This window comes from Xyrauchen texanus, chromosome 11, assembly GCF_025860055.1.
Source record: "Xyrauchen texanus isolate HMW12.3.18 chromosome 11, RBS_HiC_50CHRs, whole genome shotgun sequence".
NCBI lineage: Eukaryota > Metazoa > Chordata > Actinopteri > Cypriniformes > Catostomidae > Xyrauchen > Xyrauchen texanus.
In genome coordinates, this window is record NC_068286.1 from 32,972,574 (window position 1) to 33,044,662 (window position 72,089).

The 72,089-nt window shown below is 42.1% G+C and overlaps 2 protein-coding genes across 2 annotated transcripts; both read right to left on the reverse strand.

Moving 5' to 3' along the window:
- Positions 1-17,141: 17,141 nt before the first annotated feature.
- Positions 17,142-25,604, reverse strand: LOC127651921 (uncharacterized). The gene is made up of 4 exons (XM_052137986.1): positions 24,374-25,604; positions 24,206-24,274; positions 20,018-20,149; positions 17,142-17,949 (listed from the first exon to the last, which is right to left on the reverse strand). The coding sequence occupies exons 1-4, from the start codon at positions 24,780-24,782 to the stop codon at positions 17,729-17,731; spliced, it is 831 nt and encodes a 276-aa protein (XP_051993946.1). The 5' UTR covers positions 24,783-25,604; the 3' UTR covers positions 17,142-17,728.
- Positions 24,791-31,456, reverse strand: LOC127651348 (uncharacterized). Its single transcript, XM_052137123.1, has 8 exons — positions 31,329-31,456; positions 30,236-30,344; positions 29,874-30,036; positions 29,559-29,751; positions 29,051-29,158; positions 28,320-28,427; positions 27,665-27,733; positions 24,791-26,353 (listed from the first exon to the last, which is right to left on the reverse strand). The coding sequence occupies exons 2-8, from the start codon at positions 30,336-30,338 to the stop codon at positions 24,791-24,793; spliced, it is 2,307 nt and encodes a 768-aa protein (XP_051993083.1). The 5' UTR covers positions 30,339-30,344; positions 31,329-31,456.
- Between the last annotated feature and the right edge of the window lie 40,633 nt (positions 31,457-72,089).

Genomic DNA, 72,089 nt, shown 5'->3' on the forward strand with positions numbered 1-72,089 from the left:
TGAACAGCATTCGAACGTATGAGTCCTTATTGTCTAGGTGGGTGAGGGCCAGATGGAGGGTTTTGGTGATGGCATCGTCCGTTGAACGGTTTGAACGATACGCAAACAGCAGTGGGTCTAGTGAGGGGGGCAGCTGGGTCTTAATCTGCCTCATGACGAGCCTCTCGAAGCACTTCATGATGATGGGTGTAAGTGCGACGGGACGGTAGTCATTGAGGCAGGACACTGAAGACTTCTTTGGAATGGGGATGATGGTGGTGGCCTTGAAGCACGTTGGAACGACGGCGCTGCTCAGAGAGATGTTGAAGATATCGGTAAGAACATCTGCTAGCTGGTCTGCAAATCCTCTGAGCACTCTGCCAGGAATGTTGTCTGGTCCAGCAGCCTTCCTTGGGTTGACTCTACATAGAGTTTTCCTCACATCTGCCGTGGTAAGACAGAGCACCTGGTCGTTGGGAGGAGGGGTGGACTTCCTCGCCATCACGTCGTTCTGCACTTCAAACCGAGCATAGAAGTCGTTCAGCGCATCTGGAAGGGAGGCATCTTTGTCACAGGCAGCTGATGTTGTCCTGTAGTTGGTGATGGCCTGGATGCCCTGCCACATGCGCCGCGTGTCACCGCTGTCCTGGAAGTGACTGTGGATTCTCTGGGCGTGTCGCGCTTTGCCTCTCTGATTGCCCGTGACAGTTTGGCCCTAGCTGTTCTTAGGGCTGCCTTATCGCCTGCTCTGAAGGCGGAGTCTCGGGACCTCAGCAGCGTCGCACCTCCGCAGTCATCCACGGCTTCTGGTTGGGCGTGTGGTGATGGTCTTGAGAAAGTGACATCATCAATGCACTTGCTGATGTAGCTGGTCACTGATGCTGTGTATTCCTCCAAGTTGGTAGAATCGCCATATGTTGCAGCCTCCCTGAACATGTGCCAGTCAGTACACTCAAAACAGTCCTGAAGAGCAGAGATGGCTCCTGCTGGCCAGGTTTTCACCTGCTTCTGAAGCGGTTTTGTGCGTCTGACTAGCGGCCTGTATGCTGGAATTAACATAACAGAGATGTGGTCTGAGTAGCCGAGGTGTGGGCGGGGCTCCGACCGATGCAGCGCCTGGGATGTTTGTGTAAACAAGATCAAGCGCGTTCAGCCCCTCTCGTTGCAAAGTCCACATACTGATGAAATTTAGGGAGCACTGTCTTGAGATTTGCATGGTTGAAATCTCCGGCGACAATAAACAGTCCGTCGGGGTGAGCGTTCTGCAGTTCGCTCATAGCCCCATACAGTTCACAGAGCTTCCTTAGCGTTAGCGCTGGGGAATGTAAACTCGGTTATGCAAACAGTGGTGAATTCCCATGGTAGATAAAAGGTCTGCATCTAACAGTCACAAGCTCCAACAGCGATGAACAGTAACTAGAGACTAGCATAGAGTTCTTGCACCATTCCGTGTTGATGTAAACACACAAGCCACCACCGCGAGTCTTACCGCAGAGAGCTGTATTTCTGTCGGCACGAAACGAGGCGAGCCTGTCTAGCTGAATGGCGGCATCCGGAACTCTGTCGCTGAGCCACATCTCCGTGAAAACAAAGATGCAGCAGTCTCTAAACTCACGCTGCGTAGCCTGCTGGAGTCGGATATAGTCCAGTTTATTGTCCAGGGAGCAAACATTTGAGAGCAGGATAGACGGGAGAGCCAGCCGGCTAGGGTTTGTTTTTAGCCTAGCATGGACCCCCGCCCTCTTTCCGCGCTTCCGCTTTCTCGCACACCGCTTACGACGTCCTCTCCCCCGGCCACCGGCATCAGGCGACGCCGAGGGCTGGAGGCCTGGTCTCCGCAGCAAGCCAAGTACGCGTAGCGCCTCCTGCAGGTCATCATGCAGCTTGGTTTTTGCATGAGTCTTATATTTCAGTAGTGTCTGGCGATGGTAGACACGAACATCGGTTGCTCCGATGTCCATGTGTTGCAAAAGTCGGGCTTTTTTAACAAAAATAGCACCATTGTGGATCCGGAGTGGCCGCTGCGTGCTACCACGCCGCCATCTTCTATAGGTGGCACTGTCCCCATTTATGCAGTAATTATCATATTAACATATTTACACACCGTTACACATACATCACTAATAACTGTATAATAACTGCATCAATAGCAAACTACAATAACAGAATAGCAGAGACTATCGTCAATCAGCGTCATACACAACATAACATTTCATAATAAAAGTTCTCCCAGTATACAGATAGGGAATTTAGAACAAGGATTAAAAGTAATACTTCTCATGATTATTTTGTTGGTACCTCATGTTGAAAAAATAAGTGTTTCCTAAAACATGCAGAAAAATCAGGATGGAACAAAGCAATTTTTTTTTCCTATCTGATTCAGATACCTCAACGATACCAATCCCGAACCGATATCGGTGTAGTTTTTTTATTAATACATTTAGAACATCTATGATTCACTGTTTGGAAATGATTGGGAGAACTCTTTGTGTAAAGAAACAAAATCCTCTAACCATACATTATTTCATTATATGTCATTATGAAAAAAAAAAAAACAATTACATAAGAGCATGTGAAAAATCGTATTGTTAACTAGTTTGCAGGATGCAGCACCAAAAATATATAAAATTATAAATCTGTTATTTATTTATTTCATTTTAGTTTTATTAGTATAACAATCCACTTCTCAATCACACAGTAATTTTTGGAACCCAGTTTGTTTTTATTGTATTTTCTAATAACAATAATAATAATAATTTACTATAAATTGGTAATACATTGGTATATACAATAATTTGTAATTTCTTAAGGCTTTTATTTTGAAAGTACGGTACTGAGCCCTCCAGGAAGTCTGTGTTTTAGTGTTTGTTTATTGGCAAATTCACAGTAGCTTAATCCACTTCTTATTCAACATCTGTTAAAATCAGAATCAGTTTTATTCTCCATATACATTTACATGCATTAGGAATTCTTCTAGATGTTTGGTCAAAGCACAATATATTCAGTACTCAGCTCTCAGACAACACAACACAGTTCTATAATAAACAGATTTACAAATAAACAAATGCAAATGTTGCACCTAATATACAAATATTACACCCTTACACACTAGCGAAAATGAAAGATTCAGTTATAATTTTGAGGTAGAAAAGGCAGCTGGATGCAATTCAGAGTGCATTAAAGGTAATGGGGCAATTGTGATATATAACAAATAATGTCAATGATATATCATTTGTGAAAAACATAGTGCGTGATGTTTGTTACTGGCAGGACAGCAAAGTAGTGACTACTGACTGCTGCCTAGCCAGTCTGGTTAATAACAGAAATTGCCAGTGGAAAAAAGCTGTTTTCGATGTCATGCAGATTTTGTTATCAGGGAGAGTAATCTCTTTCCTGATGGGAGTTTTTGAAACAGATAATTAGCAGGGTGGGATGTGTCACTGATTATTTTATCTGCTCTCCTCTTTATCCTGGCAGTGTACAGGTCTTCAAGTGGTGGCAGACTACAGCCAATTCTTTTCTCAGCAGTCTTGATAGTCCATTGCAGCTTGGTGTTTTCTCTGGAGGAGGCCGTACCAAACCAGATAGTGATGGCAGACATGAGGATGATTTCTATGGTGGCAGTATATAATCGCACCAGTATAGCCTGGGGTAGATGGCATTTGCCAACTGCCATAAGAAATACATCCTTTGCTAAGGTTTTTTTTGATGGTTGATGTATTTATTTTCCATTTGAGATTCTGTGTGATCGTAATTCCCAGAAACTTGAATGAAGTGACAGTGCTCACTGATAAGTTATTGAGGATGAGTGGGGAGGGAGTGTGTTTCCTGAAGTCAATGTGCATCTCTGTGGTTTTAAGAGCGTTGAGCTCAAGGTTGTTCCGGTTACACCAGGAGGCTAGTTGTTGAACTATCACCACTGGTGATGAGACCAATCACAGTAATGTCATCTGCCAATTTAATCAACTTCACAGATGCATCGCTGGACACAGTCATTTGTGTAGAGATAATACAAGATGTGTGAGAGGACACAACCTTGTGCCACTCCAATGCTGAGTGACCAGGTTTTAGAAACATTCTAACCGATTCTCACAAACTGCTTCCTTTCAGAGAGGAAGTTTGTGATCCACGTGCAGATGGAGCCAGGTACTTGCAAAGTGATGAGTTTTTCTTTTATAAGATCAGGGACAATGGTATTAAAGGCCGAAATCTACAAAATTATCCTGGCATATATGTTTAAAGAGTCTAATACAAAGTGAAGCCCAATATTAACTGCATCATCTACAGATCTATTGTTTATGTAGGCAAATTGCAGTGGAAATCCTGAGGACTGGATTTGAGAAATCCCATTACCAATCTTTCAAAGGTTTTTATGATAATAGAGGTACGAGTTATTGGTCTGTAATATTTATATCATTGGAATGATGACCGATGTCTTGAAGCATGCTGAAATAGTGTTCAGCTCTAAAGACCAGTTGATTATGTCTGTAAAGATAGGGGACAGCTGATCAACATAGGGTTTGAGTGTTCCAGGTGCAAACTAGTCAGGGCCAGCAGCTTTCATTTCATTTTATAGTTGTCTTCTCACTTGTTCTATGATGATGAACAGAGAGGTGACATGACTGGGATAGACGGCTGGCTGTGTAGGTGACAAATTAGCCACCTGATGGGCCAACTGTCTCTCAAATCTGCAGTAGAAGCTCGTTAAGCTGGTTTAGAAGATGGGGTCTTCAGTGCAGAGGTGGCTTTTCTTTTTGTATTTCATAATGGTCTGAAGACCCTTCCTGACTTAGGAGGAATCATTAGCAGAAAGTTGTTGATTCAGCTTATCAGAGTATTGCTGTTTTGCTACTTTGATAGCTTTCTCAAACTTGATATTTGCCTTCTTGAATTCCTCCTTTTCTCCTGTCCTGAAAGCCTCTTCTTTTTTCTTGTGCATCTGTCTGAGCTCCGCATTGAACAGAGGTTTTTTGTTTGAAAAGCAGGTGATGATTTTATTTGGGATACAGTTTTCCTGACAGAAGCTGATGTAGGACGTGATTATGTCTGTATACTCATCCATACTGTGAGTACATGATTTAAACATATCCCAGTCTGTGACACTGAGGCATTGTTTTAATTCTTCAATTGCTTCAGTAGTCCATGTCTTTATGGTTCTTTTCCAAGGCTTCACTGCTTTCAGTTTCTGTCTTTATGCAGAAATGAGTTGGATCGTAGGGTGATCAGACAGTCCAAGAGGGGTATGGGCAGTGGCATGGTAAGCATTCTTGATTGTACTATAGCAGTGGTCCAGAGTTTTTCCCTGTCTGGTGGCACCTTTAATGTGCTGATGGAATGAGGGAGATCCAGACATAAAGGGGACCTATTATGCAAAATTCACTTCAATGTTTAAAGTCAACCACCCTACAATGTTTAAAGTCCACCCACTCCTCTTTCTTATATTTCTATTAATCAAAAACAGTGTGTCAAAATGAATGGTTTTTGTTTCTGCTCTAAAGTGATGTCACATTAGGGCAAGCCTCGCCTACGACTGGTGACGGACTCCACCCTGTTATCATAGATCCTCCCATGAGTGATCTACACACAGTCCGGCATTTTTTTCCAAGCTGCAGCAAATACAGTGAGAAGAATAATGTCTCAGCTTCGTAAGTGTCATAAGTTTTCTGTTTTTTGATGTAAAGTGAACATAATAGTCTTCAAGTACTCCCGGCATCAGAGCCACTGAAGATGCAGTGGACAAGTTTTGTTTCGGAAATGTGCCCAAAAACATTCAAAAATGAGTGTATGTTTGTGCAAATCATTTTACACCAGACTACTTTGTGAATGAGTGTCAATATAAAGCAGGATTAAAAAAAATATATATTTCTCAAGCATGGATCAGTACCAACTGCTCTTGTGCCAGCTTTACATCCTGAATATGTAAGTATCACACTTTATATCTTCTGAATATTTGCAAATTGAATGTCCAAATGTGCTTGTTAGCTGATTCCACAGTTAATGCAGCTAAAGTTACTGATTGTATTCACAGAGACCAGAACAATTTCTTTATTTTAAATTTTTAACCTGAAAATGCTTATTCATACATATATGGCTGAACTCAGGGCTGGACTGGTAATCTGGCATACTGGGCATTTTCCCAGTGGGCCGAAGCACTTTGGGGCTGATCAGGGAGAACCGAGTGGGCCGGTGTGTCGGCCGTGAAATGGCGCCACGATATGCAGAAAAGGACAGCAAGCAATCAAAAAAAAAAACATCCCCCCAACCGCGCTCAACTTTTGGGCCAGTAGCAATGTAAAATCCCGGGCCAATTGCACTTCCCAGTCTAGCCCTGGCTGAACTCTGGTATTTACGCTGTCAGTCATAATGGTTCTGATTTGTTGTTGCTATAGTATTCGCTGTATAGCATGTGCTATAAAGGCACAGCCCTCTTCCGGAAAGTGGAGAGGGAAGAGCAGTTCATTCGCATTTAAAGAGACACACACAACATCAGCATGTTTTTGATTCCACCCAAAAAGAGGCATTTATAACATGGTATAATAAATGATCTGTGGGGTATTTTGAGCTGAATCTTCACAGACACATTCTGGGGACACCTGAGACTTATATTACATCTTGTAAAATGGGACGTAATAGGTCTCCTTTAAAGTTATATGGTTGAAATCACCCATTAGAATTATTACAGAGTCTGTTAATACTTTCAATACCTTCAATACCTGTAACCATGTCTGCTAATTGTAGTTGTGTCTGATAAGCATAAGGCGCTTACTCTCACGTCATCCTGAGACCCTGACCGGGCTATGTGCCCAAGGTTCCCACAACCTCTTTTAGGGATCAGGTGGTGAACCTGCAAGCACTGTCCCAGGAGGAGGCAGATCCAGCCTTGGCATTGCTGTGTTTGGTGTGTGCTATTCGTGTCTACTTGGATTGCAAGCAGAGCTTTAGAAGCTCTGAGCAGCTCTTGTCTGCTTGGGTGGACAGCGGAAAGGAAGCGCTGTCTCCAAACAGAGGGATTGCTCACTGGGTCATCGATGCCATTACTATGGTATACCATGCCCAGCATGTGCCTCCCCCTGCTGGCCTGTGAGCCCACTCTACCAGGGGCGTAGCGGCTTCATAGGTGTTGTCCCACGGCGCCTCTCTAGCAGACATTTATAGAGCTGCAGGCTGGGCAACACCTAACACCTTTTTGAGGTTTTATAACCTTAGGTTTGAGCCAGTATCATCCCGTGTGTTATCAGGTGACACAAACAGGTAAGTTCGGGTCAGCTGGCCCGTTGTACCGCTTATGCATAGCTCCTTTCCCCTCCCTTAAGGTGAAGACGTTCGCTCATTTTCCAGTTGCATTCGCAAAAAAGCGTGAACCCTGGACTTTCTTCCTCCTTAGCCCAGCGGCCGTCGAGTCTTCGGAGAGGCTCGCCACTGCCCTAGTACATGCGTCACTTAGGCCCCCATACTGAGGTAATAATAATAATAATAATTCCTTACATTTATATAGTGCTTTTCAAGGCACTCAAAGCACTTCACATAGCATAGGGATGATGCGACGGCAGCCATAGTGCGCCAGAATGCCCACCACACACCAGCTATTAGTGGGAGAGAGTAGAGTGATGAGGAGAGAGTAGAGTGATGTAGCCAATTCAGGGATGGAGATTAATACAAGGCCATGATAGATAGGGGCCAATTTGGGATTTTTAATGACCACAGAAAGTCAGGACCTCGGTTTAACATCTCATCCGAAGGGCAGTGCCTTTTTACAGTATAATGTCCCCGTCACTAATCCTGGGGCATTAGGACCCTGTATCTCACCGTAGGGTGAGCACCCCCTGCTGGCCTCCCTAATACCACTTCTAGCAGCAACCTTGGTTTTCCCCAGGAGGTACTGGCCAGGTACTGGCCAGACTCAACCCTGCTTAGCTTTAGTGGGCAACCAGGCAAGAACTGCAGGGTGATATGGCTGCCGGTAAGTGCTCCACATGTGCTGGTTGTCTCCTTAGGTAACCCTGTGGGATGTATATTCCGCAAAATGGTTTCCTCCCTGGTAAACTGTGTCTTCTTTGGGCAGAGGGCCCTCTGTCCTTGGTCACCCTGTTTGTAGTAACTCCTCCCCTCCTTGGGTAGGACCTACCCCAGGGCCACTCCGCACAAAGTGCTTCCGCTCCGACCTGGTAAGACCATGTGTTGTGTTCCGCTCCGACCTGGTAAGACCTAGTGTCAACTCATTGACACAACATCTCATTCCCTCCATCAGAGAACGGAGGTTACATCAGCAACCATGATGTTTTCTTGGCTCCTAAAGGCTAATACACTACCATCCACAAGTGCCTCAACAATTTTTTTTTGTATATGAATATTTTTAAAGACCTTAAAAACCAATACTTTTTCAATTTGCTTTCAGAGTTGCTTGGCATTGCTAAAACCAACAACCTGTTTGAAAAGTTATTTTTTGTCTCAGATTGATTTGATGTCGCTAGTGTTGCAGAGATTAAACTGCACCTTTAAGTGTTTATTTCATCATTTCACTAATTTTTTTATAAATTATGTCTGCAATTTTAATGACCTTATAATAATTGAGGCCTAGCAGAAAGCCCAACACTGCCAACAATACCTGGGCAAATCCCTCTGCAGACTTAAAGCTTCTCTTCATCCTTTTCCAACAAAAGTTCTCTTATTCAAAACAGACTTAACCTTTGAGCAACACTCTATGGAGACAGGCAGCTTGAGACAACAACACTACACATGTTAATTCTGAAAGTTTAGTTCCCTAAATAATGTTTCCTACATCACATAAGTTAGATCCATTTAAGCAGTTAAGACTCATTACACTTTGGAGACTTTCAGAGAAACTTAGGCAACAAAATAATTAGACGGCTTGGGGATCCAATCACCTGCTGTTATTGGCTCCCAATCAGTAGCTAGAGGAGATATAAAAGAGAATTAAGAGACTTAGCAACAGAACACCAACTGAATCATAACTTTTTCTCATCTAAACTTTTCTTGTTCCAAAAGTTGGCATACACTGTTTGTACTCTCTTGTATATGTTCCCAACAAGACAGACTGTATTGTTTTGCATATTTGATCTTATTCTGGCCATGGACCATATATTCAGATATATACAGTATGAAGGGATTGTCTGACTGACACATTATACCATCAATCAAACATATTTACATAATGTTTAGAGGTGTGTATTACAACAGTGTGCAAAAACGTGATAGATTGGTAAACATGCAGGTTTTTCCTCATTAGATTAAAATGATGTGTCTCAAACAAATTTTTACAATTCTTAATTATATGCAGCATTCTTTGCGCAGGCCTAAATGTTAAAATGTCATCTTTACAAATAAAAAAAATTAAAAACATAAACAAATTTGCATAATGCTAATCTCTAACTGAATCTAAAAAGTATTTGATCACTTAGGTAGTTTCTGCAGGAGGAAGTCAGATTTACCAGTAGGTTCTTGTAGCTCAAATGGTAGAGCATGCCGCTAGCAATGGCAAGTTTGATTGTGAAGATCACACAAAAGTATAAAATGGATACCTTGAATGCATTGAAAATGTAAAGGAGGAAAAGCTCTACATATCACCTGAAATGTCAGCAGTCTGACAGTAGATTAGAGATTATGAAGAACTAGAGAAAGAATGGAAAAGTCAATGAAATATCTGAAATATTTTTGACATTTGGGTCAAAAGTTGTTTAGCCTTAACTCTGAAAGCTTTAAATAAATGTCAGGTCATATAATAAAACTTTGAGCTTTGATACTCAGACTTATTGAATTTGCAATTTTTCCTACTTGACTTTCTCTCAAGATTGTTCGAGATGAAATGAGATGAAAATTATTATTAGGGGCTGTTGATGAATCTACAAATATGATGAACATAAATGACTAAATACAGTGCTGTAAAGACCAGCTTCACCAGCAAGTAATTCCCATGCTGGTCTTGGCTGGTTTATGCTGGTTTGGTGCTGCTCTAGCATTGACACACTAAGTATTTCACAATACACTAAATATTTGAAAGCCTTTTATTTTATGGTTACACCATTTGACATTTAAAAATCATTAAATCGTTTGTTTGTTTGTTTGTTTGTTTGTTTGTTTGTAGAAAATGCTATTTTGAAAACATTTTGAAATCAGCATGGACAATGGGTAAACATTTGCACTTAAAGCACATAGATTATTACACGTTATTAGACAGCCTGGTTGTTCACTATCCTATTATCCTATCAAACCAGTCACAGTCTGTATCTTTCTCTCAGCTATCTCTCCCTGTCTCACACTTTCACTCTCTAATTTTTAATCTAATTTTATCTCCCTGGTCCACAGTGAGAAAATTTGGTAATTGGATGCAGAGAGACCTTCTCCTCAGCTCTAGTGAAATGCTAACCTCCAGGAAAGCATTTCTAAATGATTAAGTACATTAGACGCATTAGAATTGGGACACAGCACAAAAGAACTTCTCAGAGAAACATTAAGATCTACTGAAACCACATTTAAACAGCCTCTTATTTCACATCCTCATGTCTTCAATATTGCTTTGTTTAATTATCTTAAAAAATGGTGGGCAGCGAAATGACTAAAGCTTAGGGCTGTTAAGCAGAAGAGTGGCTGGTTTGAGCCCCATAAGGAGTAGGCGATGACATGTTACCAACTTGTTTTTCATTAAAGTACTTGGTCCATATCAAAAGGACTATCATTGCAAAAAGTGTATGGGGCCGCTCACACTGACCAAGTTTTTTTGTATCCATCTGTGCTGATGTAAACATAGGGTAGATGAGCGCCACGTTTTGAAGACACTTTGTCAAGTTAAGAGAACTTGGGCAGAGTTTGCTCATACAAGAACATACATTTACTACTATAGAAATAAAATAAACTAATCAGCGAACAATGTTTCTTAAGTTTAACCCCAAACCAAAACCTTACCATAAAGTCTAATCCCTTACCCAAACCCTAAACCTAAATAAGTTGGATAGGAGGCTTCAGTTTGATTCCCTTTAGCTGTTATATCTTTGAATCTCTGGCCCTGTTTACACCTGGTATTAAGATGCATCTCGGTTGTCCCGATCACATGTGGTCTGGTGAGACACATTGCTGTTTACACCTGGTCGGTTAAATGTTTCTCCTGTGACCACTTGTGATCACATTTGGAGGGGAGGGTCTCTAATTTCATGACGACATACATCAATCACTATGTCAGCGTGTTATGCATGACATTAAAGCAAAAAAAAGTAAAAAAAGACAAAGAAAGCATGAATAAAATAGTGTGATATTTCTCCCAGATGCAGCTGAAATTTAATCTAAGCACAAGCAACATTTAGAGCAAAATGTTCCATTATTTTAGTGGATTACCTGTATTATTGTAGGAATTCCAGATGTTCTTTCTTTTTATCTGCATCATTATTAACCTGAGCTACAAATGCAAATGTTTCTCATAAGTGTCCCAGCATGTTGATATCAGACACACTGTAGAAGATCCATGAAGTTCTCATACTTGTGTATGCATCTGCGTTTTCAAATCTTCCGATCAGATGATTATTTCCTTTTTAAAGATGCTTGTAGCTGACAAAATTTAAACTCTTGTTTTAGAGCAGTGGTTGATTGACAGGTGGGGGGTGGATTCAGAACGGATTAGCATTTACACCTCAAATGTGATGCAGTCATATGCATTTTTGAATTTCTAATCAAAATGCGTTTTCTAATTGTGATTAGATCACAAAACATTTTAGACCCCTGTAACAGGGCGGAGGGCGGAGCCAGGTCATGATGCTGCACACCCAGCCCCAATCAAGCTAATCAAGCCTCAGAGAGGGATATAGGCCGACTAGTAGCTGCAGTGCGAGAGAGAGAGATTTACGGGCAGCTGTCCGACTCCTTTGTGTGTTTGTCTTTATGGTTAATTTCTTCATTAAAATATTATTTATATTGTCAAGCTGGTTCTTGCCTCCTCCTTTCCATTAATCCCTTCACAACCCCATTTAGACCTGTATTTAGTGCTGACCACATTTGATTTATCACCAAAAATGCATCTTAATATCAGGTGTAAATGGGGTCTCTGTCGATTAACTTGGTACGAGCCAAGATGTACGAAATCCTACAATTTTATTGGACACATCCACACTAATACGTATTCTGTTGAACATGTTAAGTTTCCTAATGTCAAAGTTTTCCAAAGTATTCTGTACTAGATATGAAAGTCTTTATCTATGGTGGAGGAAAACACCATTCCAGTGTGGGTGAGAGGTGTACATTTAGCAAAACCAAGGCAATTTTATCCGCAAATTTTAGTGCACCTCGAGAAACCTGCTCTTTGTTTCAATTTGTTGTGTAAGTGCACATTTGGTCTGAACAGCCTTTAAGTTGTTTTAGATAAAAGCATCTACAAAATGATTAAATGCTTACTAAAATGAGCCACAGTATGGAAGTCTTTTGTCTGGTCATATCACTTACTAGAACAGATGAAAAGTGACTTGGTTGGGAGCCCAGTGACACTTCTTGTTCAACTAATAATGTTCCTAACCAGCCTTATGCCATAGTACATGTCTAATATTGATCTAATTACAAAGACATATTGACAATAGATTATACCCCATGTCCCACATAGAAAATTGTTCCACATCTCTAGTTCATGTTAAAAATAAATTAACTTAGCGGTAGGTCATAATTATTACAGAGCATGTAGTATTTTAATACCCATCAAAAGGAAATTAAATAGCTCAAAAGTACATGCAGATTTTCCCTTTTTTATGCCACTCATTTTTTTGCACAAAAGGATAAGATGCATTAATCGGCCATTTACACCATAGATTTCTAATACTTTTGAAGCAGACACAGAAGGTAAATAATGTGTGGTATGAGTATCTGGTGGCTTATTGTAATCAGCATCCCTATTGATAGGCTGCCCAGGCTCCCAAAGTAATCTGTTTATACAATTTCAGTAGTGCCCACAGAAGATCTTTTCCCTTTATTCTATTGTTATTGTGTTGGCTGGACTCCATACCAGGCTGAAGGCAAGATGGGGAAGAGGGGCAAATTTCAGTTTTAACTCTTTAATCTCAAATTAGCTGGAGTGAGAGGGAGGGAGAAATATATTTCCTTAAAATGTCTTTCCTCAAGCCTCGTGCAACTATTAAACAAATACAAATAAATATGTATGTATGAGTGTTGGTGTTTGTGGGTGTTTCAATACACACTGTTTGTGTGCATGCATTGCCATGGAATTGCAACACACACTTGTGTGTTAAAATGGGTTTAGAATGACATTAAAACATCTTTCTCAGCCTTTGTCCTCATGGCTTTTTCTTGTCTACATGTTTCTACCTAGGCTAAATGTCTGTTATATAACATTGCTTAAAACATGCACCTATATATACACAAGATAGATGGATGGATGGATGAAAATTATCACCAGCCTGATAATATCACTCTCCTCTGTGGGTTTCAATTTGTGTCTTTGCTCACTGGTGTATATAATTAACATTAACATGCTGGCTGGACATACATTTTTTCACTGCCTAATTATCTTGAAAATCGTCAAAATTACATACTAGAACTCAAATAATTTTGTAACTAGCTTTGGAATAGTACACTCTCACATTCAGACAGCCTTACCAAAGATTAGGATTAAATATTGTGTGCTCAATAGCAATGATCTCTCAGTATTTAATATTAGCCAGCACTAGATTGAGAAAAATTTTAGAGTTTTTAAATGATTTTGGCTTTATGACAATCATTTTGTATGAATATATAGCCTTGAAAAAAAACACACACAAAAAAAACAAACAAAAAAAACACATATTGTCTTCTCTTTGGCAGATACCTTTTTATTGAGGATCATTTTTGATATGTAAATAAAAATGGTGTGTAGCGCACATGTAGATGAATTGTCCTTTTGTCTTATTAGGAATTATGATCATAATTATGAAAAGTATTACCGTTGCTTTTATTTTATTTTTTTCAATAACATCTTATGGAGTTTTTTGTTCCTTGCCACAGTTGCCTTTGGGTTGCTCAATGGGGGCCTAAAGGCAAAACATTAAGACAATGTAGACTTTAAGATATTTAAAAAATGAGGAATTACGGCATATTTTTTTCTGTAAAGCTGCTTTAAAATTATTTGTATTGTGAAATGCACTATACCAATAAAAATGATTTCAGTTAAGATTTATATATATATACACATAATTAGCCCAGACTTTGGGCTTTCAAAACAGTATAGTAAAAACTGATAGAATAAAAAGAACAATAATAAAGAAATAGGGAGTGCAATCAGCTTTAACACATTTAAGAAGTCTAAATGTAATGTAATTTAGCAAAAAGTTATCACAGAACCATGTTGTTTACATTCAAATTAACAGGGCTTCAATTTGTTTACAATCAAATTCATCTAATTATTCTATTGCATATTCTATTGTCAACACTCCCAATTTCCCAGGAGTATCCTGTATTTCACACCCATCTCCCACCCTCCTCCCGTTTTGTTATTTCTCCCAGATAACTCCTGTAATTTGTATGACCCAAATATGGCCATGGAATAATCACAACAGTGTACAGGTACAGAGGCAATTAAATGCAGTTGTTTTCACATATCCCAACTAAGCTGGGGTCAGAGCACAGCCATGAAACAGCGCCCCTGGAGCAGATAGGGTCAAAGGCTTTGCTCAAGGACCCAACAGTGGTATCTTGACGGTGCTGGCGCTTGAACCCCCAACCTTTCAGTCAGTAACCCAGAGACTCAACCACTGAGCCACCACCTCCCTGTGGTGATATTCCATCAATATATTATTCCAAGGTTGTCCATTTGACAGATCTTTTATGAAACACATCACACATTTCAACACATTTGTAGCCTCAACCTACAACCCAGTATCACTGTTGATATCTGCACAGGTAGTAGACGTGGGAAGTTGAATCAAGCATCAGAGTAGATGGAGGAGAAGACTCAGGTGGTGCTACAGTGAAAAGAACAAAATATACATGTAAATTTAACAACAACTGGATGTAAGAATTTAATTTAAATTCTCAAAGCCATATCGACAATGCACCTTTTGCAAAGTGTTGCACTGACTTTAATATCGGACACGGTGGGGAAAATAATGTTACTCAGCACATTAAATCAAAATGGCACAATTTTAATGTATTTATTAATACTGTATGTCTTAATCTCCATGAGCCGGCCGCTGCTGATGCTGGGTCACACTATAAGAGAGTATAAGAACATCTATCAATCCATTGGTTGGTACCTCACCTTGACGCCTCCAAAGCTACAACCTGTCACGGCGGTGGAAGATAAAGCAGTGTTTATGGGATGCACTGGACTGGTCTCACCCTGATCACCAACTTACAGCCTGATGGTCAATTCAGAATCACAGAGATCTTCTGTGGACCTTCTGTAGAGAGACGTGTTCCTCATATTTAAAGTTGACATCAGTGGGGAACCAATGCCTGTGCAGCCAAAAAGGAAGAGACCCAGGAACTAATGTCATTGTATATAGTTATAAAATGTTTTTATGATTTGTTGTTTCTGGAAAACTACTTTTATGACTTTCGTTTTATTTTTTCTTTATTCTAAATTAAATGTTTGTTTCTGGTATAATCACGTGTCATTGCTTTACACATTTTAGATATGACCTGTTTGTAAATACAGTTAATACCCTCCTAAACTAACAACATTATTTTATTTATTAAAACCCTTTCATGTCGAAGTTTAAACTTTAAGAAAAGGGATTTCCAAAGACATTCTACAGAAAACAAGATGCTTACTGGCAAAATATACATCTTGAATGCACTGCTAATTAATTGTTACTCTTCTTGTGCTCCAGACAAGTACCTGCATGATCACACACAAAAAACTAAAAATAAGCTATTTGAGTAGAAGAGCAGTGACAAGAAACCCTGACCTGACATGAATTTCATCATAAGAATTCTGCATATTAACTCACTAGAGTTAATATGCTTCTCGTCCAGGTCGAGATCCATGGGAAACAGAATATATGACAAAGCTGGCACTTGCGTATGTGTCAGTTGCTAATAATGGTGCAAGTGATTTAGAAGCACACATTAGCTCTGCGAAGCATAAAGTGTCAGCAAAAGGTCAAAGTCCATCAGGTAAATTAACAGACTACTTTCTGCGACCAGGTAAAATTATCTTATTGCTTCATTCTCCATGGCCATTCAAAATAATGGTAATAGTAAATGAAGGTACACTCATGGCATGAAATATTTAATTTTAGTACATGGACATTCAAAAGAATGTTGGAAACACACACACACACACACACACACACACACACACACACACTGGTTTCCATGTTGGATGGGGACCAACTTTATGACCATCACCTGTGGGGACCACCCTTTCTAAAGGTTCTAGAGGTATAAAAAAAATTAGGGATACTTACCATAGCATTGATAACTTATACACGCCTTCAAATATCTGAATTGATGAAGTAATGATTTGACCATGTGCAATGGGGACCTTTGAAACATCGAGTGGACATGTCTTATAGGGACCTACTTTGCATAATATTTGCATAATTCACACAACCTCCCATTTGATTTGTGGGGACCTAATTTGCATAATTCACACAGCCTCCCATTTGATTTGTGGGGACCTAGATATACTTATTGTTCTATCAATATTTGACAAATAATAAGCATTTATATAAAGTAAATCCTCAGATTGCATTTGTCCATTTGCCCTTAAAAATGGGTTGAATCTACAACCAAGTAGAATTAAAATATACATTGGTACAAAACTTCGATTAGTTAATGTGGAGAGATAGTGAGGCCTGCAAATGGTGCCAGTGATGCAAAGCTTCACTCTTGCATAGAATACCTATGGCTGGTTTCACAGACCTGGCTTAAGATAGTCTCAGACTAAAGTCCGTGTTTAAGCCGTTTTAACTGAAAGCACATCTTAAATTAAGTCCATTGTGTCCAAGTACCATTGTTTTGTCTCAAGACGCACACCAGTAATGTTTATTTCTAAGAAACGTTAAAAAAAAGCTACTTAAATGTTCTAATTGAACTAAAGGCCTAATCCTGGTTTAATCTAAATCCTGTCTGTGAAACCAGGCCCTAGTGTTGTGCTTGTAATCATCTCCTCAACATGCAGAATATTTGTTTGGATCGATGGATTGTTCCTACGTTTGATTGGAATAGTAGTGTGATAGATGTGGATTGTATGTGAATGGAGGACTGCATGCAAGTAGTGAATTATTTTCTGGATATTTTCCAACCCATTTCATAACCACAAGTCAAACATTCAAACCTTTCCACTTCAAACTATTCTTTCTATAATTGTAATTTTTCAGTCAACCTCCCAGCATCAGCTGCTACTCATTCACCTGATACGCATTTAAAAAAATCTACTACTAATTGAGCTTCAATACATTAATTTACATTACAATTGCTGAATTCAACTTTTATTGAGTTCAACTTAACAAAATAACTCAAATGGAGTCATACCTCAAAACAAAGTCCTGATATTAAAAGTATAAAAAAAAAAACATATATATAACTTTCACACATGCTTTCACATACATGTGGATTTAAACAAACTACAACCATAAAATAACTTTGTTCGACCAATGCTTTCCGACTGGTGGTCATCATAAAACATTTCAAATAAAGTTATTCTATAGCCTACACGTGTTTCTGTAGTTTTAAAGGGTTAGTAAACCCAAAAACATCTTTAACCTTTTAACATCTTGAACAAAACCTGCCATGACAGAGTTGGATCTTAACATTATTATTATTTGCACTGCAATTTCTTTTTGTAAGCTGTAATACGATTATAAATGTAAAATTTTACAGTCTTCCAATCGCGGTTCTTCAGCGCTCCTGGTTCAGCTTTCAAACATTTCTCACAGTCGCTCTTTGCTGGTACAGTGAGCGATGTGATGAATCGCTGCATGTGCCTTTCAACCGCCTGCACCTCTGTCTGCTGCCAGGGTGTCTTCTGGGTACTTTTACCTAAAAGTGGACAGAAAAAACTATTGAAATGAGAAAGTGTGTGTACTGGAATTCCAATCCAAAGTTCTAAATCCTATTATCAGTATTTATTAGGTCTGCCCTCTAATAGTTAACCACGATTTTATTAGTCGGTTAGTCGCAGGAAAACCCCCCGCAGGAAATCATGCAGGCTGTGACGGACAGATCAATAACGGCAGTCGGCAGGAAATCCAAACATTCGCCTATCAGTCATTGACCTTAAATATGGCTTATCACTTGAAACATGCGAGTAGTATTAACCTTACAAGTCGCTCACTCTAATGTGAACCTGATAAATGTGTTATTATTAGACTCATATCTGTGTGTGTGTGTGGAGAGACGCTTTACTGCAGTACATACAGGCGCCGGCGCCATCATTTTACTTACAATACTCTTGTCCTTTTATTCATATAGATAAGAGTAATGCAAACTGTAAAGGGTCAAATTTCATTTTCTATTATTTCTGTAAACTCAATAACTACAAAATGTTTTGCTTTTGTAAAATAATGAAAACAATCAGGATGTGCTTTCTGCTGTCTCAGTAAACTTGAGCGTCACAGAAATGAGCCGAAACTCAGCATATACTCACCTCACACACGATAAATATATCTATAGAAAGCTTGAAATGTCTGCTTTTAAAGGAACCAATTCAAGTGTAAAATAAATATTCTCAGATTATGTAATCCGTATGAAACGTGCATATATGCGCATCACTGTGGAGATGAGTCAGCATCGTTGACTTAATCTCTGCAGCCCAAAACATTACCAATAAATTATTACAATGTTTAGTAATGATGGTTCAATGTTTGCCGGTGCGCTGTGGAGCTTTATGTGTGCGCTTGAGCGCTGATTAGGCTTTATATTATATAGGCAATTAAAGGCTCATTATTATTAGTTAAGGCTTATTAGTATAAAAATGTGATTAGTAGTCATTCATTTTAAACTTAGTCAACTAGAAAAATCTTTAGTCAGCATCTATATTGCAAGAGAAATTATTTGCACTATCTATAAATAGAATTACACTGTCAATCAAACAGTGATTTTTACATTGTCACTTGGCCTGAAATGATCATTGGGGAAAAGGAAAATATATTAGGATCAATGTCTTGGCTGCAAGTAATTTTTATGCATCTATCCACTCAAACTTCTCCAGGAGATACCCTACGTTCACACCGCCGCCGCTCTCGCCGCCCTGCCAGCGACGCCGTGGAAAGATTCGTGGACACTCTGATGTAGATCGAATACTTGGTCTTTTTTAAAACTTTATTTAAAGGGGCCGCAAAGCAAACAAGCACGTCAGTAGTTATTTTTGCAGAAAATTGATCAATGGAAAGAACTTAATTATAGTGACATGTTTGCTAATGAAATAAACCAATTAAAAGCCATTTGTGTGGTGTGGCTTTTGTGTTCATGGTTAAGTGCTATTCTAATTTGCATTCCCGCTGAAAAACAAGTGCTCTAGCGCAAAAACTTTGCCTATAAATAGTGTTGCGTGCCTTCTTATCAAATTCAATTAATCAATCTCTCCTCTATTTTGCTTGGGAAATAATGTGGTCGGAACCTAAAAGTAACTTGACTGCATTCTCTGGAATCCTCTCAAACGAAGCACTTCTACATTCCGATTGGTTGCCGCTGAACCACGTCATTGCTCATTACCATAAAGTTGACCTGATTTCAACTTCTCGCCGCTCTCACCGTCCAAGACGCGCCGCCCTCTCCGGAGCTCGCCAGATAGTTATTCCTGATATTTCAATTATTAGAACAGCTACAGTTCCTACTAGTGCCACAAAGCACCTAGTAGATTCTAGCATCAACCAAGTAACCCTCTAAACAACCACAGATGGGTTCCTGAGCATTATGATATTGAAATTCATGTGTAGAGGAACAATTTAGTTGCAAAGTGTTCAAATCGCTAAAGTTTTGGTGGAAACGTATCAAAAAGGGAAACAGCGAAAAACAAAATCAGCATTTAGTGATCTGGTCTGAGATCGGGGTATCAAAGTGCTCCTAAATTGTCTAATTTAGTCTTAGAAATGTGTAAAGAGTTCACCTTTGGAAGAAGGCCTCACAGCACTGGCTCCTGAAGGCATCTCTTCATCTGATGGTGGTCTGCGTGGTCTCTTGGGTGGTGGCGGCATGTCATTCCTCTCGGTAGGAGGAAGTGCCACCTCTGAAGATGGTTCTATGGAAAATAATCAAAGTTAAACTTTTTCAGAAAGATATACACTTTAAATGTACTATAGAATGCTGACAATTGTTGTGTTACAAATTTATTAAATGTTTAATTTAGGTTCCAATACAATAGTATATAAACTGAGAAAGTTTAGTAGACTGAATTTTGCATTTGAGTTATAAATGATGATTATATCAGAGTTTTCCAGCAAGAGATTCCTGCCAGTCCTGTTTCTCTCTATTGTAGGTTAAATGAGTCAGATTACTGAGACTCACTCTTTGGCTCAATCCCAATTCACCCCTTGGCCCTACCCCTCCGTTTTGCACGTTCACGTCTAGGGGTAGGGTGTCCCAGTCTTGTTGAGATCGAGGGGTAGGGCTGAAGGGGTAGGGCTACATAGCCCTTTTCAGAGGCACACTCCAAACGGAGGGCTACGAGAAAGTTCACAGAATGCATCGCGAATCACCGGCGAGATGCTTCACAAACGGTTAAACATTTAAATTTAGCCCCAGATGACACCACCATGCACTTTATTTACTCTTATGATAATAATAGAGTCATTTAAATGAAGAAATTGTATAATAAATTACCTTTCCGAAACAGAAAAGACATACATTTCGAGGAAGGAATGTTATAATGAATGTTATATCATCATGTTTCCTCAAAGTTAAGAGAAGCTGCGCTGATTGTCAGTCGTTGTCATGTAGAAATCCTGTAAAAACTCTGTAACGTCAGAGCCATCGCCGACGACTGATGACGTATCGGGTTCATGAAGGACGACTGATGACGTGTCGGGTTCATGAAGGACGACTGATGACGTGTCGGGTTCATGAAGGACGACTGATGACGTGTCGGGTTCATGAAGGACGACTGATGACGTGTCGGGTTCATGAAGGGTTGTTCCATTTTGTAGGGGAATATTTCAACCCCTTGGCCCTTGTAACTCTGTTTTAAGGGCCATGGTGTACACTCGAAAACAAGGGGTAGGGGCAAGGGATGAATTGGGATTGAGCCTTTGTCTTTATATGACTCTAGGAGCCCCTGTTCCAGTCGTTAAATAGTCAGGCTGAGTGGATTATCACCTATGCATCTGAATCACACTGCTATGCTGATGAGATCAGGGCTGGGGAATTTCCGTAACGAGCAGACTTCCGTACTTCATTTACATGCTTTGTTTCAGAGTGTCTCCACCTCTATGTAAATCCCTCCCCTTGAAAGGTATATAAACTACAAGGTACACTGCCTTAGTTAGACTAGACTGGGATGACTACAGCGATGCACAGCGAGTTCTCAAAGAATCCTGCTTGAAAGATATCCCAATGTCTCCTTGTCTCTGCTTCGACAAAGGAAAAGTTTCCAACAGACAATACACTATGTTATTTATTACACTTATGCACTAATTATTTAAAATCATTAAAGTACAATAAACCCTAATCCTGTGCAATTCTTCATTATTGCAAGTATAATTGAACTGCATCTTTCCAGCAGACTAGAGTTGCACGATATACCGATACTAGAAAGGTATCGCGATACCCAGCTATTAAAATCGGTACGATATGAAATTTTATTAGTACCGGTACTTTAAGAGTGACAGCACTCTAAATAATAAGAGCAGTATTTCTTTATTTTGCGTCGATGTGTGACAGTCGGAGTCAGGACGTGTGTGCAGAGCTCTGCTTCCACTGTTTACATTCACTAATGAATGAAATCAGAACAGTAAAATATATACGCACAGCGAAATATGCATGATGAGAAAATAAAGCGCGGGACATGCTCGCGCTGCCGGACTCAGACCTGAAGAGCGCACAAACACACACGCCTTTCACACAGCATGTCATTGCCACTTCAGTTCTCTTTCGTGGATTATTTGGATTGAATAATCAAAATTCTAGGTAAAAATGTACGTTCTGGCAAGTATTCACGTAAACACAGTCAGGTATGTCTTTAGTGAATGTAAACCGTTTGTAAATATAAATCGTATGTGTTCCATTAGGAAACCTACGTGCAGGTCTTAAAGGGATAGTTCACTTTGAAATTAATTTTTGGTTTGTTTTAGCTTACCTCAAGGGCATCCCTGGGTGTCAAGGTGTCTTTGTTTCCGCAGTAGTTTCAATTTTGATATTTTTATGTCAAACCGTTCTTGTCTGTCAGTCATATAATGCAGGTCTATGGTCACTTCCTCAAAGAGCATGCAGAGAAGTCCAAATTAAACATGATTTAATGACTCGTAAATGTAAGTACACATTGATGGCCTAAGACACGAAACGAGCAGTTTGTGTGAGAAAACGAACACTATTTATATCGTTTTTACCTCTTGTAAACACAGCCACGTCCAAGTGATCTGAGGCAAAGAACGTATTGCCTGAGGGCGTGGCGCTCGGTCTTTTCCGGCAAGCGCGGAAGGGATCTCTCGCGGCAGGTACGTCACTCATTGTTTACACAGAACAGAGATTGTAGGTAAGACGGCTAATTAAAATGGTACTAATTTGCGCTTATCTGGGATGTTTAAACCGTCGTAAAAGAAAACAATTAAAAAAATAAAAAATAAAACAATTGTATGAGTGATGTACACGCACGAGAGATCACTTCGGCGCATTCGGCGCTTTGCCGGAAAAGACCGAAGTGCCCGTGCCTTCAGATCACTTGGACGTGGCTGTGTTTACAAGAGGTAAAAACGATATAAATAGTGTTCGTTTTCTCACACAAACTGCTCGTTTCGTGTCTTAGGCCATCAATGTGTACTTACATTTACGAGTCATTAAATCATGTTTAATTTGGACTTCTCTGTGCATGCTCTTTGAGGAAGTGACCATAGACCTGCATTATATGACTGACAGACAAGAACGGTTTGACCTAAAAATATCAAAATTTAAACTACTGCGGAAACAAAGACACCTACATCTTGGATGCCCTTGAGGTAAGCTAAAACATACCAAAAATTAATTTCAAAGTGAACTATCCCTTTAAAGGGCCGGACCAGCAGCATAATATTCTGTGTAATTAATGTTGATGAAACAACAGAAAATAGACAATCACCCAATGCTTGACTGAATAAATGTATATATTTATTAAGAATCAGTCTATAATTAATTTATAGAGTGAAGACTTAATTTTTTCAGCTACAGTACTAGGTTTATTTAACAGTAGCATTCAAAAAGAAATGAAGCACTGTTTATTTTATTTGTCTCTATTGTTTGTAATTTGCTTTTTTGCTTATTTTAAATAACAAAAATAGAATTAAATTAAATATCTATATTGTAATTATAAAATTACATTTAAAATATATTAAATAACTCGTTTCATGAAATAAGATTTTGGTCATCCCAACCTGTTCAGAATTGTGAAAGGTTAGCAAATGTTAACATGATTGATAATAATGCCAATGTTGCAAACATCTTTGTAAGGACGTACACACTGGCACTTGCTAATTATTATTATTCTTTTATTTAATAAAGGTAATGGTAAAAAAGCATTGAAGGAACAAAGTTAAGTTTTTTTTTATTATTAATTTATAAAACAATGAATTGTAAGTTCTGTCATATTTTTCAGTTACTTTTACTGTTTTCGTTTTTTCCCCATGGTATCGATATCGAGGTATTTTAGTCTGGTATCGTATCGAAGTCATAATTTTGGTATCGTGACAACACTACAGCAGACATTTAATCAAACATAAGCTCAAGCAAACTAAGACATGAAATAAAATGGTTAAATACTCAATCTGACATGGTTCGTTTAGTGCCATGACACAACCAACACGAGAAGAGAGCGGATCAGCTAGCATTTTACGACAAATTTGCTCGTTTCTCTTATGAAATATAATTTTTATAGTAGTAAACTCCACAAAAAATATTCACTCCAGAATAAATGTTTAGTGTAAGACATTTTGAAGAATAGCTTGGAGGCATTTGACTCATTACACAATGAGCAGTTTCAGTAAAAAAGCGTTTGTTCAGCATACTGAAGAATCTTTTTTAATGTTGGCTATGATGTTTCTTCACAAGTTAAGTGACTGAAAACTATGAATAACTGCAAAATCTAGTAGTGTATTTTGAAAGTAATACAAACCGTCAACAGTAGATGAACAGTGTCTCTCTTGTATGCTCCCGTCTTCCTCATCACAGTCAATAACTTTTTCTGTGGAAGTTCAAAGTACAGCTTAGCAATGGTAAAACACATGGTATATGAATAGATGGTAAACAGAAAATCAAACAAAAGTCAAATAAAACAACACACCATCAGGATCTATCCCAATTTCATCCAAGTTCTTGCCATGGAACTCAGCTAATCTTCCTTGCTCAAGAGCCATTAGAACTTTGCTGATCTTGGCAAGTTGCAGGGTCTTCTCAGGGAGTCGATAGAACTCACGATGGATTCTTATGTCGTGTCCAAGAAAGTTTGCCAGCTGGTCCATCTCTGTGTCAGTCATATTCAGCACAGTTGAAAGCGTTGCGGCATGCTTTCGCAGTCTTGTAGATGTCAGTGACTTGGGACACTTTGCGCCACACACCTTAGCAAAGCCACGGAGGCAGTCTGACCCTCGAAAATGTGTCATGGCTTCTGGTCTTGCAAACATATAGGGATTGTTTTTCAGAACCCCACAAGCCTCTCTCTGCTTAACAAGGAGTTCTAAGGCACATAGCATTTTTGGAGTCAGAAGAATTGGAACTGGTCGACCACGCTTTCCCCTTGTGATAACCCTTGTGAAGTGTCTGCAGAGTTTTTTTCCACTTCAGAGAGTGCCCAGTCCACATCCTCATGTGGATCAGAAGTGTCTCTTGATAGAAATGCAGACAAAGGCATGCTCGAAACCTCTCCTTCCCTGCGGCGGTTAAAGAGAATCATCTGGGCTAGACACACCTTTGCCAGCTCCATCCAGGCTTTAGTAGAGGGACTTTCAGAGAGTGTTTTGAACCACTTGTCTTGCACTTCACTGAGATATGTATGCATTTTCTGGACGTCTTCAGTAAAGGGCATGATAGTGGGCACATTCCACTTTGCTTCACTGATGTTCCTCAATGCTGTAGCTGAGATCATCTCGTTCCACTTGTTCTCATGGACTTCTAGAAACTCACTGGCGTTCTTAACAAGCTGTTTGTCATTTGAGATTAATCCCTGAGCTTTTAAGAGTTTGCTCACTTTAACCAGGGAATTCCCAAGCTTGTTTGCAAGCGATGGAATCATGAACTTGTCCGTTTCACTGTCATACCCACACGTATACTTCACAGCTTTGACAGTCTCCATGTACTTCTTTGGATTTACACAATCTTCCATCGTTTTTAAAGAGGTGACTCTCCTCGCCTTGTGAATCAACCTTCCCAATTCTCGCATCTTCTCCCGCACATTCTGTTTATTTTTGGCTGATAGCCCTCCTTTGTTCAACAAGTGCTGCCCAATTTCAGTAATTACTGTGTCATTTTTTATTATATCTGTGATTGGGTCAGGATTCATGGCACTGATTACTCCCCACAGTTGTTTGGTCATGTTTGAAGGCACAGGCCCCGTGTATGTACACATGGACTGAACACGGTTTTTCCTGGTTTGGGGGGACTGACTGAGGTTGAAGTCTACAAGAACGCATATGACGCCACAGGACCTTTCTTGTAAAAAGTCCTTGACAGTACGCACAATGCATGAAATCCTCTCCCTGTGCTTTTTTAGGTGGTCGTTTAAATGGCACCAGTTCCCCATTTCCTGATTCCATAACAGCAGCATTGTGGGCATAGTTCCCTTTGTTGCGAATATAATCCAGCTGTTTTTTCTCTCTTTTGAACCTTTTGGAAAGCTTAGAGCTCTAGCCACATCAGATGTATTTGCATGTGAACTTTCTAGATGCCTTGCCATCTTAGCGTAAGGTTTGGAGCAATACAAGCAGTAATGTCTCTTGTTATACACTCTACCGCCATCTCTTTTTTGGTATGCATTAACAACTACGCAGTCTATTGTGTTCTGACTTGAACTGGGCTCTTCTACTGTTCCAGATGCTTTAGATGTAAGGCTGTGCATTTTGTCTGACGTTGTTGTGTCACAGTCAGGGAAGCTTACAGAGGCAGATTCATTCATATCCAGTTCATCAAGAAGCTGACGTTTTGTTGGGTTCAGTGTAAGGCTAACATCACTGTCACTGTCGGAAGTGGTATCTGGAACATAATTATCTGAACTCTCTGGTGTAGAATCAAAGAGCTCCCCAGAATCTTGAAGATCCATGTCTTTCATCTTAAATGAAAAAAAAAAGAAATATTAAAAAGTTAATTAGAAATAGGTAGAACTGCTGCATTTAATTAATTGATCATTAACAGACATAAATTGGCAACTATTGTGATAATCAATGTACTGTTCAAGTATTGTGTTGTTTTAAATTTACAAGTTACATGTGATTATTTGCTGCTTCTTACTGTTTGTTATACTAAAGTTCTTAAGTGTAATAAAACGTTTTGGGCAGTTGATCTGACAAAAATAAGGACATCTGATGGGTTTTGGGTTTAATGTAAAGGGGATAGTGTTGTCAAAAATATCGATATATCGATACTGAAATATCTGAACGGTACCAATACTAATTTCCGAAGTATCGATACTAGCCGAGCTGTCACTTTCACTTCTCTCCAAAGGCGTTGACAAACACCACACACACACACACACACACACTCGTCTCATTCGCACTGGTTAAATAGCAAAAGTGAAGTGAATGTAAAGATGGCAAGTGCATGCGGCTCCGCGACCAGTTTTGGTTGATAAAGAACACAGCAGGAGTGCTATCTGGAAATATTTTTGATATGAAGCCAGACATCCCAAGTCTCCCGGAAGTCTCCCACATATTGATAGCTTCTCCCTGATGCCCGCAAATTAGTTCAAATGTCCCGGAATCTATAGCTCACATGCGAGACAGAACATACTGCGCGCATAACATAGATAGCGCGCACGGCAGAGAGGGAGAGAGCGAGAGACCTTATGAAAGCTAGTCAACCCCCTTAATATAGTGGCAGTTTTTTTCTCCGTGGTATCGAAAATGGTATCGAATATCGATATTTTTCAAGTTATATCGTATCGAAGAAATTCTAGTATCGTGACAATACTAAAAGGGGATGCAAATTTTTGATTTGATATTTTGTAGTCAAAATGATTTATCACATAAGAATATATTAATTACATAAATTATATTTCAATGAGTAATTGATAATGAGAATAAAATGTTGATGGCAGCTCTAAGCAAAATAACTGATCAATTAGAAATGACAATGATTACGTTTACATGCAACCAAATAATCCATTAGTAATCAGACTGACGGCTCAATCAGACTGAAAAGCCTTCATATGCAAACACCTTAATCATATGTAAAGAGTGAGCAGAGCGAGCTTCCATAGTAATGAACTCAAATTATGAATGCCCGTGCAGCCGTGCACATTTAACTTTCGCTTTCAAATTATCGAGGATTTTAACATTTAAAAGAGAGGAGCAAAAGAGGAAAAACTCCAACTTGTGCATGTAAACATAGCCACTGAGTCTCTTGTTGCGACTTGAGAACTTACCATGATACTTTTAGTCCTTCTCAGTCTTGGTACTAAAATGTCATTTTCATTTCGGAGCTGTATCACAATCTGTAAAAAGAAAAGAAAACAGTATTTTACATTATTATAGTATTTGAAATGAAAAAATAAAAAGCGCAAGAAAAAAAACAATTATAATAATTATTCCTGGCCCACAAACCTTGCTCACACACATCTGGATTAAAACCGGCTTCATGGGGACCCTTCACACACAACGTTATAGTTCCTTATGGGGACCAGTTTCATCAAATTCAGTCAAACTCTGTGCAGGCTCACACACACATCTGGATTAAAACCAGCTTCATGGGGACCTTTCACACACAACGTTATAGTTCCTTATGGGGACCAGTTTCATCAAATTCAAAACACAGGTTTGAACTCAAACACTGACTGAAAGTGTGTTGTGGGGACGTCGTGAGTGTCCATTTTAATGCAACAATTAACCCAGAAAAAAATCCTCGTGAAGGATAAAACTGGCCCTAAATACTCCACTACCACTAATCTACTGGACACATGTCGTAAAACATGTTTAATGTTGTTTAATGTACTAATTTACACCAGATACGCATCAAAATATGCTTACAAATCACTAAACCATGACAAAAACCTAAATCTTTAGTGATGAATGTGAACGTACCTGTTGAGGAGAGTTGATTTGAGCAGATTCATCATCCATCTGAGTCTCTGACTGGAGAGAAGGATCAGAGTTACTCGCTGTGCTGGTATTAACAGCAGCGCTGGTCATCTGTAAGAGACAACATTCAAAATGACAAGATATTAGAACATGGAAACACAAGAGAGAAATCTGAAACAGATACCACATGGTTTGAGAATGAGAGACAAATCAACTACATCTAAAACATGTATTCCTGTCCAGTCAAACTCTGTGCGCGCTCACACACACATCTGGATTAAAACCAGCTTCATGGGGACCTTTCACACACAACGTTATAGTTCCTTATGGGGACCAGTTTCATCAAATTCAGTCAAACTCTGTGCGGCTCACACACACATCTGGATTAAAACCAGCTTCATGGGGACCTTTCACACACAACGTTATAGTTCCTTATGGGGACCAGTTTCATCAAATTCAAAACACAGGTTTGAACTCAAACACTGACTGAAAGTGTGTTGTGGGGACGTCGTGAGTGTCCATTTTAATGCAACAATTAACCCAGAAAAAAATCCTCGTGAAGGATAAAACTGGCCCTAAATACTCCACTACCACTAATCTACTGGACACATGTCGTAAAACATGTTTAATGTTGGTTTAATGTACTAATTTACACCAGATACGCATCAAAATATGCTTACAAATCACTAAACCATGACAAAAACCTAAATCTTTAGTGATGAATGTGAACGTACCTGTTGAGGAGAGTTGATTTGAGCAGATTCATCATCCATCTGAGTCTCTGACTGGAGAGAAGGATCAGAGTTACTCGCTGTGCTGGTATTAACAGCAGCGCTGGTCATCTGTAAGAGACAACATTCAAAATGACAAGATATTAGAACATGGAAACACAAGAGAGAAATCTGAAACAGATACCACATGGTTTGAGAAAGTAAAACATTCATTTTACATAGTTAATCATTGGGTTTTTTGTGATTATATTTCACCCATTAGTTGCAACATGGTCATTGTATGCCACACATAACTTGGGGGAAAAAGATTTGGCCTAAGACTGTACCAACTCATTCTTTAATGTATAATTTTTTTGGGGGAGTGGGGGATTTGGATATAATTTATTGGAATAGACAAATTAGATTCATAGATTTCTAATAGATCAAATTATAATCTATTCAACCAACAACTTGTTTGACACATGTTGCAAAAATATGAGCTATTTTGTCCACAGTGTGCTTTGCAACATACTTGTGTTCTCCATGGGTAGTTTTCTCCTCCATAATCATAGGCAATTTCTTCTCCTTCTTTAATGTCATCCAGGGCAAACAGACAAAGGTGAGGCTTTCCATTGACATCAATTTTCTTCATCTTACAATTTGGATGTTTGTGGTCATCATTAACGATCCGCCCATACGATCCATCTTCTCTTGACGCATCAATACTTAAATATGAAACCATGAGAAAAGGATGATTACAAGTACTACAATATACCACCACAAATCAGTGTATTTTTACTATCTTTTTGCATAAGGAATATAGCTTTGCTATAACTTGACTTCTTACCACCATGTTTTCCCTCGCCACTTGAAATCAAACATAAATGCAGCACAGGATGCGTGGTAACGTTTTCTTCTCCTCTGCAGTTCTGCATCATTTATCATATCTCCCCTGTACTCAACAACAAAATCACCTTTGCAAATGGCACCCTTTGCAAATAGACCACGTCCTGCAAAATACAGAATTTTTTTTTTAAATTATTAAAATCTTATAGATAAAGGATGCCAAATACACAAAAAAAGTCATCAACAGTTGGCAGCTGATTTAAAATAAGCTGCAACCAGGGGTCTGACTAATGTGCTCATAAGATTATGGTTAGGACATGCATATCTTGGTAAATATTGAATGATAAAATCACACGACCTTACCTTTCACTGCATTGATATACTTCACATCTAATTTGAATGTTTTGTCAGTCTTTGAAACAACATGATGCATGGCATCCTTCAGGGGGCTGATTCGTGGTGGCATTTCAAACTGATAGAGGAAAAAAATAGTGTGAAATAAATTACACGGAAATAGCATGTTCAATAAGTAGACTAGATAAGAATGTTATTGTAATGTTACTGCATTACAATGATATTGTATGTATCAATGTAAGACAAGAAATCTGAACTCTACAATATAATAAAATCAGATTTATTGACTGGCACAATGCTAGCCTTGCGGGCATCAACTCACCATTTTCACTCAGGCTCTAATCTCTCACAAAACCAACATCTATAAAATCCCAGGTAGCCCTGGCAGTTATTTAACTATTAATTTGGTCCTTAACCTAACTAAGTTACTCTTTTGAACGAGCTCACCATACAAACCCCAGTTTATTTTAACTACAGTCATAATTAAAACTAAGTTTATTCATTTAAAGCTACTTTCCATTTCAGTTTTTGTTTTATTTTAGCCTAACGTTACTTAATTTCTCTGTGAAGCACTTTAGTAAAGATCTGTGGCTTGTATATGTTGCCTATGAGTTCATTTAAATGTAAAAACAATTACTGATCAGTCAAACATAAGTGCTAACGTGTGTGTGTGTGTGTGTATGTATATATATATATATATATATATATACATACACATATATACATACACATATATATATATATATATATACATATACATATATACATACACATATATATATATATATATATATATATATATAAAATATATTTAATTTAAATTATAAAATAATCCACCGTCCAGCACTAACGCAAACTAGACAGAAACAAACTTAATAACCGAATCCCTCCATTAGCACTCAGTCAGACTAGACGACACTTTTCAGTTAAAATTAAGTCCTTAACATTAAATTGTATGATTATGTGATCGCTTATTTGAAAAACAGAGAAAATGTCAGGCCACACTTAACGTTAGCCTCAACAATTAGCACTAACATTAACTAGCTGAGCCCGCTGCCTAATCTAATTAACCTAACTTAATTGGTTTAATATATGTGCTTACCTTGAGCTTCACTTTTATCCTCTGTAGAAGTTCAGATCCTTAGTTGGCATCTCCAGTAAATAATCTTCTTCTTTGTCCTCCGTGTGAAGTAACGTTATCAATTTAATACTTGTATTTTCAAGTTGCTGTCGAACTCCTTCCTAACGAGGACCCGGAAGTGGGCGGTACCCAACCATAATTGGAAAATGTGTGTGTGGAGAAGTGAGTGCATTACCAGCCAAAAATGTTTGGGGCGCAGCAGAGCTCGCGCTACACACACGCATACTACCTGATGATCATGTGTTATGGGCCAATGCTAAAACTCCGCCCAGAACCTTCAGAATAGTTCCTCTATTCAATTAAATGCGTTACCCTTATGGGGACCTGATTTTTGGTCCCCACAACGCAAGAGGTCCCCCATTACGTGACTGTGTAAACAGATTCTTGTCCCCACAAAGTGATGATTACCAACACACACACACACACACACACACACACACACACACACACACACACACACACACACACACACACACACACACACACACACACACACACACACACACACACACACACACACACACACACACACACACACACACACACACACACACACTTTTGGAGCCCAGGCGATAAGAGATCTTAATTTAACCGCCAAAAGAAGATAGCCCAACAAGCCTGTCATGAATTATGCGTCTTCACAGACCAAATATATTAAAGATTTTTGTGGTTAGTCCAGACCACAAAAGGTTCCTTTGCTCAGCTTGACCACCAAGAGCTCTCGATTGCCGATGTCATAGTTAAGTTCAGCCTGTGAGAGACATTGAGAAAAAAGGCACAGAGATGAGTCAGTTCCTTGATTAGTGGTGGAAAGCTGTTCTTCATGGCGGCCGAGAAGCACTCCTTGCTGGGAGAAACATTTAACAGTTTATTGAACACCAATGGCAGAAGTACAGACAGTAAAACAATAACAGTCCAGAGAACAGAGCAGAATGGCAGAGGCTGGAGACTGAGGCTAAGGGGAATCCTTCTTCGGGTGGACAACACCAACGAAGATGGAAGTATAATGGCCGCTGGAGAGAGTGTGAAGCAGATGCGAGTGTGGCGGGGCAGTGGTTGGACAAAAATTACACTAAATGTACAAAATGAAGCAAGATAAAGAGCAGACTACGCCACCCCGTTTCTATAAACGGGAAATTTCATAAGACACACAGGTTCGCTACCACAGAGATTCGTGGATATGAATACAAAACTATTTTTATTTTCACAACAATAATAGATTTAAAATGTATAAAAACAGGTAAGAGTTCTCACTGCTTCAGTGGGCACCAGACCAAAAAATGGAAAATAAAGAGGGAAAACTTTCAGGCTGAGGCTTACCAGTAGGGTGGCTAGCTGCACAGTGAGTATCCTAAGACCACACCAACACTCACACCAAGTGAGAGAAAGGCAAGTGCCAACGGCAAAACACTCTGTGAAGGAAACACCACAAAAAGGACAAGGACAGCTAGCTTCCCTACACCGGGGGCCTCCAGTTCCTGAAACAAACAAAAAACAATTTATTTCACAATCAACAGACACTCAGTTATAGAAAGGCAGATTCCAACGCTGAAGAAGGTCAATAACTGGCGACTTACTGGCCACAAGTTCGACAGATGGGTGTAACCCAGAAAGGTTTACACTAAATTGCCAGTAAGGCCTGAACAAACAATGAAGCAGCCAACTGCTATAAAGAAAAAAATAATAATAATGACCCACAAACACAATAAGTCAAACAATACAAAATAGAATTGACAATTAATTATACTTCAAACAAATTAAATCACAAAACAAAGTAATTCAACTAGGAAAAGCACAGACCAAAGAAAGCAACAAATTAACAAACAAACAGTTGGTAGCGATATCGCAAAAGGTGGGGCTAAGGTGCAACATTGGAAAGTCTCACGCTTAGCGACGGCCCTGACACCCTTCACAAAGGCCACCAGTATTAGCGTAAAGCTATTTACAAAAGAAAAGAAAAGTCACACTGTAGTATGGAAAGCAGCAGAACAAACAGTGCATCTAACAAGGTTGTCGTCTCGGAAGCATTTTCCCTGCAGTCCACAGAGACGAAGCGCTCCAGAGCAGATTAACGCACTAAAAATAAACAAATATACGGTTAAATATACATACCTGGTAGTGGATCGCTAGAGCCACAGGATCGCTAGAGCCACAGATTATTCAGTTACTCACAGCTCCGTTCATAAGCAAACCGCCAATGTACCGGTGTTCCATCTGAACGTACACATTAACTGCAATATGATAAAAGCATAGGTTACCGGGGGTCACACCAAAACAAACATTAGTCCGTTGACGCAGACATACCGGAGATAAAAGACAGCATGCACCCCAAAAGCAAAGTCGCACCAATCCTGGTCAGAACCTGGCTACAACAAATACACCTCCACTTTAATAGTGTATGTGTGTGTACTAGCAGTAACATTAGCCAAACAGCTAGGTACATACCTCCCACAGAGCTGCGCGCGCGCACGCAAAAGCGAATCTGACGATGACGCATACCCAGGTGGCCCGAACTCCGCCTTAAATAGGTCAGGGACAGCAGCCCATAGGCTGTCACACCCATCAGTCATGTAACAAATCACGAATAATAGGGCGAGTTCTAACCCGCCTTGCAACAATCTACCCCTAGCTCTTGCATCGTCGCCCCGACGATGGACTAACTCCCACTACAGCCAAGAAACTACCTAGCGCCAGGGCCTAAAGAGGGCAGAAACAGCATTAGACACAAGGGCCACCATAGCGACACCGCCCCTCACCACTTCCGCTGCCCGAGGGAGGTGGTGTCGGTTAGGTTGATGACCGGCGTTAGCTCGCCCCATCCGTCGCAAGGAAATTCCACTATTACCAGGCTGATCTACTGGTATGGGTTCTAGTAGCAATTCTGGATTTGGAGGCACCACACCAAGCTGTCCAGGGACCATTAGAGCTGTTGGGTCCATATTCTCAGTTAAGCATCGAGGAGCAAGGGCAGGTAATGACACTGGGTCCCTTAGCGCTAGCCCACCATGTGCCTGTGGGGTTTCAGGTACCAAAACCCACAGATCAACCTCATTGGATGGGGATACCTCTGATGGTTGTACCTCAGAAACATCAGCAGGAGAATCTCTCCGTACACGGGTTTTCAATAAGGAGCGGTGGACCTGCTTTGCCCTACTCAAATCATCTACCGGTGCAATTGTATACACGGACCCACCTGCCTGAGGTGCTCTTACCACCTGATACACCACTGGGCTCCACAGGTCCTGGATCTTATGGCGCCCTCTCGCACCATAATCCCGAAGGTAAACCAACTGGCCCTCCCCCAATGGTGCATCTCAAACATGCAGGTCATGCTGCTTCTTGAGATGATCTGCCGCTACCTTTAAATGCTCTCGGGTCCCTTCAAAGGCGACCTCTAATCTGGTTTGGTGCTCCAAAACCCATTCATTCACACTTCCAGACACCATCTCTTGGCTTCTACCCAAAAGAAAATCGATAGGGAGCCTTGGCTCTTGGCCAAACATCAGGAAGTAGGGCGACTCACCAGTCGTTTGATGAGGGGTGGTATTGTAACAGAAAAGGACTTGAGGGAGAGCAGAAACCCAATCTGTCTTTCGGGAGACGGGTAAGGTGCGCAGGAGATTATGCAAAGTCCTGTTAAAACGTTCACACTACCCATTGCCAGCTGGATGATATGGTGTTGTGCGGGACTTCTCAATCTGGTAAAGATTACAGAGCTGTTGTATTAGGGAGGACTCAAAGCTGCGGCCCTGGTCTGAATGAATGCGACCAGGGACACCAAACTTATAGAACCACTCCACTACCAACGTGCGAGCCACAGTCTCAGCCCGCTGGTCTCGAGTGGGGATTGCAAGAGTGTACTTGGTGAAGACGTCGGTCATCACCAAGACATTTTCCAGCCCCGAGCAAGATGGTTCCAGCAATGTAAATTCAATGGCCAGGATCTCATTTGGCCTGGAGGCCAACAAATGACCCATAAAGCTGCAGGCAACTGGCTGCGTATCCATGGCGACCTGACACCTTTCGCACTCGACACCACTGGGATACATCAGATGTCAAGCCTGGCCAGTAGAAGCGATGCCGCACCAGCTCGGCGGTCCGCTCGTCCCCTTGGTGCCCATGCCCCTGGTGCACTTGTGTCAAAACTTCCTTTTGTAGAACAGCTGGAAGAACTACCTGGAGAATCTCCTCACCACCACTGGAATGAAACATACGACGATGCAAAACCCCTTCCTTCACTAGTAACCGGTCCCACTGACGCAGTAGGACCAAGGCAGCTTTGGACAGCTGCTGGCGTTCTTCAGAGGTGGGGGGTGTTCCCAGCCTCCAGAACACCAAAATCTCCTCAATCACCGGATCTGCCTCCTGCAGTGCCTTCATGTCACCCACCAAACTAGGAAGAACAGAAACTACAGCTTGGGTGGCTTGTATACTCAGATCTACCCCTGATGCTTGCTTCATGACCTCTGGAAGCTCAGTCCCTAGTAACAAATCCCTCACCTCACTATGGCTAGAAGGGTCCTGTCTGGAAAGTGCATCAGCATTCCGGTTACTCCTCCCTGAATGATACTGGATATCGAAATGGAACGCTGCAAGCTGGGCAGCCCAGCGCTGCTCAGTAGCCCCGAGCTTTGCAGTGGTAAGATGGCTGAGAGGGTTATTATCGGTGTACACAATACACTTCTGCCCTAACAAATACTCCCTAAATTTCTCAGACAATGCCCACTTGAGCGCCAAAAACTCCAACTTCATGGAGCTGTAGTTGGACATATTGCACTCAGTGGGCCTGAGACTGCGGCTAGCATAAGAAATTGGCCGTACCTTACCTCCTTGTTCCTGTGAGAGAACAGCTCCTAATCCACCATAGCTAGCATCTACCTCCAGGATAGAAGGCAGGGAAAAGTCAGCATAGGCGAGTACTGGGGCAGTAATAAACCTACTCTTCAGCTCATCAAAACTCTGCTGGCACTGCTCGGTCCAGGCGCTAGAAAAACCCTGCCCTACTCTTGTTCTAGGCTTAATAGCGGTCCATTCGGCTACCATTTTATGCAGAGGGGCTGCCAATTTCGCAAATCCCTCAACAAAGTGGCGGTAGTAGCTCGCAAAGCCTAAAAATGAACGCAGCTCTGACGCACTAGTGGGGCGTGGCCAATTAGCCATGGCCTCAATTTTACTGGGATCAGTTGATACCCCCTGTGCTGATATAACTTGTCCCAAATACTTTACCTCACATTGGAAAAATGCACATTTACTCAATTTAGCCTTCAAACCCTCATGTTCCAGATGACTTATGCGATTCCATTCAAACAACCCAAAAGGGGTGCAGAATGCAGTCTTTGGCATATCGCTCTCAGTGACAGGGACCTGATTGTATCCACTAGCTAAGTCCATAGTGGAGAACCAGCAGGCCCCTGTCAAGGAGTCCAACGATTCCTCGATGCGCGGCAGAGGGAAAGCGTCCTTTCGAGTCTTTTAGTTTAACTGGCGGTAGTCGACACACATACGCAGACTACCGTCTTTCTTTTTAACAAGGACAATTGGGGAAGCATACGGACTGCAACTCTCCCTTATAACTTCAGCCTCCAACAGCTGGTTGATGTGGGACTTCACCACCTCATATTTCGACGGAGGTATATGCCTGTACCGTTGCCGGACAGGGACGGTGTCTATCAGGGGAATGTCGTGAGATATCAAGCCTGTACATCCTAAGTCACCCTCATGAGTGGAAACACAGACCGGAATCTGTAAAGCAAGTCCCTTACCTGACCTTGTTCTACTTCTGATAAAACAGACAAATCAAGCGCTTCAATTTGTTCTTGAACAACAGGAATCACTTCAAGGGCTGGGGAACCCACTGTGGCCACCACAGACCTGACCTCACTAACTCCTGATGGCAAGCTAACCACACAAACATAATTTAGTGTACCAAGGACAGTATTAGCATAGAGCAACACGGTGGTTCCCACATTTACCACAGGTAGATAAACAGTACCTCGTGTAACCTGCACTAATGCAGGAGAAGCCAACAGACCAGCTGGTAACCCGGACTCTGGGGGCTCGAAAAGAACAGTACTCTTGGCGTATTGCTCGGAACAAGTAGCTGCCACAAACTTCATGCCACCTGGGATGCGACATGGTCTCCGCCCTCGCGCTCTAACTCTTCCTGAACTTACCTCAGGAGTCTGCTTATCAACTAAACGACAATATTGCAGCGCCTGTAGAACAAAATTTGGAACCTCTACAGTCGAAGGTGAATCAAAAAGGGCCGGGCCATGTTGCCCAAAAAGCTCCTTGTAGCATCGACTAAGGACATTCATTCCCCGAACACCTGGGACCAGAGTACACAACCCACCAGGAGGGTCCCGTACAACAAGCACACTGCACCCTGCAATTAACTGGCCACACAGTTCGATGCTCAATTCCATATAACCGATATAGGGGATTGAAAGATCATTAGCAGCTCGAAGCTGCAGCCACTGGCACGATTTAAGTCGATCCTGATCCCGTGGTTCGAAATGTTTCCGAAAACAACTCTCTGTGATCGTAGTTACCATGGAGCCAGTATACACCAAACAGGGCACTCGAACTCCGCCAATCAATACAACAAGGTGCGGGCATAATGACATTAGATGCGACATATTTGAGCCAGTTACCTCCCCATCCGTGCTATGGCCCTGAAGCATGGTGGGGACTAGTTTCCCGACGTTGCTGATGGGCCAGGCTGTCTACCTCCAGCCAATGACGGGTTGGGGAGGAAAGGAAGCTTAGAGCGAGAGGGGACACGTTCCCCGTCGCAATCTCTGGCAAAATGACCAGGCTTTTGACACCTCCTACATACAACAGGGCCCTGTCGAGGAGGTTGACTCCACGACTTGGGAGTCTGCAAACGGGCAAAACTTTGTGTGAGTTTAGTTAACTGTTCTTGCTGGCATTTAAGCATATCCCTCATCTCAACCAACTCAGAGTTCCCTGATGAACTACTCAAACCAACGAATGGATCCCCTTGCACCCCATATTGAATCCTGTGAGCTGAGGGGACAGAATGACTTCGGGCCCTTGTGCTTCCTGGCATACCCTCCCTCTCCCATCTAAGGGCTTAGCTACAAACATCCAACAAAGTTAACGTAGGTTGACGACGTATCAACTGTTTTAATTCACGACGGAGGGTGCTATCAAAAACATGTTCGACGAATTGGTCTCGTAGTAAAACATGTGAATTTGGCATACCATGAGGGGATCGTTGTTTCACTTGCTCAAGGAGACCTATCAGGACAAAGGAGAACTCCAACAAGCTTTCCCCCTCCTGTTGCTCTCGAGAAAAAGGCCTCCTGCAATGAAACATACGACTGTGAGCAACAGTACAATTCCCGCAAAACTGAAATAATTCTGTCTGGGTCTTTACACTCCACCTCTGGGCGGTATTGAGCTCTTCCCTTGCCTCCCCTTATAAATGGTCAAACAAGCAAAACGCCTTATCCGTATCTGAGAGGTGATGAGCGCGCATACAAGCCTGGGCCTCCTCAACCCACTCCTCAATACATTTACATTTATGCATTTGGCAGACGCTTTTATCCAAAGCGACTTACAGTGCACTTATTACAGGGACAATCCCCCCAGAGCAACCTGGAGTTAAGTGCCTTGCTCAAGGGCCCAACAGTGGCATCTTGGTGGTGCTGAGGCTTGAACCCCCGACCTTCTGGTCAGTAACCCTGAGCCTCTACCACTGAGCCACCACTGCCCCACTCAATACTAAGGCCAACTCTGCCATTACATTTTGGACACTTCCTATCTCGTGGTACAAAAACAAATCGTTCTGGTCGAGTGACATCAACATTACTGGGTTGCAAAGGAACAGAAGGCCCTGGAACGGGAGGCGATGCGTCACTGGGACCTGGGGGTACAGGAATACGCTCCTGACGCAACCGCTCATTGTCTGCTCTTAGCAGAACAATCATTTCCCTTAATTCTTGTAATTCCTCTTCCATACTTTAACTACAGAGGCATTTACCAGTGAAAGGTAACAAATACGATTTTATATACCAGACGTGCACTGCTGCTCTGCTGCCACTCCACACCAAGGTAAATTCAATCCTGCAATACAAGTAAAGACCCAAAAAAAACAACAACCACAAAACAACAGTATAGATACCCACGTCTCGGTCTAAATGTGGCAAATCCTGCCGACAGCGCCAGAATGTGGCTGTTCAGTGGTTGACACACAGGTTCGCTACCACAGAGGACAAGAGACATGGATATGAATACAAAACTATTTTTATTTTCACAACAATAATAGATTTAAAATGTATAAAAACAGGTAAGAGTTCTCACTGCTTCAGTGGGCGCCAGACCAAAAAAATGGAAAATAAAGAGGGAAAACTTTCAGGCTGAGGCTTACCAGTAGGGTGGCTAGCTGCACAGTGAGTATCCTAAGACCACACCAACACTCACGCCAATTGAGAGAAAGGCAAGTGCCAACGGCAAAACACTCTGTGAAGGAAACACCACAAAAAGGACAAGGACAGCTAGATTCCCTACACCGGGGGCCTCCAGTTCCTGAAACAAACAAAAAACAATTTATTTCACAATCAACAGACACTCAGTTATAGTAAGGCAGATTCCAATGCTGAAGAAGGTCAATAACTGGCGACTTACTGGCCACAAGTTCGACAGACGGGTGTAACCCAGAAAGGTTTACACTAAATTGCCAGTAAGGCCTGAACAAACAATGAAGCAGCCAACTGCTATAAAGAAAAAAAATAATAATAATGACCCACAAACACAATAAGTCAAACAATACAAAATAGAATTGACAATTAATTATACTTCAAACAAATTAAATCACAAAACAAAAAGTAATTCAACTAGGAAAAGCACAGACCAAAGAAAGCAACAAATTAACAAACAAACAGTTGGTAGCGATATCGCAAAAGGTGGGGCTAAGGTGCAACATTGGAAAGTCTCATGCTTAGCGACAGCCCTGAGACTAGCCACCCTTCACAAAGACCACCAGTATTAGCGTAAAAGCTATTTACAAAAGAAAAGAAAAGTCACACTGTAGTATGGAAAGCAGCAGAACAAACAGTGCAGTCTAACAAGGTTGTCGTCTCGGAAGCATTTGCCCTGCAGTCCACAGAGACAAAGCGCTCCAGAGCAGATTAACACACTAAAAATAAACAAAATGAATGAAAGAAAAATACTCAACCACATCATGCTCAAGTGGTTAAATATACATACCCGGTAGTGGATCGCTAGAGCCACAGATTATTCAGTTACTCACAGCTTCGTTCATAAGCAAACCGCCAATGTACCGGTGTTCCATCTGAACGTATACATTAACTGCAATATGATAAAAGCATAGGTTACCGGGGGTCACACCAAAACAAACATTAGTCCGTTGACGTAGACATACCGGAGATAATATACAGCATGCACCCCAAAAGCAAAGTCGCACCAATCCTGGTCAGAACCTGGCTACAACAAATACACCACCACTTTAATAGTGTATGTGTGTGTACTAGCAGTAACATTAGCCAAACAGCTAGGTACATACCTCCCACAGAGCTGCGCGCGCACACGCAAAAGCGAATCTGACGATGACGCATACCCAGGTGGCCCGAACTCCGCCTTAAATAGGTCAGGGACAGCAGCCCATAGGCTGTCACACCCATCAGTCATGTAACAAATCACGAATAATAGGGCGAGTTCTAACCCGCCTTGCCACACGAGGATGATGAATGCTGTGAACAGCGATCCAGAGCAGGTAAGTGACAGCAGCGGGTGGAATGGTAAATGACAAGTAACCAGTGAGCACTGGGAATAATGAGGATGAATTATCTTGGAGAGACACTAAACAAACAAAACAAACTGATTGAAAAAAAACAAACACTGACAGAGGCTGACTGCATGGAGAACACACAAGATTAGGCACAAGAAAGCAAACACGTGGACAGTATAAGGGAGAGGAGAAATAGGGAACAGGTGAAACTAATAATGATAATGAGCATGAGTACATGTCAATGTAAACAAACATGGGAACACACAAGGGAAACAACACACCACGAACAGAACAGACTCACCGCCAGTTCACCCAGAAATCCAGACTCTCAGTCATGCATGTTTCCACCTTGGTCCTCAGCCCCATCGGCTCTGCCCTCGAGCCTCTCATGGCTCCACCCCCCCAGCTCCCTACAGAACTCTGGTCATGTTTTATGTGTGTTTTTTCATGTGTTGGGATGTCGGGAGCCACCCCTTAGAGGAGGAATATATCATGTTTATTCTGTTTTGCAGGTCTCTTATTTTGAAATGTTCATGTCATGTTTCCTTGTCATGTGATCTTCCTGTTTACCTCCATGTTCATGTGTCTTGTTTTCATTGGTTACTTTGCTATCAAATCAAATCACTTTATTGTCACACTACCATGTACACAAGTGCAACAGTAGTTGAAAGTCTTGTGTGCAGTTCCGAGCAACATAGCAGTCATGACAGTGACGAGACATATACCAATTACAATAAACAACATATTTACACAACACAATATACATATCAAATGTACACATACACACAATATAGAATACATTAATGTTTGTTCATGTTCAATGCCATGTTTTGTTAATGTATCGTTGTTGGTGTACTTTGTTCCATGTTAAGTTTATAGCCTAGTCTAGTTCATGTTCATGTTCTACTTCATAGTAAAGCCAAGCCAAGTTAAGTTTATTTCTAGTCATAGTTTATAGTCATGTTCAGATTTATGTTTCAGGTTTATAGTTTGGTTTGTGGATTTCACTTATACAAATAAACTGCTCTTGGGTTCTCCTCAAATCATCGTCTCTTCGTCATTGCCATTGCCAGCTACATCGTTACACTTAGACCACTGCAAGTACATATAGCTGAAGCCTGGAGATCTCCAAATGGGGGCAGAATCTCCAAAAGAGATCATCAGAAGGGATTTGGCCCTGCTTTAAAAGGGTACTACACTTACACAAACAATTAGGGTAAAGGAAAGGGTTAGCTTAGGGTTCTGTATGTTTTTGGTGGCGGTTTGGAGCTCCCGTCCCTTTTTGGAGCTCGGCCTGCAGCTATATACTTCTCAAACGTTTTGCTGGGTCACACTTTTTTAAACATCTCGTGCTGGAGTGCCACATTGTTTAGTCACAGTATCAAGTTAAAAAGAACTTCAACTTTTAAAAACGCGTCTTGAGGCACATGTGGTGTGCACTATTTGTGGCACTAAATCTAGATTTTTGAAGCGCAAGAACTCGATGGGTGTGATTTTTTTTATTTTTTTTTATCTCCTTGCTGTCGGTAGAGCAATTTGAATTGAACATGCAACATTCCTGTACTCATGGACTTACGTTAAATCAATCATTATACTAATGCCTTAAAAATTAAATTACTAATAAAAGGAGTTGTAGTTTATTTATTATATGCTTTTGCCAAAGTAAGTCATTTGCAGATATTTTTATTTATTTATTTATTTTCCCCAAACAAATGTCACATTATTTTGGTTTTACATGCCCATGCTTTGATCTTCCCTCAAGGCTGAATTAATGATTCTGATAGTCAGCCCAGATTTATAGAACTTTCTTTGAAGTTTGACAAATGACAAGAAGCCACCTGAGACCCATAGAAATCCAAGTGATACCTAAATATAACCTGCCTCACATAGAATGTATGAAATTACGTTCATCTATCAAAAAATATAAATATATATATATAATGAGATCCACCATAATCAAGCCTTTTAATTTGTATAGGCAGATGAAAAATCTATGAAGTAGCTTAGATATTCATCAGAAATTCAAGACAAGCATTAATATTCCTTTCTTTCTCCTATGGTGTTCCGTAGCATCCATATTATATTAGCTTTCATCGCCAGCGTTCATCACATCTACAAGCGGTTATCACATCAATAATCCTGTTTTATGACAACAATATATCTTACAAAGTACTCCAGATGTAAATATGACTTCTGGAGACAGACGCTGAAAAGTGTTGGAGGCATCATGCTTCTGTTTTGACACAAGTGGGCTCATCCATTCTCTTCCTATGAGAGAGCACTATTGTTAAGTGTGCCTCAGTGTCACACTGAGATTCAAATAATGCTTTTCAAAACTACATCCAAGATCATAAAGTAGCTAAAAACATGCATTACTCATACTTGATTGACTCTTTTATGAATTTTTTTGATAATGGTATTGTCACGTTAGCTATGTTCTACAAGCTAGTGAGCTACCAACCAAGATAGCATTTTAATGCATCATGTGTGTGCTCCAGACATGAAGGCTGTTCCGAAAGGTAGGCAGCAATGTTACACTATAGCTTAACTACAGTAAATATTAAAACCAGAATTTCATGGCTGTTTTGGTCGATTCTTTTTTAAACAGTCCCCATTAATCACTTTGCACCAGTATCAATTTCTGTTGACCGTTTATCCAGACTGCAATCATTTCCATCTTTCAGTACCTGATCATAAAAGCAATGTCAAAACCAGACTCCTCAGTAACTCTTTTGTAACAAGAAGAATGGAAAAGCAGGCCCTTAACACTGTGTACAGTGTTGCCCTTGGTCCTGACTTCATTAAAGCTGCCTTAAAGTGCAAATAGCAGGTTTTCCATCAAGACAAGTTTGACATCAGTTTAAAGACAAAGAGCCAGACTGGTTATTTACTCTGCACTGTGTGACGTTTGTCTTGCTCATGGCTGTGCATCTGTTACTTATCTCTTGATCGTACGTCATGCTTGGTTCCAGGACGCTGAGTGGTTACGCTAAAATGGTGAGTATGTGAGGTGTTTGACAATGCAACATTTCATACATAATGTTGGACATTGCTAACTAATAACAATAATAATAATAATAATAATAATAATAATAATAATAATGTATTTTAAAGAGGACTCAAGTCTGCACACCCTAACTCTTTCTATTTATCAAAACATGCTAATTTTGGTCAAAAGGAATCACTTAGGCTACTAGTAAAGTTTAACATGAGAGCTACTGTTTATTGCAATGTTATATTTTTAATTTATTTATTTTTTGTTGTCATTTTAGAATTGATATCGTAGCAGTGACAACAGATTTTTTGTCCAAAGTGAGCACCCCTGTAATACAAATAAAATGTTCTCAAATGACAGAATAGGCTAAACATGATTAATATTTGTGATAAAACCTTTGAGCAAAATAATCTTGATTATCATTTTCACCATTAATGTGCAGCCCTACATCAGACTGCTTAACTTATGAAATCGGATCGGTTGTCTTTACTGTTTGGACTAAACTAATTTAGTCATTTCTGATTGGTCATTGCCATTTCATTGCTCAACAGGCATGTCTGGGATTTGTTAGAACACTCATCGACTGCAAAATAAAACAAACTTTGTAAATAGAAACCTTTAATTTAACAGATTTGAATTTAGCGCTGTAATCATAATCATTGAAGCCGTAATTGTAGTTCTAGTCTAAAATCTAGTTTAATTTTTCTAGTTTTTATTTTCAATTTATTTATTTGTTTATTTTATTTTTTTATTGTTCAGCCCAATCTTTAATAGAGACCACAGTGCTATTATTATTTTTTTTTTTATTATTAGAGTACGGTACTTGGACCTTAAATGGCATGTAGGCTTCTGTTAAAAAAAAACAAAAATACTATGGTCAGTCACTTTACATGTTGGTCAGATGGTGTTTTCCTTTCCACCTCGCTTGCTGTGTGTTTCTGCAAAGAAAATGCTATATTTATTTAAATAATTATATAAATTACAAATTTTAAATAAAAGTAGTGCAATTCATGGAGTAAAACATATACACAATATTTGTTTATTAATATTGATTACAATTCAGTTTTTAAAAAGGTGATGAGGGAGCCTTTTACCCCACACTTTGGTAAAAGGCTCCCTCACTTGGGGTAAAATTATTTTGTGTCAATATAGGGGTAATAGTTATAGTGCAACATTTTCAACTAATGCAAATAATTTTGAGACACCAATATGCTTTGAGTAAAAAATTAAGATGATGCTTACTCAAAATAACTACTTCAGAAAAAAGTAAACCGTTTCCTGATCATTTCAAACACATTTGGCATTTTATTGCACCTCAAGTATTCTATAAAGGAACTAAACTCTATTATGATTGGATGAGTCAGTGTGAGCCCACTTTGAACATTTTTCATTACAAATCTATTTGCCCCACTTACAGACAATGTGTTTTAGAGGGGCCTTTAGTCCTATTCCCCCAAATGCTATCCTTTCAAGTTTTGGACAGTTCTTGAAACATTTTTGATTTAATAACAAACATTAGACCCTGGCCACCCTTAGCTCCGCCACTGCCCCACAGGGCCTTTAACCCTGTTGTACCCTATCCCTTGAACATGTGGAGCAATGTCTACAGGATTTTATTCCAACTCAATGCTGGTATTGTTGGCAAGACCGCAAGATATGCCAGGTGCAAGTGTGGGATTCGGTGCATTCAGTGGTTAGGCGAATACATTTTTCATACTGGCTGCCATGTTGACGGAAAAAAAATCATTCATAGGTTCTTGCTCGAGTCACATAATTATCAATAGGGTCTGTATGTTATCATGAACAAATAACAAAATTTATGGCAGAAGCCTCCTCTTTGGCACTCTCCCAGCATGGCTATAAATGGCCCTGGTTCTCAAATTATAAAGTGTTCCCTATTCAATAGCCTATGTTCTGGTGATGGACCTGACAAGTTTACAGTCATTAGCTTATCACACACTCAATGTATTTATTTCTTATATTTGTTTAAAAAAAAAAAAAAAAAGTGTTACCCAAAGACATAAACTACATAAATTATGAAGACATAAAATATAATAGTGCTCTAGTATAACTGTTCAGATTAATCCAGTTTAGAGACATTTAGCATTTTACCTTAAAATGCCTGTTGACAACGCCATTGCCAGGTTTCTGCCTATAACCACGTTTAAACGCACGAAAGCCAGAACTTATACTTAATGCTCAAGCAAGCCTAATTTTCACTGCAGTATGACGGTTTTGTCTCCCGAACAGACATTCAAAAATCAGGGAGATCAATAATACCTGGAAAAATCTATCTAATAATATCTGCGATTTAAATGTTGTTTGCGATAAATTTAGTTTTATCAGGGTACACTGTTATGCTGCGTTCCATTCAAGTTGGATGTGGTCTCTCATTAGAGATGTCTCCAAGCAACCCAACTGATAAACAATGCTGCAGCACTACCATTTGTGCTTCCGGTGTACGATTATCAAAAGAGATTATAAAGTTTTATACACCTGTTTCTGCAGACGTTTGTTAAACAAGCTTTAATATCATGTAATGTAGAAACAAACTCATTTATCGATATTACTTAATAATGTGAATGTTTATCAGTTACTTTGTATATCTCTCGGAGTGTTGGCATGTTTGTGTGACATCATGCCCCTGTATCTTGGTGAAACCAGAGTTGAGAATTTCTGCACAAGCCTACAAGTTGTAATTCTGACTTTAAGATGCATTCAGTTGCACTTTTCCTAGTAGGAAGTTGTAAAATCTGACTTTCCAAGTTGAATGGAACACCGCACTACTTTTCAAAACTTGATCGGACACTGAATTCTCAAGCAGCCTAATTTACACTTAGAAAACTCCTGATGTTGCTATAACAATGCAAAAAGCACTTACCAATTTACTTGAAGTGAAAATCTGCCCTCCTTTCCTGTTTAATTAATTAAGCAATCACATTGTCACGAACGTAAGGCAATGAAGGCAGACGAAGGTTGAGGATCCAAATGCAGCTTACTTTATTACTAACAAAATACAAAGAAAAGCCCTCAATGGGGAAATAAACAAGAACAGAGAACTCGGGCAGGGACCACAGACCAGGCTAACTACATTCACAAACATTCAACAATAGACAAGGACTGAACCAAAAACCGGGGTATAAATACATGAACAAGGGACAAAGGGGCCAATGAACAAACAGAACTCAAAACAAGATAACAAGATGTTAACAGAAGCAAATGGCAAACTAATCAGGACAGGTGAAAACAATGACAGAAAACACGAACGCTAACAAGACTGTGGAGCTACAAAAGGGACAACAGTGAAAACTATGGAATAACAAAAGGGACAAAAATGGAAAACAAAGGGGCAACGGTAAAACAAGACAAGGTCATACATAACATAGCCCCCCCTCTAAGGATCGGATCCCAGACGATCCTAAAAGAAAAAACACCAAAAGACAAAAAGGAACCCACAGAAAACAAAATGATGGCACCGGGGGCACAGAGGGCAGGCAGGAAGTCCAATGGGGCACAGAGGGCAGGCAGGAAGTCCAAGGGGGCACAGAGGGGCAGACAGGCAGTCCAGGGGGCAATGAGGGGCAGACAAGCAGTCCAGGGGGGCACAGAGGGCAGGCAGGAAGTCCAAAGGGGCACAGAGGGCAAGGACAGGTTCAGGTGGTCTGGGAGCTGGCCACAGGGCAAGGATAGGTTCAGGAGGCCTGGGAGCTGGCCACAGGGCAAGGATAGGTTCAGGAGGTCTGGGAGCTGGCCACCGGGCAAGGATAGGTTTGGGGAACCGGGGAGGAGGCCACTGGACAAGGACTGGGTTAGGGGGCCCGGGAGGAGGCCACAGGTCAGGAACAGGGTCAGGGGCCCTGGGAGGAGGCCACAGGTCAGGGGCCGGGTCAGGGGGCCTGGGAGGAGGCCCTAGAGGCGGTGACCTGGAAGGCTCGGGAGGAGGAGCCGTAGGAGGCTCGGGAGGCGGAGCCGTTGGAGGCTCGGGAGGCTCTGAGGGCGGAGCCGTAGGAGGCTCGAGAGGCAGAGCTGTAGGAGGCTCTGGAGGCTCAGAGGCCTCAGGGGGCGGAGCCGTGGGAGGCTCAGGAGGTAGAACTGAGGGAGGCTCAGGAGGCAGAACTGAGGGAGGCTCAGGAGGCAAAGCCCTGGAAGGCTCTGGAGGCGGAGCCGAGGGAGGTGGCGCCATAGGAGGCTTTAGAGTTTCTGGGAGCAGAACCATAGGAGGCTCGGGAGGCGGAGCCGTAGGAGGCTCGGGAGGCGGAGCCGTAGGAGGCTCGGGGCAGAAGGGCCGTGGAAGACTCGAGAGGCTCTGGAGGCGGAGCCCTGGAAGGCTCGAGAGGCTTGAGAGGCAGAGCCCTGGGAGGCTCAAGAGGCTTGAGGGGTGGAGCCCTGGGAGGCTCGAGAGGCTTGAGAGGCGGAGCCCTGGAAGGCTCGAGAGACTTGAGAGGCGGAGCCCTGGAAGGCTCGAGAGACGGAGCCCTGGAAGGCTCGAGAGACGGAGCCCTGGAAGGCTTGAGAAGCTTGAGAGGTGGAGCCCTGGGAGGCTCGAGAGGCTTGAGAGGTGGAGCCCTGGGAGGCTCGAGTGGCTCGAGAGGCAGAGCTCTGGGGAGCTCGAGAGGCGGAGCCCTGGGAGGCTCGAGAGGCTCGAGAGGCAGAGCTCTGGGAGGCTCGAGAGGCGGAGCCCTGGGAGGCTCGAGAGGCGGAGCCCTGGGAGGCTCGAGAGGCTCGAGAAGCAGAGCTCTGGGAAGCTCGAGAGGCGGAGCTCTGGGAAGCTTGAGAGGAGGAGCCCTGGGAGGCTCGGTAGGCGAAGCTCTGGAAAGCTCTGAAGGCGGAGCTCTGGAAAGCTCGGATGGCGGAGCTCTGGAAAGCTCGGGAGGCTCGGCTGACGCTGACTCTTGGACAGGCATGACCACTGGCACTGGCTCTTGGACGGTCATGGCTACTGGCACTGGCTCTTGGACGGTCATGGCTACAGGCGCTGGCTCAGGGATGGTCGAGGCTACAGGCGCTGGCTCAGGGACGGTCGAGGCTACAGGCGCTGGCTCACTGACCTCCGAGGAGACAGGCACTGGTTCACTGACCTCTGAGGCGACAGGCACTGGCCGTGCGTCGTCGATGGCAACCGTTCCTGGAGCGCACAACTCAGGTTGGCCCGAAAAAACACCACCAGGTCGGAGTCTGGGAAGTCAGTGGCACCCGCAATTGCGTGGAAATCACGGGTGTAGTCCTCCATCGGACGGTTTCCCTGCATGAGGCTAAGCAGTTTCCCTGCATGAGGCTAAGCACTTCTTTGGTTATGCGATTTGTGAAACAGCTGTCACACTTCACTTGTAAACATCAAGGAATAAATTCTGAATGGATAAACTTGTAGTTTTTCTCTATTTATTTGTAGATTTTATTGAAGTTATTAAAAATACATTGGCAAAAAGGTGTTTGAGAATGAAAGGATGAAAAATATTTATTTATTTGGCATGTTAGGCCATTAGAGAAGGCTTTGTTGGCCCTGAGAATTTGCCACTGATGAAATGTGTAGAGTATTTATAAATCAGCCATTATATATATATATATATATATATATATATATATATATATATATATATATATATATATATAATAAAAAAAAACTGTTTTACCCAGCACCGTCATTATTAAGGGACTCTTTAAATTCTTCAATTCTCATCGTGACATTGTATGGCATCATTGTACTGATGTATCATAGCATAGCATAATGGTTGATTCACCTGTCAGGGAGTCAAGCATTAGCAACAGTGGAGCGTGTTGTGTGTGGGTATAGCTCTGAAAGGCTGCTGATGTCTCGATGACCAGTGTCATCATAATTTTTTTCTGTGCACAGATTTGTGTCACTCGTACCTGTAATTCCATTTGCCTTTCTTATCTGATTGTTCATACCTCCTTGCTTTTCTCAGTTCTGCAGGTGTGGGTTCTGTATGTGTGCACAGAATCTTTTAACAAATTCATGACTTCATAGCACTCATTGTTGGATGTCATTTGGTGAGAGGTAGAGCAGGCTTTCGTGATAGTGTGTGTGTGTGTGTGTGAAAGCAGAACAAAGGGTGCATAACTTTGGTATCACCGAAAGTACTTTTAGATTGTACTTTTAATCGAACAGATTAATAAATCCACAATCTAAAGGTGAAATTAAGGCATTGATGTGTTTTGAACTGTGGCAGCCTCAGATCATTTGCATCACAGCTCACATTGGCAGTTCATTATAATCCATTGTGACAGTGCGCTGGTCCGCTGGCCTGTAGCAGGCAATCTCTCAATGGGAGGTCGACCCGACAGCATAGGCACACTATGTTGTTGTCCCCTGCAAACACATGAATACAATTAAGTTCTTTCGGCTGAGTAAACGCCAGCAGACAGGTCTGTGTTGTCTGATTTTCCGACTTGTCTGTTTGTCTATACACATTATAGAAACCCAAAAATAAGTAAATGTAACAGCTATTAATGTTTGAATCTTGCTAGGTGTCTTATTCAACATTTATTGCATACAAGTGTTCTTATGTATCATAAACATTTACAGGCTGCATTTTTTATGCAGACCTATCCCAGATTAAGCTATATGGTAAAAAAATATATATACATCACTTTGTTATACATTTTCTAATTACAATCACACACACACACACACACACACACACACAAACCTGTATATACAGTATATATATATATATATATATATATATATATATATATATATATATATATATACACATACATAAACACACTGTATATATACTGTATATACAGTATAAGCGTTTGTGGTGGTAGGGGTGTGCTTGAGCTCTGGCTATGATTGTCTCTAACAGCTGTTTGTCATTGCAGTGGGAGTTGGAGACGGATTTAGGAATGAGCCAGATGCCAGTAATACAGAAAGAGAGCTACCATCTACAGACTTGTGTGCATTTAAGACTAACGGTTTTTTTTGTTAAAAGGATAAATACCTTTTGTGTTGGAACTCTCCGACTCCTGCTTCCTCCTTGCACCCATCACAAACATTGTTATACTGGTGCCAAAATCCGGAAGTTAAAGGAGGAAGAACTCCATGGATGCTTCCCCTCTGGAGGACGTTGTCAAGACCCTCAGCAGCATATGGCGGGATATTCAGGAGCCGGCGAGCCCCCGAGATCCTTCTCTCTCTCTCTTGTCTCCTCTCCTTCCCCTTCTTTCCGTCAAGTTCCTCCTCCCCAGAAATGGTTAGAGCCCCCTCCCAAACTGGCTCCTCGGCTCCAGGGACTGCACTACCAGCCTGTTTCCCCTGCCCCTCTCTGCTCTCACTCCCAGGTTGATAGACTCACTGTCACAGGCGTGGAGTCTGGGCCGTTCTGTTGGAGCTGCGGGGAGCCCTGGCATTTCTTGGACCAATACCCAGTGATGGAGGTGGGGACATTGGTTCGGGTCCCTGACGCGCCGCAGACTGCCCTCGAGCTGGGACACACCGCATACCTGTGAGTATTAAGGGGGTACATACCATGCCTTGGTGGATTCGGATTGCAGCCAAAACTCCATCCATCAATGTCTTGTTCAAGACGAATGACTGGTTGTATCGAGTGATGCAGGATGCTCCCACAAAAGAAGATACAACCCAGTTGTTGATACTGAGAGCCATCAGGAAATGTTATTCTATATGGTTCAGTATAATCCGATGGCAGGTAATGTAAGGCAGGAAAAGATACTGAATATCTAATGGCTAAACCAATTCTTTTGGCTGGGCATTCACGAGGATGTGTGCGGCATGCTTTGAATGCCAGTTAGTGAATCCACCAGCCACACAAAGAGTGCCTTTGCACCCGCTTCCTTTGATCGAGGTCCCCTTAGAAAGAATTGGTATGGACCTTGTTGGGACATTGGAGCAGATGGCATGTGGGCATCTCTTTGTGTTGTTTCTGGCAGACTATACAATGCGATATTTGGAAGCAGTGCCTCTACACAACATTTCAGCATGTAGTATTGCAAAGGCACTCTTCAGAATGATCTCCTGAGTGGGGATTCTGAAATAAATATTCACTGATCAAGGTACTATTTTCATGTCACGTACACTACGTGAGCTGTATGAATTATTGGGTATTAAGTCGATTCTAACAAGTGTGTACCACCCGCAAATGGATGGCTTGGTCAAACAGTTTAATCAAACTCTGAAAAGAATGATTCGAAAGTTTGTGCACGAAGATGCTCGTAATTGGGATAAGTCGAGAGGTCACGCAAGGCTCCACGGGGTTCAACCCATTTTAATTATTGCATTATCGTAAGCCTTGTCATGTCTTATACCTTTTGAGTGAAAATTGGGAGGAGGGACCTTCAAACAGCAAAAATGTTATTCAATACATTATTGATCTGAGAGCAAAACATTGGGGCAACTATTGCAGGAGAATTTGCTACAGGCTCAGGAACGTCAGTACTGGCTGTATAACAGGGGAGCTCGGCTATGTGAATTTACTCAGGGAGATAAAGTGCTTGTATTGTCATGACCAGCTTGTTTCAAGGCATAACATAAAAGAGGGATCAGACAACAAAGTGTAATCAATTAAAATGGTTTTATTTTAATTAAACAAATACAATAACAACCAATAAATAATAAACATGAGTCTAGGGATAATGAAGGGGAAAAAAAGAGTTAACAAACAATATAACTGTGACAAAATCTTTGTGCTACATGAAAAACTTAATAAGACAAGTGTCAATAAGGTCTTACATACTGAGACCAGCCACTATCCCACAGAGAGTGTCTTCCCCAAATAACCCACAACATTCTTATATACTCTCTTTGGGCTTAACAAATCGGTCAAAGGGACAACAACATTCACAAAGTTTTGACAAAAATCTCTATAGTAACCCACCGTCCCAAGAAATAGTCATAACTCAGGATGGGTAGCTGGTATGGGAAAACTAGAGATAGCATCAACTTTAGCATGGATAGGTTTTACACAACCCCAGCCAACCACCTTACCCAAATATGTCACAGTGGCCTTTCCAAATTCACACTTGGCAAGGTTTATCGTTAAGTTGGCTTTAACCAGAAGCACAAAAAGTTATCTAATTTGATCAAGGTGTTCATACCAAGAAGAACTATACAGAACGACATAGTTCAGGAAAGCCCCACACCCTGTCAGCCTGGACAACACGTGATTGACTAACGGCTGAAATGTAGCGGGAGCATTTCTGACCCCAAAAGGCATAACTATGTACTGTAGAAATCTATCAGATGTAAAAAAGCAGATTGTTCTTTAGCGTGAGTTGTCAAGGGAACTTGCCAATAACCTTTCAGGAAATCAAATTTGCAGACGAATTGTGCAGAGCCAACACGGTCAACATAATCATCAATTCTAAGCAAAGGGTAACAATTGGGTTTTGTCAAGGAATTTAGCTTTCTGTAGTCGGTGCAAAAACTATACGAATTATCGGGTTTACTCACTATAATACATGGAGAGCTCCAAGAAATACTAGTAAATGCTCCACTTCTTTCTGAATAATTTTCTTTTTAAAGGGTTTACTCGATATGCATGTTGTTTCACTGGTTGAGCCACACCAACATCAATGTCATGCTCAATGACATGAGTCTGAGTCGGAACATCCGAAAAGAGAGTCTTCTCTGACTCAGAGAGATGAGACAAATGATGAGCCAAGTTAGCAAGAACTTATTAAGTCGCCCTTCCACTTCTCCTCGAGAAGAACCTTTCATCTCCTCTGGATTGTCAGCAATCTCTGGAGATAATTCTGAAACACTTGCATATACAGTTTCAGTAGTTGTCACAACATCAACAGACAAATTAGGTACAGGAGTCACATAAGGTTTCAGTAAATTAACATGACAAACATGCATTTTCTTTTGACGATCAGGTGTTTTTAATAAATAGTTATTATTAGAAAAACACTTCACAATCGTATAAGGTCCAGCAAACCTAGCCTGAAAAGGACTAGTCAAAACAGGTAACAATGCCTGCACTTGTTTACCAATTTGAAAATTTCTAGACTTGATTTTACGATCAAACAACCTCTGCATCTTTCCCTGAGACTTACCTAACTTTCATAGAGCAATAAATCTGGCTTCATAGAGTCGATAATGGAAACTACTTCCGTAGTCTAAAACATTCTCACAAGGGTCAGATGTTGTCCTCTCACCTGCCAAGTGAATTGATGAGATATAAAATTCGAGCCCTGATCAGACTGAATGGTTTTTGGGATGACGAAAATAGACATAAAACTTGTTAAAGCCTTTAAAATAGCTTTTGTAGTAATTTATCTCAGAAGATAAGCTGCAGGACAATGTGTAGACTGACACATTACAGTGAATAAATAAGCATGTCCACCCTTATCGCGGTAAAGGACCAACACAATTGACAATCAGGTGTTCAAAATGGGTGGTAATTGCAGAAATAGGCTGTAGAGGAGCCAGTGGAACTTTTTGATTTGGCTTTCCAGTCATTTGACAAGCATGGCAGGACCGTATATAGTTAATCATATCTCACTTGATTCTAGGCCAATAAAATTTCCTCAGAACTCTATCATATGTCTTTCGTAACTCCATATGACCAGCAATGCCCTGGTGTGATAGCTGTAAGATGGCTTGATGAAAATTAAGAGGAACCACAATTTGGACCCTAGGATCAAGTGAAAAGTTCTTGAAGAGTATCTTCTGCCTGCTGTGCTTTAATAAGGTCATCTCGAGTCACACAATAAAGTGGAGATAAAGAACAAGTGTCAACATGGTCATCACAAATAAATGAACTTTCAGACATGGAATCAGACTTATCCATCTTATGATCATCAACAGAGTGTAACTCATGCACCAGGATCGCATCTTCAACTTCAGTACACACAGTACTAGGTTCTGGCTGAGAGTAATTTGCAGAAGCAATAAAAGTATAACAAATAACACTTTAGTTTCATCTGGCATACTTTTCTTAGCCATCATTCAAGTTATTACACATGCAGAAAATAAATTAGGACAGAAGCATAACAAGAACTCCAACTACTACATCGCCTGACACAGTTTCGAATTAAGCTGAATGCGGTGTAGAGGAACTTCCATGAACCCCATCTCAAGCCATCTGACCAGTACATGTGTTCCCGTAGCAGTGCATTTCCTTTCAACAAAAAGGATTGCCCAGCACCAGTGTCTCGAAGAATACGTACAGGCACGGTCTCCTCAGAATTAGGCAAAGACACAGTCCCTTCAGAGAGAAATGGTGAAAAATCTGTGCCATTTTAACACACTCCATCTCAGTGATATCCACCTGTTCAGTCTGCTTATTACATTGAGCAGGAGTATGATTCATACTTGATGTAGAAATTAAACCAACAGGTTTAACAACTTTCTCTTTATTTTTGAGAACAATACAGTCTGAAATTGTATGTCCTGGCTTTCTACAATAAAAGCAAACCATCTCACCTTTTGTGCGTGTAACTGAGGTATTGTCAGCAGAATCTGACACAACATTCTGGCATACAACCATCCTTTTATTTTTAATAGAGACACTCAATTTAGACCTACTCAGATCATTTGAGTGACTGATAAAAACTTGATGAGTAAGAACTAATTAATCTGCCATAAGAGCAGCATCTGACAATTTACTTACTTTATGCACATTAAGATACATAGCAATGGTTCTTGGAACACAATTGTTAAACTCTTCCAAAAGAATCAGCTCTCAAAGCTATTCCTTTGTGATTTCTTTTACTGAGGTATACCAGCATTCAAACAGATTAACTTTCTCTCTAGCAAACTCAAGATAAGTACACTTCTCAGATTTTAAATTACTGAAACATTTCTGGCAGTACGCCTCAGGTGCTAACTCATAAGCATGTAGAATAACAACCTTAACGACTTCATAGTCACCACTTGTTCCATAGTCAGCGCTGAATACACCTCCTGTGCTCTCCCTACTAAAACACATTGCAACAGTAAGGTTCAAAACTCTTTAGGCCATTTCAAAGACTGTGCAACATGCTCAAAATGTTGGAAATACTTCTCTACATCCTTCTCTAAAAATGGTGTCCCTAGTCTAATGTTTTTATGAACATCAAAAACAGGTGCAGCGAGCATGGGTTCAACAGATGGCATGTGAAGTGGATTTTTTAACTGTTTGTGCATTCAGCTCTAACTCAAGTTTCCTCAGCTGAAACTCTCTTTCCTCCCTTTCCTTTTCAAACTGTAACTACAGTTTACGTAATTCTAAAATCTGTTGTAGTTTCTTTATCTCAAAGTCATTTACTAACTCTTTCTCTTTCAGTGCACAAGCATCACGCTCAGCATGAAGTTTATCCGCATCAACACATAACTGTTTCTCTTGCAAAGACATCTCACTAAACTTTGCATCCCTGTCAGTATCAAAAAGAGGAGAGACTAAATTCTCTTCAGAATGAATAGCTCTTACTTCTAAAACACCCTGCTAGAAAAGTGCACAATTCACACTTTTCATCAGAGTTTCTTTAGGCCCCTTATCATTACTGGCTACCTACACATCAAACGCTCAGCAATCTGCAACAGCTCTTCCTTCGTACATTTCTCCAATAATATTTCTGAAGGAAATATGAAGAAATCCTCGATTACCAATGACAATTCTGCTAAAAGGGGCAACAGAGCAAACACAACAGCAATACAAACACGTGTGAGATGCTGCTAAACTAGAGCTTTGGAAATACAATTCCCATCAGCCACTTCGCCAGGGTTCATCACACACATACATGCTCCGGGTGCAAACCCCACCTTAGTTATAAGATAAACAAAGACTTACCACTAGTCATTCCTCTAATCCACAGTATTACTACCCACATCAAGCGCTACATTTCTCGCAGATTGGCAAAGGCCCTTTGAGGTGACACGACGAGTCGTCAAAGTTGATTATGAGGTTAAACGAACAGATAGGGGCGGAGCACGGCAAATTTACCACCTCAACCTCTTGAAACCGTGGAGGGAGCCGGTCCCTGTGGCTTTGGCAACAGTTGTACCTGAGAGGGAGGAGCTCGGGCCTGAGGTAAACTTAAAAGTCAATCAAGACACCCCGGTCACTTGCGGATTTCTCACTGTTGCAAGTCACAGACATGGTGTGGTTGCAAAGAGAATTCTCTGATGTGTTCTCTTCCCTTCCCGGTCGTACAAACCTCATAAAACACCATATCGAAACAACTCCAGTGTTAATGGTACACATTCATCACTACTGTTACCCGAGCAGGAAAAAGTAGTACTTTGGGAACAATTAAATGCCATGCTCAATATGGGAGTAATAGAAGAATCCCACAGTGACTGGGCCAGCCTGGTGGTGCTGGTTCCAAAGAGCGATGGTTCGGTCCATTCTGTGTGGATTATAGAAAGGTCAACGTAGTGTCTAAGTTTGACTGCTCAAACTCGATCGGTTGGGCACGGCTCGCCTTTATTCAACACTGGATTTAATGAAGTTTTATTGGCAGATGCCCTTTACACCAATATCCCATGAGAAAACAGCCTTTTCAACACCGTATGGCTTGCACCAATTCGTGACCCTTCCGTTCGGTTTGTTTTGGGCCCCAGCTACATTAAAGGCACCTTATGGACCGTATCAGCCAGAAACTTTCAGCGAGAGAGGCAAAGTACAGCACCGTAGAGAAGGGGTGTCTGGCCATCAAATGTGCGGTCCTAACCCTTCGGTACTACACAGGGCTGGCCTGGCAATCTGGCATACCGCGCATTTTCCACTTTGGGGTCGATCAGGGGTGGACAGGCCAGCGGGAGAACCGAGCGGACCGGTGGTTTGGCTGCAATACATGTGGAATGGGCCGCGATAAGGAAAAATGAGCCGACGCGTTATGCAGAACAGAGCACAAAACGGCGCCATAGCATATATATATATATATATATATATATATATATATATATATATATATATATATACATACATACATACAGTGTCAATATCATACAATGCAATATATACATGTACATGTATATATCATATACATGTTTGCTTCTTATTTTAAAGAAATAGTTCACACAAAAATGAAAATTATCTCTTTATTATCTACCCTAATGCCATCCCAGATGTGTATGAATTTCTTTCTTCTGCTGAACCCATACAAAGACTTTAAGAACTTTGAAGCTGTAAAAAGTGCATAAAGGCAACATTAAAAAAATCCATATGACTCCAGTGTTTAAATCCATGTCTTTAAATGTGATATTATATGTGTTGGTGAGAAACAGATCACTATTTAAGTCCTTTTTCTCCTCCCAGCTCAGTAGCTGGCAGAGGTGGGTAGAGTAGCCAAAACTGTTCTCAAGTAAAAGTACAATTACTTCAAAAACATAATTACTCAAGTAGAAGTAAAAGTACTAACATAAATAATTACTTGAATAAGAGTAAGAAAGTATCCAGTTAAAAGAGGACTCAAGTAGTAACTCGCTACTTTCACAAATTACATAATAGACATTAACTCCCCTATATTCCATTACATAATACTCATTGAACATGTACTACAGAATTATGAGTATTATTAATGGAAATTCTGTCATCATTCACCATCATGTTGTTCCAAACCTGTATGACTTTCTTTCTTTCATGCAACACAAGAAGGAGATATTAGACAGAATGTTTGCCTGAGTCACTATTTACTTTCAGTGAATGTTTTTTTAATTATATATATTTTGAAAGTGAATGATGACCGATACTGTGTTTACTCTTTATATTAACACACAGTATATATTAAAAATGACAAACAGAATGAAGGTTTATTGTATTAATATATTATTTAACAAGAATAACAAATAAGGCCCAAGTATTTTATAATGTCATATGTGACGTTTCTGCACCAGTCCAAGAGCTCCGATACTCTCGTCCGAATTCACTCATTTCGTTCACTTACTGCTGAGATATAGTGCACTAACTGCCATTCACTATATAGGAAATAGTGAATGAGTGAACTATTGCGGGCACTGCCACTCTCGTCGCCGCGATTGCCTTGTGTTCATCACACGCACACAGAAATGCTGTCTGTTCGCCCTCCAGTTGTTAATTAACACTTAACTTGGATGTTTACATGGATTTATACAGTTAATCCACCTGAAGTAGCTGCGATATTGCTGCACTGAATTAAAAATTTACACTTAAAAACTGATGTCATAAGAGCCCAGTTACAGAATCACCCTGAAAATGACCATCTCATTACACAGAAAAGCCCTCGGCGTGCTGCCTGAAGTTGGAGCTGTGACTTTAATCTTGAAATATCAGCTTGTCTTGGTATTAAAAGAAGGCATTGCATGACAAAGCTATTCTTTTTTTCACTGTGTGGAGTAAAGAAAGTGCTTCACTTTGAAGAGTTTGATGCTGCTGCACTGATGACTTGTGTGACAGTCTCATCACTCAAGTGGGAGCTTCTCATTGCATGCAGCTGTGAACTTCCGCTCTCTTAAAAATCCCATTCAATTATCTCTCAATAAATTACACATTAATTAAAATTAAACCCAGTAATGTGACGACAGTAATGCCACACATTGTAAAGAATTAAAAGTAAAAATAAATCATTTGAAATGTACTTGAGTGAGAGTAAAAAGTACCAACTTTTAAACCTACTCTAAAAATGTAACAGGGTAAATATAACGAGTTAGTACCCACCTCTGGTAGTTGGTGCTATGCCAGAAGAATGGGATTCATGAAAAACAAAAGAAGTATGTGAAAGTGAAAATGAACAGTTATAGTTATAAAGGACATAAATATTGATTTCCCACCCACAACTATCATTTCACTTTTAACCCTTTCACACATTAATTTCTCCTGTACTGATGGATCACCCTGCATGAGTTCTTTAATCCGTGCTGTAATTAAAACAAATGTCACCTCTATACTTCAAAGCAGATGTTTATAATGATTGATTAGGATAGATAAGATGCAATCGAACATGCATGCTGCCATGTTTGTGTATATTGCAATGCAACATGGGATTCTGAGTTTGTCATAGAGTTTCCAAATAACAGCCCTTCTTCTTTCTCAGCACCGGAAGTGGTGAGAATGAGTGATGGAGGGAAAGACAGAAGGTTTAAGTAGACTGACTAATTTATGTATTAAGAGAGATTGTACTTCATACAGATGAAATGCAAGAACAAAGAAATAACAAAGATGAGAGGAGTAGTGGCACATCAGCAGAAACAACAGAGCTTGATGAGCTCATTGAAGAAATAAGAGAGAAAGAAAGGGCAGCAGAGGAAATGAGTGATGAGAATAGGATGAAGATAGAGGCAGACCGTACCAAAGCAGTGTAAACTAGGAAGAGGGCCATGGAGAGAGTGAGTCAGACCACCAGAGGATTGTAAAACCAACAAACGTAAAAGGAGAAGTGGAAATGACACCATTGAGCTTTTGAGGGAGAGAGGACTGGCTGAGAGGGAGCTGAAGGAAAAGGAGTTGGAATAAAAAAAACAAAAAACTACAGATTGAAGAGCAAGCAAAGGCAGCGCAAGAGTCAAAAAGGCAGATGACTGAAATTATGCTTTTATTTGCTTACTTATTTATTTAATATTTCATAAAACATTTAAGTGTACAAATGATCCTTTTATAATAATAAAATATAAAATCTGTGAACAAATTTACAGATGTCAAATCTTTTTGTATTATTATTGCAATTAATGCAGCATTCTTTTTATATGCAAATAGCTAAAGATAGAGAGAGAGAGAGTGTGTGTGTGTGTGTGTGTGTGTGTGTGTGTGTGTGTGTGTGTGAATATGTACAGATGTGTAATTTATTTAATGCAATTATATATATAGAGTTTAATGTGCATGTTAAAGTGTATGCTTACGTGTGAGCAGGACATAATGACAAATGTATTGTGTGGATGATTCAAGAAAATAAGAGCTAAGTAAGTGCATTTCTTAACAAAGCAGATACCACATACATTTTGCCAACACTATTCAGCCCAATTTTTTAAGTCCATGAACAGTAATTTGCTGTCTCCAAACAACAATTCCACAGACATTCTGACTTAACTCTGTGTTGTATGTCTGCATTTGGGGGGTGAGAACATTTCTAAATGGGCACTGCACATGCAGCAGTTATGCTGGGTCCCTCTACAAACACATAGGATTACCATCTTCAGACACGGCATGATGTTGCAGCAGTGGCAACAGTCCTGATTCTGCCAGCATCCCAGAGCCAAACAAATGGCCAATTAAACCATTATGTTATAGATATTTTAATCTGTGAATCTGCTTGTGACCATTGTATTGGACCCTCTGAGTTATATCAGGTCTGGCTATGGGTTGCACAGTGCCATCTATGAATCCAAAGCAGTTATCTAGAGGGGCTCCCATTTGGTGGGATATGTTTATAATGCAGCAGAGTTTAGTATGTCATTGTTCCACTGAGTTATCCTCTGAAGATGTGCAGCATATATGTAGTCAAGCTCAGAGTTTGAGTACATACATAGGACCAGTACATGTTGGTAACCAAACCTTTGTATCATGTCACTGTACTGGCAAGTGTGTCAACCTCTTCAGGAGTATACACACAGTGCCTCCTGAAACCATGGTTTTACTACAGCAATATTGTGGTAGCAACCATGGCTAATTGTGTGGTAACTTTGGTTTACCTAAATCCCATGTTAAATTATAGTTACTGTAGTGAAACCATGGTTAATTTTTGTATGTTTAAAGAAATCAGAAGACTAATAATTTTCAGTTTAGACTCGCAAATGTAGAAAATTATATTTTAAATTACCCATTGTATCCCAAAAGTTTTTTTTAATTTAATAGAAGTATCGGTATGGATGATATTGGACTTGAAATTATATGGTATCAGATCGAAAAGGAAATAAGTGGTATCGCCCATCCCTAGCCGTCGCATTCACAGCTGGACATTCACTCGGACGGCTGAGAGGATTACTGGTTGCCCCCTGCCCTCCCTTTAAGGAAAAATAAATCTCGACCCCACTCACCCAGCCCACTACCTTTTTAAACAGTTGCCTTCTGGATGGCGCTACAGAGCACTAAGCACCAGTCAGGTACAGGAACAGGCTGGCCATCTCATGAACAGTTAAAACTGCCCCAATGAGCAATAATTATGTGCAATACACAGCGTCTATTTATATTTATCGAACATACCTCTTTTGCCATACATTCCCTTGCATCTGTATATAACAGATTTGTATTTGTATACTGTAGGCTACATTGTACATTGTTCCTTGTATATGTGTCACGGTTTCATGTCACCCGCACCATGTTTCGTGTCACCTGCACCGTGTTTCGCGTCATCCGCACCATGTTTCGCGTCGTCTGCACCGTGTTTCGTGTTCTCCGCCCCGTGTTTTCTGTTTCACCCAACACTAGTCACTTTCCATGTCACGCTCCCTTGTTTTCCGCCCGTGCTTTCTGTTTTACCGTTCACGCTCCCTGTCATTTCTTCCGTGTTGTCCGCCCATGTTTCACTGTCTCTGTCAAAACTACATTTCCCATCTTTCCCGGCCCCCTCTGCCAGCACAATGTTATTGTCCGCACCTGTTCATGATTTTGTTATCACCGTGTCCTGTCTATTTAAACCCGCTTCTTTTCCCTTTCTTTTGTCGTTTGTTGAATGTTGTTTTGCTTGGTCTGCGTTTTCTCCCCGAGTCCTTTGTCTATGCCATCGTGTGTCTGACAACCTTGTTTTGCCCCTCGCGGCAGTTTTCCTTTGTTCCCGTGATTTTGCCTTGCACCTGCCCTTTTTGTTTGTAAATAAAGTTAGCCTGCTCTTAGATCCGCTCTCCTTGCCTGCCTCGCTGCATCATCATAACAGAACAAACGACCCTACCAATGGATCTAGCGGCTTTCTTCAATGAGCTGACCCAAGCGGATCTGTCGATCCGCGAATACACCTACCTTTTTGTCGCCGCGACCAGCATTGGCGGATGGCGTGAGGAAGCGCTGAAGGCGACTTACCAAGTTGGCCTGCCTACGCGCCGGTGGCAAGAGTCGCCCGGAATCAAGGGTTACACCTGGCGGGAATACGTCGATCTGATCTTGTCGACGTTCGCAGCTGACGAACCTCCCCTCTTGATCCCGGGTGTGCTCTCCACGGGAATCAACATCTCCACGCTACCAGCTTTGTCCGTTCCAGAGCCGGTGTGCCCAGCTTCCTCTGTTCCTGAGCCAGCGTGCTCAACTTCACCCGCTCTAGCGCCAGCGCGCTCAACCTTGTCAGCCCGAAGGAGGAGGAGGAGGGCAGAAGCTTCTGCTCGCTACTCCACACCTTCCACGGTCTGCGAGCCAGAGCCCTCGTCAGCCACTGTGAGCGAGCCAGAGCCCACGCATGTCACGGTGAGCGAGCCAGAGCCCACGCATGTCACGGTGAGCGAGCCAGAGCCCACGCATGTCACAGTGAGCGAGCCAGAGCCCACGCATGTCACTGTGAGCAAGCCTGAGTCCTCGTCAGCCACGGTCAGCGAACCCAAGCCAGCGCATACCACGGTCACCCAGCCAGTACCTGTCACCTCAGAGGTCAGTGAGCCAGTGCCTGTAGCCTCGACCGTCCCTGAGCCACCGCCTGTAGCCTCGACCATCCCTGAGCCAGCGCCTGTAGCCTCGACCGTCCCTGAGCCAGCGCCTGCAGCCTCGGCCGTCCCTGAGCCAGCGCCTGTAGCCTCAGATGTCCGTGAGCCATCGCCTGCAGCCTCGACCGTTCCTGAGCCAGCGCCTGCAGCCTCGACCGTCCCTGAGCCAGCACCTGTGGTCTTGTCCGTCCCAGCGCCAGTAGCCATGACCGTCCAAGAGCCAGCGCCAGTAGCCATGACCATCCAAGAGTCAGTTCCTCTCGAGCTTCCCAGTGCTCCGCCTTCCGAGCCTTCCAGAGCTCCGCCTTCCGAGCTTCCCAGTGCCCCGCCTTCCGAGCTTCCTAGTACTCTGCCTTCCGAGCCTTCCGAGCTTTCCAGAGCTCCGCCTTCCGAGCTTTCCAGAGCTCCGCCTTCCGAGCTTCCTAGTACTCTGCCTTCTGAGCCTTCCAGAGCTCCGCCTCCCAAGCTTCCCAGAGCTCTGTCCTCCGAGCTTCCCGAGTCTTCCAGGGCTCCTCCTCCCGAGCCTCCTAGGGCTCCACCCCTCAAGTCTCTCGAGTCTTCCAGGGCTCCTCCTCCCGAGTCACCCAGGGCTCCGCCTCTCGAGCCTCCCAGGGCTCTGCCTCTCAAGCCTCTCGAGCCTCCCAGGGCTCCGCCTCTCGAGCCTCCCGAGCCTTCCAGGGCTACGCCTCTCGAGCCTTCCAGGGCTCCGCCTCTCGAGCCACTCAGGGCTCCGCCTCTCGAGTCTCTCGAGCCACCCAGGGCTCCGCCTCTCGAGTCTCTCGAGCCACCCAGGGCTCCGCCTCTCGAGCCACCCAGGGCTCCGCCTCCTGAGCTTTCCAGGGCTCCGCCCCCCGAGACTCCTACTGCTCCACCTCCCGAGCATCCTGAGCCTCCCGAGTCTCCTAGGGCTCCGCCTCCCGAGCACCCTGAGCCTCCCAGGCCTCCTACGGCTCCGCCTCCCGAGCCTCCCTCTGCTCTGCCTCCTGAGCCTCCCACGGCTCCGTCAACCACGGCTACGCCCCCGGAGCTTCCCTCAGCCCTGCCTACAGAGCCTTCTATGGTTCCGCCTTCAGAGCCTTCTTCGCCCTCACCTCCTTTGGCTCCGCCTCCTGAACCTCCTTCGGCTCCACCTTCAGAGCCTCCTATGGCTCCGCCCCCAGGGCCTCCTAAGCCTCTTACGGCTCCACCTCCAGAGCCTCCTACGGCGTCGCCTACCTCGGCTCCACCTCCTGAGCCTCCCGCGTCTCCGCATCCTGAGCCTCCCGCGGCTCCGCCTCCAGAGCCTCCCACGGCTCCGCCTCCAGAGCCTCTTACGGCTCCGCCTCCTGAGCCTCCTACGGCTCCGCCTCCAGAGCCTCCTACGGCTCCGCCCCCAGGGCCTCCTGAGCCTCTTACGGCTCCGCCTTCAGAGCCTCCTACGGCTCCGCCTCCTGAGCCTCCCTCAGCTCCGCCTTCTGAGCCTTCTAAGCCATCACCTCCCTCGGCTTCGCCTCCCGAGCCTCCCTCAGCTCCGCCTCAGAGGACCTCCTTGGCTCCGCCTCCCGCGGCTCCGCCGGCCTCCCCAGTGGCCACTCCTCCCCCCAGGCCCCCTGAACCGGCCCTTACCCCACGGCCATCTCCTAGGCCACCAAAACCGGCCTCTGTCCTGTGGCTACCTCCCAGGTCCCCTGAACCGGCCCTTGGTCCACGGCCATCTCCCAGGCCACCAAAACCTGCCTCTGTCCTGTGGCCTCCTCCCAGGCCCCCTGAACCAGTCCCTGCCCGGTCGACCCCTCCCAGACCACCTAAACCTGTCCCTACCCGGTCGAGACCTCCCTGGCCTCCTAAACCTTTCCCTTTGTGTCCCCGTGGACTGCCTAATTGCTCCTTGTTCCCGCATGGACTGCCTAATTGCCCCCGTGGACTCTCTCTTTTCCCTTCTTGCCCCTTGTACCCCCATGGTCTGCCTAATTGTCCCTTGTGCCCCCTTGGGCTGTCTCTGTGTCCCTTGTGCTCCCTTTTGTCTGTCTGTGTCCCCCCGGGTCTACCCCCTACTCCTTGGGCCTTTTGTTTTTGTTATTTCTTGTGGGTTTTGTTTTTATAGGACCGTCTGGAATCCGGTCCTTTTGAGGGGGGATTATGTCACGGTTTCGTGTCACCCGCACCATGTTTCGTGTCACCTGCACCGTGTTTCGCGTCATCCGCACCATGTTTCGCGTCGTCTGCACCGTGTTTCGTGTTCTCCACCCCGTGTTTTCTGTTTCACCCATCACTAGTCACTTTCCATGTCACGCTCCCTTGTTTTCCGCCCGTGCTTTCTGTTTTACCGTTCACGCTCCCTGTCATTTCTTCCGTGTTGTCCGCCCATGTTTCACTGTCTCTGTCAAAACTACATTTCCCATCTTTCCCGGCCCCCTCTGCCATCACAATGTTATTGTCCGCACCTGTTCATGATTTTGTTATCACCGTGTCCTGTCTATTTAAACCCGCTTGTTTTCCCTTTCTTTTGTCGTTTGTTGAATGTTGTTTTGCTTGGTCTGCGTTTTCTCCCCGAGTCCTTTGTCTATGCCAACGTGTGTCTGACAACCTTGTTTTGCCCCTCGCGGCAGTTTTCCTTTGTTCCCGTGATTTTGCCTTGCACCTGCCCTTTTTGTTTGTAAATAAAGTTAGCCTGCTCTTAGATCCGCTCTCCTTGCCTGCCTCGCTGCATCATCGTAACAATATGTAAGCATACTTGGCAATAAAGCTATGATTCTGATATGGGGTGAGGTGTCTCTGACTGAGGCTCATATAAGATGTGGTTTACATTGATTGTCCAAGACACAAACGCTATCACGATCGATTGATCCACTCATCCATCCTTAAATGTAAATGTAAACTGATCTAAGGAATTGTATTTGTGAATCAGCGTCTTGGAATCAGTCTCAAAAGTTATTAAGTGTAAAAACATTCACATATTTTCAATACCAAGTACATGGCTTGAGTGATTTTGTGTATTATATTGTGAGCTTTCAAAACAGTGTATACTTTATTTTTGTGATTTAGACCCAAGGTCTTAAAGGGTGTTATCTGTGAATCTTAAATGTCCTGCACAGTGACGACTGGCTCTCGGCTGGTAGCAGACCTCCCTCTTTATTAAATGGATGTGTCCAGCTGGATGTGATGTTCCATTCATCAGCCCCAGCCAAGCCAGGTTTGATAAATGACATGCAGTCTTTTTTCTCACACATGTGTATAGCCATTCTGGCAGCTTAGGGTACAAGTTCCCCTTTGCTTGTTTCAGATTTAAAACAAGTACAAATATGAGGATCAAGTGAAAGTCAATGCTGCCCAACTTATGTCAAGTTAATTTGTATAAATTCATTTAAATTAGGATATTTGTTCTCTCACTTGTATTTGCTAGAATTTAGATTTGAATTGCCTATAAATATTTAAGGATCACTGGGGACAAATACAGTTTTTTTTTTCTGGTTTCTCTTATGTTCTGCAAATGGTTTGCATAATGTCTGCTAAAGCTAAAGATCAGGGAGCAAGTGGCGCCCCCAGAACATTTTAATAGGGGTGGCCAGTGGAGGCCACAGCAAAATCTTGGGGTGGCACCAAAAACAAACAAAAAATTCAGTGTAATGTGTGTTATACTTGTTTACATTTGTTTCTGGTTAATGTAACAATATGACTTTAAAGCCACAGTCCGTTAATTTTTTTTGGTTAAAAATTTCGCCCATCAAAATCAATTTGTCGCGTGTGAAAATGCAGCCGGTGTCGAATCGTTTGTAGCCTCTACTTACAGCAGCTGGAATGTAATTAAACTTGTCATTTTGGTGGCAGTTTGTAATCCAGCAAGTTCAAAACAACTGTCGGTTTGTCGGTTTTTTAAAACATTAATGATAGACATTCAACATTACAGTATAATTGAAAGCTATATCAATTTCAACATTTATTAGACTATGGAAAATAACAACTTTTAATTTAAGTGAACTGAAAACAATCTTTACATAACTCATTAGAATAAATGTTGTATTTACCTGTAGCCTTCCTACCTGTCTAACAGATAGGAAATATATAGAAATTGAATAAAGTTATCAAAATTCTGCCCTGCATAAATCAATTATATATAGATTAATTCTTATTAAAGCTACAATTTTCAGATACCTTTGTTCTTTTATTAACATTAATAACAGACATCACAGCAACTGGTTTATTAGGCTACTGTGACTTTAAGATCTGCCGCTTGCTAACATGGCATCTCATTTTCTCACAACTCTTTACGTTCATTTAAGACGTTATTTAACTCGTTATTTAACTGTTTAAGACCGCTCTTATGAGAATACTCGACAAAACCGACATTTTGACATAATTATGTGTTATTGTTCGTTCAAGTGCGAAAGAGAACTCGATTCTGGTGTTGTGTGTGTGTGTGTGTGTGTGTGTCACATGTGTGTGTGTGTGTGTGTGTGTGTGTCACATCAGGATATAGCATCCATTTCATTAACAAGGGTAACCTAAACAGTCTTGTCTATTTAACTTCATCTGCTGGCCCAGGACCCATCACTGATTCTGCCTGTTCCTCGCTGTGCTCTGCAAGTTCCCCTATAGCAGCCTCTGCCTGCTCACTGGCTTGTTGCTCTGCCTCACTTTGGACATTATCTTCAAGTGTGTTCTCACACCTGCCTTCTTCCTCAGACCTACACTCCCCTGTGCTACATTTCCTCTTAAAAAAATTTGAGATGCTTGTCGATTTTCTCTTCATCCTCTGCAAATTGATATAGCACAGTGTGACTAGTCATAGCTAGTAAACTAACTTTGCAGCTTATCAGCACTAGCGTTAATTTCAGCTAATGTTAATTCAACTCTGTAAAAACTTTACTGAGGAAAAGTTAACATAGAACATACATTCATGTCTTCACTATAAGCCACTACTGTTATGGCATACATACCCGTTGCCGTTTGTCATCTCTCCTAAAAGTGTAGATGCTCTCCTGTGGTGGAATCAGTCAGTCAGTCCTGCTTCTTGCACTGACTGAGCAGTCAACGATGGGATTGGATGGGGGGGGGACTCTGGTGGTGGTGCGGGCGTCAATCAATCTACAATATTTTTTGTAGTTGCAGCGGGTGTTTTATTTTATTTTATTTCACTTCACGAACTATTGTGAATTTACATTATTCAAATTAATAGTACCCACTGCAAAAATCATACTAGGGGTGGCCACAGGGTGGCCAGAGTTTATACAGTGGTGGCCGTGACTAGAATTTATAGCCTCTGCTTGTGACATCATTGAAGGCACCTGTAGCAGGGCTATAAATATATGCACCACTGGTCCATTGTCAGATCTTTTGTCTTCAGATCATTCTGTGTGTGTTTTGCTTCTTGACTGTCAGAACTTTCTACTTTCCTCTGTTAGGAGTTACAATTGTTAGGCAGTGTGTAAAAACCTTTCTCTTTCTCTTTTCTTTAAAAAGAAAAAAAGAAGAAGAAAAAGAATGACTGATAAACAAAGCAAGCAGTTTGTGTTCCCATATTTACGCTCTATGGCTGAAACGGACACACACCAGTTTTTTTTGTGTGTTTTTGGGAGAAGAGCATGCTGCTCTTGCGTTGGGGCGGGGCGGGTATGAGCATTGCGATCTGTTTACAGCCAAACTACTTTCATGGTGGGGCTCTCACATAGATCTGGCTGAGGAGCGAGAGACAGGTCCGTCCCTATCGCTCGCTCACTCCCCAGATCCAGCTGATCCTTCTCGTAAGCCTGAAGCGCGCTTCGGCGCCTCTTCGGTTCACGAGGGTGACGCTGAACCTCTGAACATTCCACGCACAATAATAAATTGGCTGAGGAATTACTCGAGGTGGTTACTCGGGCTGTGGCCAGGCTACAGTTAGACTGGCCACACAAACAAGAGACCCCCCAAATGCTCCAAACTAGAAGACAGATTTCTGAAAAAAGGAAAAAAAAGGAACGCTATATCAGTCCCTTCCTTTCTTTGATGACCTCCATGACAAGCTTTCTTGTTCACGGAGGAAACCTTATACTTCCCGTGTCTTCGTGCCCTCGATGTCGACATATTCGACTATCGTGGGTAACGGGGCACAGGAGTATTCAGTGATGCTGCCGGTAGAAGAGACACTTGCGGGTTATCTCTCGCCAGGCTCAGCATCATCACTAAACAGACCAACTCTCCTCACAAAGCCGTGCAGGACCACTTCCACGCTTGTGGGGAAGGCTTATCAGTGCGGGCACCATGGTCGACGAAGAGGCTTTCTCTGAGCTTTGTCGAGCCACGGATCTGTCTCTCCGCACGACCAAGCAGACGGCTCAAGCCATTGGCCAGTCTATGTCTGCTTTTGTCAGCACGGAGAGACACTTATGGCTCAACCTGTCGGGTATCAGAGAGTTTTCCTTCTCGATGCCCCGGTTTCGCCTTCTGGCTTATTTGGTGATGCTATGAATGTAGTTATCAAAAGGTTCCAGGAGGCAAAGAGTCATGAGGAAGCCTTTGGGCAATTACTTCTTCGCCGCACTCCGGGGGAGGGGCCGTCGTCCACCCAGCCCCACCCAGGTCCTTCTAGAAGGGAGGCTCAAAAACAAAGCGTGGCAAGTCATGCTCCCCCTCATAGAGACTGGGGGCCAGCTCATCACCCTAAGCAGCCCCCAAAGCAAGACCTCAGGGTAGTCATTTCTAAGAAGAAAAAACCCTGATGGTCTTGTGCCCAGCCTTGTGGGGGTAGCCCCCCTCGGGTCGGGGCGCATGAAGCATTCACCTGTACCTTCCCGATACCCCCACGAAACCTCTCCATTACCATGTTTTGGGAGTAAGCGGTTTCCAGCAAAATGATGGGTGTTCCATTGCCTCCTGCCTTAGTCCAGGACGCAGAATACTCAGTGTCAAAATTGATACCCATCTCAAAGAACCTGGCAGCGTGGAAGCTACTGCCAGGTGTTTCTATGTGGGTTCTAAGAACAGTAGAAAAAGGCTACAGAATACAATTCTATCGCCATCCTCCACGTTTCAACGGTGTGGTCTCCACTACCGTGAAACCACAACAAGCATGTCTACTGTGGAAAGAACTGCAAAATCTCTAGGTCAAAGGGGCCATAGAACATGTTCCCCTTCCAGAGAAAGAGTCAGGTTACTACAGCATACACTTCCTGGTTCCCAAGAGGGGTGGGGGGTTGTGTCCGATTTTAGACCTTCGAGGTTTGAATCGCTCAATCAGGGCGTTCAAGTTCAAGATCCTAACTGTCATTGAAAATTGCAATAATTCCAAAATCGATCGATCTCATGGACGCATATTTTCATATAGAAATTCTGCCACAACACAGGAAGTTCCTGAGGTTTGCTTTCGGGGACAATGCTTTCCAATATCGGGTTATTCCATTCGGCCTAGCCCTATCACCCCACAAATTCACGAAATGCATGCATGCAGCACTGGCTCCTCTGCGACTCCGGGGCATCCGCATTCTGAATTACATAGACGACTGGCTGATACTAGCAGAGTCACAAGAACTGGAAGTTCAGCACAGGGATATCGTCTTAGCACATCTGGTTTCTCTGGGTCTGAGACTAAATGTCAAAAAGAGCGTTCTCTCTCCCACTCAGGATCTGGGTGTTGTATGGAATTCAATCATGCTCAATTGTCTCCTGCTCGTATCTTGTCCATTCAGAATACCCTGAGCAAAGTCAGGCTAGGCCAAGGTTGCACTGTTCGTGAGTATCAACGAATACTAGGTCTCATGGCATCTACATCCTCTGTGATCCCTTTGGGCCTTCTGCACATGAGACCGTTTCAGTTGTGGCTCAAAGCCAGGGGATTTCATCCAAGGGCCAGTCCCCTAAGGCAGATAAGGGTTATGTGTCTCGCCTTTCGTACCCTTTCTATGTGGTTCAGACCCCGGTTCCTCACTTTGGGTCCCACGCTAGGTGCGTCTTGCAGTCGCATATTTCTAACGACAGACACCTCCCTGACGGGCTGGGGTGCGGTCTTAAGTGGTCGTCCAGCTCAAGGGGAATGGGAGGGTCATCATCTCGATTGGCACATAAACTGCCTCAAGCTGATGGCGGTATTTATGGCACTGAAATACTTCCTCCAGTATTTGAGAGGCTGCCATGTCCTGATGGACAACACAGCATTAGTGTCTTACATAAACTATCATGGAGGTGTACATTCACGCCAGCTCAACAGACTGGCATGGCAGATTCTCCTTTGTGCCAAGGGCAAGCACACATATTCACAGGTCAATCAGAGCAGTTATACACTGCTGAATTAAAATGGGAGCAGATTTACTGTCCAGACAGAAAATACAGACGGGGGAGTGGAAACTCCACCCCAAGGTAGTGGAACAAATCTGGGTGAGATTTTACAGAGCGGAAGTTTACTTCTTCGCCTCCCAACAGACAGCGCAATGTCCCCTCTACTTCTCTCTGAGTCACTCAGCCCCCCTGGGTCTGGACGCAATGGAACATACATGGCCC

What these genes read in the sequence shown, in the direction of transcription:
- LOC127651921 (XM_052137986.1), bottom strand. Translation starts at nt 24,782, where the DNA reads ATGCTATGTGCCTTAGAACTCCTTGTTAAGCAGAGAGAGGCTTGTGGG. An exon ending in CTGTTCATCTACTGTTGACG is followed by an intron (nt 20,150 to 24,205) that starts GTTTGTATTACT and finishes TATTTTCCATAG; the next exon opens with AACCATCTTCAGAGGTGGCA. An exon ending in TGTGAGGCCTTCTTCCAAAG is followed by an intron (nt 17,950 to 20,017) that starts GTGAACTCTTTA and finishes GTCCACTTTTAG; the next exon opens with GTAAAAGTACCCAGAAGACA.
- LOC127651348 (XM_052137123.1), bottom strand. Translation starts at nt 30,338, where the DNA reads ATGCCACCACGAATCAGCCCCCTGAAGGATGCCATGCATCATGTTGTT. An exon ending in ACTACCCATGGAGAACACAA is followed by an intron (nt 29,159 to 29,558) that starts GTATGTTGCAAA and finishes TGTCTCTTACAG; the next exon opens with ATGACCAGCGCTGCTGTTAA. An exon ending in AAATCAACTCTCCTCAACAG is followed by an intron (nt 27,734 to 28,319) that starts GTACGTTCACAT and finishes TTCTTTTTACAG; the next exon opens with ATTGTGATACAGCTCCGAAA.